The sequence below is a fragment of the Pseudopipra pipra genome, chromosome 5, assembly GCF_036250125.1.
Source record: "Pseudopipra pipra isolate bDixPip1 chromosome 5, bDixPip1.hap1, whole genome shotgun sequence".
NCBI classification, from domain to species: Eukaryota; Metazoa; Chordata; class Aves; order Passeriformes; family Pipridae; genus Pseudopipra; species Pseudopipra pipra.
The window spans coordinates 31452134-31520330 of NC_087553.1; the positions used below are offsets into that span (position 1 = coordinate 31452134).

General features: G+C 36.7%; 1 protein-coding gene across 1 annotated transcript; it reads left to right on the forward strand.

Annotated features, from left to right (window-relative positions):
- Positions 1–18054: 18054 nt before the first annotated feature.
- Positions 18055–55542, forward strand: DCN (decorin). The gene is made up of 8 exons (XM_064655470.1): positions 18055–18245; positions 22223–22458; positions 38690–38802; positions 48610–48823; positions 49012–49125; positions 50302–50395; positions 52783–52921; positions 54048–55542. The coding sequence occupies exons 2-8, from the start codon at positions 22251–22253 to the stop codon at positions 54240–54242; spliced, it is 1077 nt and encodes a 358-aa protein (XP_064511540.1). The 5' UTR covers positions 18055–18245; positions 22223–22250; the 3' UTR covers positions 54243–55542.
- The last annotated feature ends 12655 nt before the right edge of the window (positions 55543–68197 follow it).

Below are 68197 nucleotides of genomic sequence, written 5' to 3' on the forward strand. Positions count from 1 at the left end.
GAGAAGGTCACCTGGATGATTAAAAGGGTGGAGTACCTCTCTTACAAGGAAAGGCTAGGAGAATTGGGATTGTTCAGCCTGAAAAGATAAGGCTTAGGTGCCTGCCAGTACCTGAAGGGAGCCTACCAGAAAGATGGAGAGACGTTATTTACAAGGGCAACCAGTGACAGGACAAGGGAGAATGGCTTCAAACTGAAAGATAGTAGGTTTAGATTACATATTAGGAAGAAATTCTTTACTGTAAGGGTAGTGAGATAATAGAACAGATTAACCAGAGGAGTTGTGGATGCCCTATTCCTGGAAGTGTTCGAGGCTGGGTTGGATGAGGCTCTTGACCAACCCAAGGTAGTGAAAGATGTCCCTGCCCATGGCAGGAGTGTTGGAACTACATGATGTTGAAGGTCTCTTCCAACACAAACCACTCTGTGGTTCTGTGATTCTATGAAGCTGAAGTAAGCTTCAATCCACTTCTTTTTTTTTTTTTTTATTTGAAATATTTCATGTCTAGTGTCTCTTTTCCTATAGTTGATAATTTAAATCGTCACATTTCCCATAACAATAGAAAACAATGGAAAGCTTCTGAGTACGCATTCAAAAAGGTAAGATCATATAATTTTGCATTTAGTGACAGAGCTCTGAATCACTAGTCAGTATCAAAAGTGCTTGTCATAAATGATGAAAAGCTCACTTCCTATGGCATCAGGCCTAAAAGTGACAAGATGGGGTAAACACCTACACCCATGGAGAGGCCAAGGTCCCCTGCTGATATCCACATATTCAGAACAACCACCCACTGGAAAAGAGGACAGTGGAACATCTCCATACTTCTGGCTTCAATTTAAATTAATTTTTTTCTACTCGTACAGTTTCCTGACTGCAGTTATATTTATAGTTATGCTCTCTTATGCATAAATTGCTTTATTCTACTAAATATTTAAGCAACTGTCATAGTACAAATTATGTTTTATGACTCTGTAGCAAAGAGGAATAAAAGTGCCTTTCATTTTCTTTCTGTTAATTATTCCCAACTTTCTAGCTTTACTCTTAGCTTGTCAGCTGTCTGTTCACTAATTAATTTTAAGGAAGCATACAGAATGCTAACATAACTTTACTTAGTAAACCTAAACACTGTTTAGTAACTCAAACACTTTCCTTTTTTGTCTTTTTGCAAATTATGTTTATGCAGGTTTGCTAGAATTAGCAGCAACACATATACAAAGAATGTTTATAAAGGTAGCATATTTGCGGTGCTAAAGGCATTAAGATAGCCCTTTATCATCAGGAAAATAATATATTTCATGAAGTCAAGAATAGTCTGCAGCCTTATATTTGGTTTTCCACACTCTTTGTTAATTTTTCAGATGGCCTATGAAATAAGCTATAATTCTGAAATAGCTGCAGAAAAACAGTTGCCACCCAATAAAAATAAATACAAAAGCTTCCAAATTCCCTGTTCATTATGAATTAGTGTCTAGTCCTTTGGGAATGTAGCTTGCACTTTATTGCAGATGTGAAGGAACCTCAGAGTGGATAGGATGGTGAATCAGGCCCTGGCTCTCCCTTGTGCCACAAGTGGCTGCCTGCCAGTGCAACTGTGAGGACACTATCTTCACTTCATCCACCTTCTGCAGATGCAGCCTCAGTTCAGGGGACCCCAGGAAGACCTGCACACCTCATAGGTGAATGCACCCCCATGTGCTGCTGAGGGGTACCAGGACACAGGGCATCAGCATTACTCCAAGGGACAGCCCTCGTCTGAACCTTCATCCACTCCTTGCACAACCAGGAAATTGACTTTTTTGGGAGAGCTCTGGCTCTTATATTTTCAACTTTCATATTTTACCAGTTGAAAGGAACTTGGGGAAAAAATTATGACTGGTCAAATTTTGTAAAAAATAAAGTGCCTCAGTAGTAAGATGCATCTTGACAGTTCAGATCTGTACCAGCAGTACACAGCTGGCATATTTATATGTTAAAGACCTGAATGTAAATTCAATTCTTCACTCAGAGCACCTTTTTTTACGTACACTGATGTGGTCACACTAATCTGAAGAATGATTCAACTTCTCTTAAGTAAAATAAAGAGAAACCATCCATTCAATGGTGTACTCAGATGCTGAAAAATCACCAGCAAGCCCCAGAAGAATGCTGTAATTATCAGATTTGAACAGGTTTGATCCAGCAGGCTTGTTTAGTAATGTGCAAACCAGTACTGAATTAAGAGTTCAGAAAATATATCTAGTAATGTGTGGTTTATGTTTTATTTTTTAGGAGAAGAAAGTTATTCCCTGCTAATAACTTCAATTCCATATTATGGCCACACTTCTTGGATGTATCTACAAGAGGTATCAAGAAATATGAACATATCAAGACCAGTGTGTTATGTAATATTCAGAGTTAGTGGGTTCACTAATATTTATGACCATTTTATAAGATATAATTTTAACCCAGAGTAATGCAAGCAATAATTTATCTGTAGAATCCTAATGGTTGACTGTCTCCATGAATCACATCCAATATTTCAAACAGCTGTGTGTTTAGAAAATGTGAAATTGTTCCTGAGAAAAGATTCAGCACCTGTCTATAGAAATCTCTGTATGAACAAATGTGAGGTGGAAATTTCACACACCTATGAGAAGTAAAAAATACTTAAACTGGATTGAGTTAGCACTATGTTTAAGTGTGTATGAGGACAAAGTATTTTCAAGTATTCAAACAAATTGTAAATTATTTTCCTTTTGGTTTCTGTATTTGTTTTTCCTGAACTTATACACACGTGGAAGTTTGTTTAAATGAACATCTGAATGTTACCTTCAGTAATTTCTCAGCAATTTGCTCAGTAGAAATTGCAACAAACTTCAATATATTTTAAAATCACTATGAATGAACAATTCAAAGGCAGAAATGATCCATTTCTGAAAGAAAAATAATACACCAAAAATGTTACTCTAGTTCAATGATTTTTGTTGTCTTCTAGTTGTTGCCTTTATCAGTATGCCTGTATTTCCATGAGTGCTGCTAAGTGCAAACAAAGGACATATTCCAAATGTATATGGAACAGGAAAGTCAGTCTTTGAAATGCCACTTAAATACATATCATTTTAATATTAAAATTTGTACCATAGCTCTTGGAAACCTGAAATGACAGATAAGCTTTGTATTCTTGTTGCAAGATAAATACCTGATAATAACCGCTTCTAGTCAAAACCCAAAAGTTTTACAGCCTTGAATTTTCTATTGTTTTAACTTTTTAAGTAGCAGAAATATGTTTTCTGGCATAAAAATTTATTCTGCTTGATATTTAGAAGTACTCCTAGTACATTGAAAAGCAATAAGTGAAAGAGTAAAGCTGCCAAGAAGACTGGGCATTCTGTCTAGCTAATTCACCAAATGTTATTTCACCATAAGTACCTCGTACTCTGCCTACTGTGATACTCTGCATGTACCATAATAAAATAAAACTCAGCAGCAAGTAACACAGAGTGGTATATGTTGTTTCCAAAATATTCCCTACATGAAGAATTTCAGACCAGTCCCAGGCCAAGGAAAGATAAAGTATTAGATACTGGAACTGGGAGTTCCAAAATGATTTCTTATCATTGGTGGAGAAAAGTACAGTCTGGACAAAATCCATACTAGTGAAATTAGTTTTATTCATACGTGATTTCACAGTAGCTTAAATTTTCTAATACCATTCCCAAAATATAAATTTGTATCTAGATATGTGGTGTTTTTTTAGAAGTACTGAACTTTCCCACATCTCTCACTGAGAAAACACAACTGAACTGATGCACAAAATCGACCTATTTATTTGTGGTCCTATCCAACATCCACTGATATTAAGGAAAAAAATTCCTTTTGTGTATTAAGATGAAGGAGTTTGCTACATCCTTAAACATTAGGGAACCCATTCAAACGTTTGTGAAAAGAATTTTTAAAATGCAAAAAGGAGAAATTGGTAAAAAAGTTGAGTTTAGAGGAAAATGTTTATTTCTGATCATTGACATTTATTTTTGTAAAATGTATTTCTAAGTCTTTCCTACTGTAATTTGTTGTTGATAAAGAACAGTGGCAAAGTTCTATATATATTACAATATTTCTTATTTAGAATATCATGCAAAAATTTTCCTTCCAAACTATTTGGAAGAAAAAAAAAAATCTTATTTTTCAGTTCTCTGCCATAAGGCAAAAGAAGTTTATCTGGAGAATAAAGAAAATAGCCTTGAGCAAATGCATTACAATAATACTATTTGAATTATTTTCATTTCTCAGCATATTAATGCAGGCAGTTTTCTCACGGCCTCTCATATAATCTGTTTTGTATCTGTCAGAACCATATGTGACTGAGAATGATATTTATTTTACTTTTACATCATACTGGGAAAAGCGTTCATTGCCCTCTTTTAAATAAACGTTTAGAACTTCCTGCAGCTTTGGGAAAAAAAAAAGTTTTCTTTTAAATTATGTGCAAAGCAGAATAACTTTGGAGGAACAAAATTCACTTTTTGAAGAACTTAGTCCAAATAAAAATTTGTTAAATAAAGGAAATATATATTTGAGAAACAAAACTTAAGGAAAAAAAAATCATTCAATACATATCTAGTAAACATATTTGCCTGCTAATTTATGAATGTCCATGAACCTTGTGCTTCCCAAGGGCCCATCCCAGATAAGCTACACAAGCTTTCCAACTTGCCTGTGGCAGCCTTTACTCTTCTGTCCTTATCATACTCTGCATAACCCTAGAACTACACTGAGGCAACCCAGCTGAAATGTCCAGCCAAAACCCTGTCCAGCAGCAGTCAGTGAGCACCCAGATTTCTTTCAGAGGCCTCCGTGCAACACACAAACTTGAAAGGAGCCTAGTGCTCAATGACATTATTTCAGTGTTCTTTCCACTCTGCCCGTTCTTTAGAAATTTTTAGAAAGCCTGCTTTTTAAATTAAGAAACGTGAAACATAGAATTGATCTTGTAACAATACAGGTTCCTTTTTCTAGAAGTGACTAAAGACATTTCTCAGCATGAAAGTAAGTAGAAAGAAGTATTATCCTGTGGGAGTGTTCAAGTGTACATATTTTTAAAATCTAATTGGTGAATAATGGCAAAGGATGTCAGAAAAATACATGTCCTAGGGGAGGAAAACTTTAAGTGGTTCAGTCTGGCAAGCAATAGATATAGCTTATATTTTGATATTTCTCCATCTAGCATTCTCCTTTCCCATTTTTCTGTCTTTTTATTTCCTCCTTTAATTTTAATTTCTTCACATTCAATTATAAGAGTGATGTATTTTTTCAAAAGAGATGCTGACTCCCACATACCAATCATTATTTATAGCACTCTGTGCTAAAGGAAAAATTTTTCAGATATTCAAGGGATGCATATTTTTGCATACTGTACTGCCCCACAGTTAGTGGCATTTACTACAAAATATAATGAATATAAGTACTTTACCTTTTCCATATCCATGCTCCAAGAACAGTTTTCAATACCTGGATTGCAAACAACTTCTTCAATGCCAGAAAAAAATGGTGTTGTCTCTATATGACTCTACAGTCCTGTTGAGTTGCAATTTTAAAGTTGTTTGGCTGTTCTTTCACGCCTATAGATCACATAATTCTGTGTCAGTGTTAATATGTTCCTTCTGTAATTGGTTCACGTGAAATGGATTGCTATAAAATTTGCATCCACGTTTTCATTGTACAAGTGAAGAGGATAACCCAGGCTCAATGGCATTGCAATTTTACTCCATAATTTCTTATTTCATACACACTAAAAGATAGGAATCCTTTTTTTGGACCAAATTAAACAAACCAAAAAATTTCTCTGAAATAATATGTGCTTCCCATGAAATATTTACAACTAATCTCTGCAAGGGTAGAAAGAACTAAATCAGTCCAATTTAAATGACTCTGTAAACCCAGTTATAGTCGGTTAGACATAGTCTTATATTCATTTCAATCTACAGTATTTGCACCAGACAAACTGAAGAACTCCAAGCCTGCAATCCCTCAAGGAACACAGTAATCTTTGTGCATGACTTAATTTCTGTGAAGTCTCAGAAAAATCTGCTACTCCAGACATTTGAAGTATATGTCTGTCCACTGTCATTCATTCTCTCTTAAATGCAAAATAGTGTTCAGAAAGAACATCCACATCATAAGTACATTTTTGTTGCTGGTCTCTTATTCTGCCTTCAAGACACATGCAATGTAGTTTGGCTCCAACCTGATCAGAGCTGATTTGCTGGGTTCTACTTGTGATTATTGATGTGCCCACACAATCTGTATACAAAACCAGACAGTGGCAACTGAAATATAATGTTACTACCTCTAGTTTTAGAAAAATTGTCAGAGCTTTGGCACTATCAAACCTAAAGAAGGTATTTAGACATTAGCCTTTCAGTGACTGAACTCACATCTGTTGATACAGCCAATTCTGAAGTCTACAGAAAAGCCAAGAATTCAAGATGGTCACTTTTTACAATGTTTTACCAGAGGGTGATGTGCCAACTCTCCCTTCTTGTTTCAGAATATGTGGTCAACTTTGTTTTTAGAGAAGTCATTTGTCTGAGACCTGTTTTGTTGGATTCTGACATGAGAGAATTGTCTACTGGATGTAGATCTTGTTTCAGCACTGTAAGTCAGGGAGTTAAAGGTTGTGAAGGAGGGCCAGGCATTAAAATAATCTCAAAATTCTTTTAAATGTGATAATAATGCCAACAAGATGCAGAAATTCCTGGCAAGCTCAAGAAAACTTTTCCTGAAAAGTCAGTGTCACCGTTTTCCACAAAAGGGGGAAAACAATCTGCATGACGTGATAAAGTCATCTCAGATATTTGTAATTTTTACAGAGTATGTTGCCTTTGTATGGGATAAAAAGGTGGAGATTTGCTCTTTTTCAGGGATGTCAGGGGTGACAAGAATTATTTCTATAGGTGCATCAGTGATAAAAGGAGACTAGGGAAAATGTGAGCCCTCTCCAGAAGGAAATGGAAGACCTGGTTACCCAGGGCATGGAGAAGGCTGAGGTACTCAATTATATTTTTTTGCCTGTCTTTACTATCAAGTGCTCCAGCCATACTATGCAAGCTGCAAAAGTCAAAGGTGGGGACTGAGATAATGAAGACCTTTAGGAGATGATCAGTTTTGAGAACATACAGGGAACACAAAGGTGCACAAGTCCATAAGACCTGATGAAATACATCCACAGGTCTTGAAGGAACTGGCAGTGTCTAAGCCACTATCCATCATATTTGAGAAGTTGTGGCTATCTGATGAAGTCATCACTGACTTTTTGAAAAGGAAATATATACCTCATTTTAAAAAAAAGTTAATAAGGAAGACGTGGAACTACAGGCTGGTTATTCTTACCCTGGAGCCAGGCAAGATGATGGAACTGATCCTCCTGTGAACTCTGCTAAGGCACATGGGAAATAAAGATGTGATTGGTGACAGCTAACATGGCTTCAATAAGGGCAAATCATGCCTGACAAATATGATGACCTTCTACAATGGGGTAACAGTGTTGGTAGACAAGGGAACAATTCCTGATATTGTTTACCTGGAGTTGTGCAAAGCACTTGACATTGTCCCACCCAACATCCTTGCCTCTAAACTGGAGAGACATGGATCTGATGGGTGAACCACTTTGTGAATAAGAAATTGGCTGGATGGTGGCACTCAAAGAGTTGTGGTCAGCAGCTCCATGCTCAACTGGAGACCAGTGACGAGTGATGTTCCTCAGGGATTGATATTGGAACCAGCGCTGCTTAACATCTTTGTTGGTGACAGGGACAGTGGGATTGAAGGCACCCCCGGCAAGTTTGCTGATAAAACCAATGTGCTATAGTCAACCTGGTGGAGAGAAGGGATGCTATCCAGAGGGACCCAGAGAGGCTTGATAGGCAGCTCCTGTGAACCTCAGGGTGTTCAACAAGGCCATGGTCAGTGTCCTGCATGTGAGTTGGTGCATTTCAAGCTTAGACACAGACTGGGCAGAGAATGGATTGAGAGTAACCCTGAGGAGAAGGACTTGGGGGTGTTGGTGGATGAGAGTCTCAGCATGACCTGGCAACATGCACTCAGAGTCCAGAAAGCCAATTGTGTCCTGGGCTACATCAAAAGAAGCATGGCCAGCAGGTCAAGGAAGGTGATTCTCTCCTTCTGCTCTGCTTTCATGAGACCCCACCTGGAGTACTGTATCTAGCTTTTGGGCCACCAGCATAAGAAGGACATGGATCTGTTGGAGTCAATCCAGAGGAGGGACATAAAGACGATCACAGGGTTAGAACATCTCTCCTATGAAAGCAGGCTGAGATTTGAGGTTGTTCAGTCTGGAGAAGAGAAGGCTTTGGGAAGACTTTAGAGCAGTGTTCCAGTACCTGAAGGGAAGCTACAAAAGAGCTGGAGAGGGACTTTTCACAACAGCATGTAGTGATAGTACAAGGCTTTAAGCTGAAAGAAAGTAGGTTTGGGTTAGATATAAGGAAGAAATTCTTGATTGTGAGGGTGGTGAGACACTGGACCACGTTGTGCAGAGAAGCTGTGGATGCCCCATCCCTAGAAATATTCAAGGCCAGGTTAGGTGGGGAATTGAACAACCTGGTGTAGTGGAGGGCACCCCTGTCCATGGCGGGGGGGTGGAACCAGATGTTCTTCAATGTCCCTTCCAATCGAACTCCTAATTCCATGATTCTCTATGTTTTGAAGACATGTAAAAGAACATGACACAGTGACAAAGATTCATTCAGAAAAAAAGTGTCTTTTTGTCCAAAACAAGGTTTTCATTTAAATTTGTTAAGGCTAAGAAGAAATTTAATTACTTTCAAGGAAAATGTAACTAGAGCAAGAGGCAATGCTTTTGAAAATTCTTTACTGTCAAGAAATATCTCCACAGAGATAAAAGCACAAGACTTTCTAGAGTAGAAGGCAAGGCATAGAGGATGATTGCTCCACTCTTTTATGCTCTGATGAAATTCATATAAAGAGTTAGGGAACTCATTTTAGGATTTAATTAAGAGAATCTGTTGGAGAATCATTAATGGTTTGGATTGGAAGGGCCCTTAAAGATCACAAATAAATTAATAAATGAATCATCAGAGTATTTGAATAAAAAGTGTAACAAGCAAAATAGAGGATTAATAGTTTGGAGAACAGGAAGGAAATGATGGCACTTCAAGCATACAAAAGGTTGCTATGAAGAAGACTGTCATCAGTTGTCTCACAAGAAGTAGAACAAAGTGTAATTGGCTTAATTTGCAACAGAGACTCGTGTTTGATATTGAGAAAGGTTTAATAACCATCACTCAAACTGAGTAACTGGATCCAGTGCTGGGGAGCAGAGCCCTCCTGCATCTACCTGAGCTCAGGGAACAGTTACAGCCGTGGGGGTAGAGTCAGTGTATCTGAGAGGTGTTCTACTTGATACCACCTCACAGAAGGAAGATGCACTAAGTGGTTTTTCATCAGCCAGGATGAAAATATATATTTATACATGTTTCGGTGAAAAACTGGAGTATGTAAAGGTAAAATCCACATTTTTCCGAATACGGCCAGGAATTCTCAGACTGGTAGATATTGTGCAAACTTTCATTATAAAGCTGTAATTTGACTCTGTTTTTCCTTGATGAAAGACATCTGATTATTTTTTTTTTAACTTCAGACCCATAATACGACAATGTAAAATTTCATCTTCTACAGCCACCCATCTTTTATTATAAAAGGAAGGCCATATTATGGCTTTTCTTTAAAAAAAAATTATACCGAGGTATATATATGTAAGAAAATCCATAAAAATTAATAATCTCACAAGCCGAACCTTCTTTCGAGGTTCAAAGAATACTTTTAAGAACTACAAAACCCATTTTGCCATCTCCAGCATTTTAGGCAATTACATTTCATATTTTTTTAGCATCACCAATATTGTTCTCCTTTAATCTGAAACATACTGTACTAAGTGATCAATTCACTATTTGAAAGAGAAACTATACAAAGAAGCTACTTGCTTTGGAGAATAGAGCCAAGCTGTCTCAATAAACAAAAAAACTGAGAGGTCGTGGGGACACTTGCAGGAAAGAAAGGGAGAATTTCGGTAGATGGTGGCAGGTCCATAACTTTGTACTAAATGAATATAAAATGGCTGACCGATAATGTTTATGCACAAGGGTGAGAACATACACAGAAATGAAGCTATGAAAAGTGCTGACAAGAGGTGAATAGAGATCTACACACAGAAAAACATGTTTTGTTGTCATTATGGGTGACTATTTGAGCTCTTCAGACTGGTCAGGTCATTGAGCCTCTCAGTCCAGCAATGCCATCTCCTCCTACATGTCCTGGTAATGATTATAGCAAACTTCAGATGACTTCAGGTTTAGCACTTCAAGGCCACAAAACAAAATAAAAATATATTAAAGTAATCCCAACTAAGGAACCCTAGCTTGTCCCTGCAAGCCTGCTGTAGTCCATAACTCAAAGGTTTATTCTGTTAGAGCAGGGGAATGCAACATAATTTTGGACATAGGAAAAGAAGAGAGGTTGCAAAATGTACTCTTTCTAAACCATATATGCTTTCATCCTGCATGTGCACTTGACAACTTAGATAGGCATTTCACACTAAATAGCAGGTGTCCTTTAGGCTAAAATATAAGCTAAATTAGTGGGATATGTGAAAAAAAAATCCCCAAACCCAAAAAGAACCAAACAAAATAAAGCCACAAAAGTAAGGATTTTGTGAGGCCTGAAATGTTCTACAGAGTTTACAAGTTTCTAGCATTTTCTTGGATGTATTTTAAAACATGTTTTTCTCTCTTCTATCCAATAATTTGAATAATAATTTTTTATTTTTTGTAACCTAATTCTATTGTTTTTTTTAATCAACTGTTTCACATTTTAAATTGACACTAAAATGGCACTGCAGGCTGTGAATGGGTTAGATAGAGTGTAAACTCCTCAGAGAGATGAATTTTCTAATTGTGACTCAAATATAGGTAATTCCTCTTGTGAAGCTGATTTAAACTGTTTGGCGACACAGTGTGCAGGAACACAGAGGAAGGCCCTTAACAACATGATGAGAACCAGCTGTTCTAACCCCTCCAAGTCTCAAGAACCAATTTGGAGTGTGTTTGGTTTTATAAGTGAAGAACAGTCTCTGAAAAGATTTCTACTTGCAGGCACACGTATGGCTTCTTCAGAGGCAAGCTTTCTATCTTGCTATAAAAAGCTGATACATTCATTTTGAAACATCCTATTTAACTTTTACATGTAAACCAGAATAAGTCAATCCTTAAATTTAGTTGTAGTTTCCAACTGCTACAATAAACTGATCTTCCCAGAAGCTCTTAGGTAGTGCAGTTTCCTGTCTGTTTTCTGTGTCCATTCTCCAGTGGACACTGATTTTCAAAAATTGCTCTTTAGAAGTCTCTTTGAAAATCAAATCTATCCGAGATATTTTGGAAAACCATTAGTCACTTTTACGAATCTTGACTTAGATTTCTAAAGGTTTGGGTTCCTCATATATTCTGATAGATGAATATGAGTAAATAAAATCAGTGACTAAGTTCAAAAATGGCTTAAATCACAGGATACTGCACTTTCAATAAGATGGTATGACTTATGTCTTCTGGAGTTGTGTCCCTGCATGCTTATAAAGTCATCTATTACGTACACAGATCTGAAAAAAAAAACCAACCAAAAACCCCAAAGTGAGATAAATAAGTACCACCCAAGAATATCAAGAATACAAACAGTAGTTTAACTTCTATTCAGATGAAACACAATGAATATATGTTATCCTCTAAATTAAAATGTAACTGGTCTTTTTGGAAAACAATGTTTCAGAAAGTAACTGGGAAACAAATTACAAAGGAAATAAAACAATGAATAATGTCAAAAGAGAATAGCCTTAATTGTTTTCTGACTGTCAATAAACATTTCACTGTATTTTGGTAGCTGAAGGAATTGCCATCACGTTAAAAGTTTTTACATGTAGAATTAAACTCTATTTTGTTTAGAAAACCTCACTATGTTTTATCCAGATTGACTATGGAAAATTTCTGTTGAGGAACATCAGTGAAATTATTTGGTCAGAGCAGTCTTTTGAAAAGCTTATTTATAAGAATAAAAGTGGAATATAAGTACTTTAAACAGTAGTCAAAGAAAAACTTGTATTTGGTTAATGGCAAGTTAAAGTGAATGACTCTTCAATTGCTTATTGAAATCCAATGGATGTTTTGGAGACTGTTTCCAAAGAATCCAATACTTTTTTTTTTTTAGCCGTTATAGTGTGAAAATCACTTTAAAAGCTTTGACTGCCCTTTTTTATAAACTTCAATTTCACCCTTCCTTCCTCTATAGTGAGGACACAGAGTTTATAAAAACTCTGTCATTGCTTGTGTCTTCAAAGTCATAATTTTGTATATTTAGCTGAAGTTAGAAATTTTTATTTCCTCAGCAGATTGCCAACATACAAAAATGAGCACTTTGATACAGAGAAAAAGACACAAAACCTTATGTAAATGTCCTTTTTTCCTATTTCACTCCTGTTTTCAGGACTTTCCTTGTAACACCGTCACCAGCTCCCCCTGAACAAACTTATTCTCTGTGATGACTAAATGGGAAATCCAGGATGACTCGGCTGTTCACATGTTTTTCATAATCTGGGAATAGGCTGTTCAGAGCTGCACAGGATGTGTCTCATTTTGAATGCTGGTTCATAACCCATGATTAAAAGAGGATGTGCAAGGAATACAGTTCCAACATTTGCATGAATTACCATCATCCTTTTCTAGGGCATTGTGTAATTCAGCTGGGATGATGAGGCTTGTCCAGAGCATGATCTAGGGGCCATTGAAATGAGAATTAAGGTTTAGATTTTTCATTTGAACCTTGAAAGTAGTTGACTCCAACTCAAGATACTGTGAAATACAGAGAAAAGCCAAAATCTGATAAAACAGCTGCTCACTTGAAGAAGATTAATCTCCTCTTACCTAAATTAATCCTCTATTCTCCCCAGTCATCACTCCCTCTTTCACAGCCCATGCTCCCAGAGTGACACTCTTTCCTGGGAAAGTGTCTTCCATGGTGACCTGTAGCCTCCTGGAACCTTTTCTGAGGGAAGTCTACCAGCATATGCTTTCCTTCCTATAAGAGATTTCTGGAGGACAGGAGGCTGCTGACACTCGCATAGAAGCCAGGGAGGAGCAAAATTTTATGCTGTCTATTACTGAAGAACAGTAAATGGAGCACCTGAGTACTGATATAAAGGTGTGTGATAGCAAAAGTTTTTGCCTATGTTTTCTTCACTATTAATTAAAGGTGAAGTGGTAAAGTCAAAGTGAGATTCTCGGGTCTTTGGTCCACAACTGCCTTTACTTTCCTCTCATTCTTTTTTTTCTAGGAGGGCTAGGAGCTGGAATGATTCATACGAAGTCTATTTTACCTATTTGCTGCATATTTGAGGAGGAGAGGTAACAGTGATCTCAAAACGTACATTTACACTACAGAGACATGAGGAATAGTTAGGAAAGGCTTCCTCCTCAAGGGTGGAAGTTAAATTCAGAGCATTTGAAGTCATAGTGAGTAGTAAGGCTACATGGATATGTGGTTGACTCCTGCAGCTGCTAGATATACCTGGACAATATGATTTGATTCGAGAGAGAAAAGAAATGCCAGTGGAAAGGAAAGCAGGTGTCAGGTACAGGAACAGATTGGCTTTCCAAAAAAAGAGACTGAAGTAAAGAATATGAACATGTCAGATACTTCAGCTGGGGAAAATTTGAATTTATTTCCTAGAGTGATCTGCAGATGCCACAGACCGCCTTCAGGAGAGAGCAGAGAGATGATCATGAGGGGTAAACTCTTGCAGAGTGGGAAAGGCAGAGATGGGAAGATAGACAGTAATGAAAGAGACTATTCCTCCAAAGAGAGAGCTCTCTCTTTTGAAGTTTGTCTGTATTTTGTTCAAACTGTTACACAGGAACTGCTTTTCACAGCTGCATTAAAAAAATGGTACTTGTAGCACACATTCAAAAATCTGACATGTTGGTCCTTTTGATCTGTAGAAATGTGAAGAAGTTCAGGATGATCATTTCTGAGGTCACAGAGCACTGAAGGAAACTTTCATACTCAGAATAACCAGAAATTACATTTCTGCCTCTTTAACTACCTTGTTAGGCTGTGCCTGGGTCAATATTTACCTGAATCAATGTTTACTAAGCTGGGGTGAATATTTACTCACATTTTTAGTAGAGAAACTCCATTGCTATGGTAAAGAACTGTTTACTACAGTTAATTGGAAGAAATTATTATGCCCAATGTAGAAAGAAGAGACAGGCAACAGTATCTAGAGAATGTGGAGGATGCCATGTTAGGGAGCTAGTAAAGCCCGGGTATGAGATACTGAGGATGTGGAGAGGATCCCTGAGAGGCAGCCAAGCGGGGGATCTGGTTTCATTCCTTCCTGACAGGATTGGCACTTACCTAGTTGGCTCGCAAGGACTTTGAGGCAGACTTGCCTGCCCTTCTTTACCACAACAATCACAACAATGTTAAGAAGTTTTTGATCATCAAAGCTGGGATCTGTTAAAAGGCAGCCCAAGAAAAGTGCCTTTTTCTGTAGTGAAAACTTAGAATGAGAAAGAACTTGAATCTCTGGGACATCATGTTCCTGCAGAGCAGATCCTGTCCTCCTTCTTTGGTTTTATTCCAGTAGCTCTCTGCATTGCAATAAATGCTACCCATTTTTTTCCCAGACTACCTCAATAAAAGCCCTTCTTTCCACCCCCAGGGACAGATTGTGTCAGTTCTTCTGAGGAGTCTGCAACCTGTTCTGGCAGCACTGGGTGCCTGTTGAATGTGCCTCTCTCCCAGCCCAGCCCCATGCTCTGGGAGCAATTTCCCCAGGGTATGTTTGCTCCTTACAGGGCAGTGTTCATCTCTTTCCTGAAAAGACCTCCACTGGACCCAGGTGGAGCAGCCACCAGCAAGTAGGCTTCCTGCCTTCTTTCCCACCACTTCCCTTTGAAAGACCCACAAAGTAATCTAAGAGCAAATGAAGCAGATGCTATCCATCAAAATTTAATAAAAAAATTGTTATATAAATAACATTTACATGCAGTTGCCTGTGACTTTCTGGGAATCAGTATTCGGAGCAGCATGTAGCCCTAAAAGTTTGTTAAACTGGAGTAATAAAATCACATAGAAACCAAGACTGTTCTAATAATGATTTTTTATACTGACTAAGCAGTAGTCAAAGTAGGTCAGACTGGGAAGGATGGCTTATTGATGCTAGGCCATCTGTATGGTCATGGGCCATAAAATTATATAATGATTTAATATTGTTCTTTGGTTGTTTGGCTTTTTTAAGGTTGTTTATCTTTTGAGTGACATAGCAAGGGGAAAAGAGTGAGGTTAAAAGAATACTTGTATCAGAAATGATCCCACATTCCCATAAAGGCACACAAATATTGTGTATCCAGATAAGGGCAAAGCTGGTGAAGAGTCTAGAGAGTAAGTCCTGTGAAGAGCAACTGAGGGAGCTGGGGGTGTTTAGCCTGGAGAAAAGGAGGCTCAGGGAAGACCTTAACACTCACTACAAGTACCTGAAAGGAGAGCTGCAGCAGGGTGGGAGCTGGCCTCTTTTCTCAAGCAACTAGTGACAGGAGAGTACATAGCCTCAAGCTGCATCAGGGGAGGTTCAGGTTGGACATCAGGAAGCATTTCTTCATGGAAGGGGTTGTTAAGTGTTGGAACAGATTGTCCGAGGAGTTGGTGGAATCACCATTCCTGGAGGTTTTCAAGAAAAGACTGGACGTGGCCCTTAGTGCCATGATCTAATTGATAAAGGGGTGATCGATCAGAGGTTGGACTTAATGGTCTTCAAGGTCTTCTCCAACCTAAACAATTCTGTGATTCCTTAACTTAAAACAATTAATAGGGCACTGCACCAATATTCAGTCTTCTAAGTCTTCTCCCACTCAGTTGCTCTGTTCTCCACATACTCCACCTGCCATTTCAGGAGGGTTTGGACACCTAAAACATACCCCTTCTACCTCTGGGTATCTACGGGTAGCATAGTTGTTTTCATAATTCCTAAATGGAGTAACATCTTTTCCTCTCTAAGCTTCTTGGAATGGACCCCCAGTCCACTCAGTAGGCTCCCTGTGCTCCACCTTTATCTTCACATTTTGGTTTAGCTCTCCCTAAAGCCTAAGACAAAAAGAAGGAGAGATGGCTGTCCAATCCTCCTTTGCCTCCAAAGAAATGACTAAGTTATTTAAATTACAACGCCTTTCAATCCTGTAACAGATATCAGAACAAATGTATTAAATTTTGCTGGGAAAGGATATGAATGGGTTTTGTGAAGCAAACTGACAACGAGTTTACCCTGACCTGTTCCTCATCAAAATCTTGCTTTGAAATGTTTTTAAACACCAGATGCAGCTGGTGACCAAGGTTCAAATAACTGACATTACTAAGATGCAGCCAAGATTTCATCAAGCCTCATGGCGACACTTCTGGACAAAGATAAGGCTTTGTTGTAGGCATGAAAGCTTGGAACACCACTAATCATATGTAGAAAAATGTCACAACAAAACCCATTAGCAGTTTGAATCCAGTGAAGAACAGGGAAAAGACATTAGCTTAAGGACTAGGGTTGAATAAACAATTCTTAACTTTTAGAGTGAGCTACATAAAGAAACTGTAATGTAAGGTGTCTGATTACACCTTTGTTCTACACAGACCAAAACTAACAGTCAATTATTCTACCAGGGTTTTTTTCCACCAAAGGAGAACAATTAAAAAGCTCTTGCAAGGACTCTTGAACTTAAATGAAGAGGACAGCTAAAATGTCAACAGTCTGTTGTGTCTAAAAATTTTGACTTCTTTTAAACATCATTTCACATTTACGGGCTTTAATTTCAGATTTGCACCTGGTCTTAGCCTAGGGGCAGAAATAAAAGGATACAAGTCAAAACACAGAGACACAAGCCTTCAGTATTTAGATAGGACAGCCAACAGCACAGGGAAGCTACACATGTTCACAATGTGTTTGGGTTACTAAATAAATAGTAATTATTGGATTTGCTCTTCTTTCAGTTTGCTAGATTTTTAAAATTGTGCAGGAATAAAGAAACTGCATTTTAGCTTCCACTGACATTTGCATAAAACCAGAAATTACTAAAATAAAATATAAATCTGAACAATGAGTCAGATACATTTTTCCTTTCATGCTTTAAAAAAAAATCTCTTCTGTTTCTTAGAACCCCCAAGTAACAACCAAAAAAACCCACTCAACACCCCCCCCCCAAAAAAAACCCCAACCAAGCAAAAAAAAAACTAACAAAAAAACCCCACCCAAACCCAAACAGTTAAAGCTAATTTCCTCTCTGCTTTGCTGTCCTGGTGAGAAGGCAGTCAAGAAGAAAAAAAAAAAAAAAGAAGCAAAGTTTATATAAAGCAGTTCTAACCACAAATGTTAGAATCGTTTTACTAATGAAAACATGATTTTCATATATCTCAAAAACATGCTGTATTTTGAAAAAATGCATACAAACTCTATTATTAAACAAGATGATAGTGAATTAAACTATATACTACTTGGTTTGACAGTGATTATAGCATAAGCAAAGGAGGGTTGATGTCTGTTTAAGTAGTTTTACTTAAAAGTAACTCTTTTTTTTCCTGATATTAATCTCCACTTTGCCTAACTCTAAGATTAATTTTATATAGTTTCTTTGACTTAAAAATACTATAAACAAGAGTAACAGCCAAACATTTTTTTCATTAATGAGTCATAAAAAACCCCATAGTTAAAACCAAGAATTTCCTACATATATGTTGTAGGGACTTAACTAAGTAAGATGAATTACAGCTAAGAATCTGTCTTATAATGTACAAGTAATTTGGGACTGTAAACAGTTGAGAGAGAAATAAAGGGAATGAAAAAGAAAAGAAGGAAAAGAAAGCAAAAGAGCTGATAAAGTTTCTGGCTACAATACAGGAGACATATCATTACCATATGATCTAATGTGGGTGTCAGCCTGGACTGTGTTCATTGAGAGAAACCTTATTTTTTAACTGTGCTATGGAATAGAAGCAGGAGGGTTTTCCACCAAGTGACAGTCACTGAGCTGAATTTACCCCCTCCTCCTTTCCACACCTGCAAAGCTTTTTCCTGGGTTGAATATTTAGTTTAATTACATCTCAGCTTTGAGAGCTCCTGTTGCAAATCCCTGGATTAAAAGGTATGGTTTTTAGTAATTCTCCTGAACTATGCTGCACTAATAAAACTTCAGGCAAGTTTACGGCAAGAACTACTTGAATTTTAAGATAAGCAAGCTAAAAATCCTACTAAATGTTTAGCAATGTTAAGTTTTCTATCCAGTACTTTTGTTTCTTGAAAACACAAGAATGCATTCTCAAGGACTGTGCAGATTTCATACTGTTTATTTGACTATTCTTTCTCTTGTTTTGATTTGTATAGGCACTGCTATAGCCCTTTCTTTTTCTTTACTGTAAACTTTTGCAGCAGTATATTCTCTCTCTGCAATCCAGTGTTTAGAATCGGTGATGTAGAGAGTGTAAAAAATGCGTGTGTGCTTACATTTCTGTTTTAAACTGCACTCCGTGATTTCTTTTTCATTTCGGTTTCTTCATATATATTCCAGACACTGATGAATATAATTTCAATTTCAGAGAAAGAAAATATGTAGTAGTTAGTTAAACAGGCTCACTGTATGCCTTTAAAATGTTAGAAAGTGCTACGTTACAGGGTACAAACAAGGGAAACACATTTAAAGAAGGTTCTTATGAATGAAATAGTAGGAAAAAAATTCCTGGAGTTGAAACTCCTGTTAACAGAATTTTAATCTCTTTAAGAGTTCCAACTCCTATGTTTCCATATCTAGACTTGATTGCACAAAATGGGTAAAACATGAAATTGAGGGGATTTTTTTGAAAATGCACATATTGTTTAACTTGTCTTTTGTGGAATTTTGAGAGACTTCTGACAATAGGGGAACTAATTTAAACCTTAATAGTAAGGTAAACTGACATGAAGACCACCAATACAGTGGTGACGTGAACTCATGAAGCACACTTCCAGGGGTATTTTAAACTGAAATGTGGCCAAGCCTATGGTATAGCTTCCTCTGTTTGTGGAAAAGTCTTCCTCATTGTAAACAGATAACTGAAGCAAATTTAAACAGTTATGTCCTGCAGACATAAATATTGTGTCACAGAACTTTAAGAATTTAGATTTTTGCCCTCTTTATTTTTTTTTTTTGTAAGTGAAATGTAAACATTTCTTGAAAGTACAGTTTTGTATATATCTTTTTCTTTGTTTGTGTTCACTTACACATGCAAACAATAGGCATAGATACATGTTGCAGGATGAATACGTATTTGACTGAAGACATGCAGACCCATTTATATTTCTATATCCTGATTAATATGTAGCTTGTGTTTGCTATTTTCTCTTCTGTGTTCTCAGATTATATACTCGGTATCCTTTGTTGTCCTAAAGTTTTACTTTATAGCCAATTCTTTCTGATTTTATTGCAGTTTTTAAAAAACAGGGACCAAAGGAAAAGGCCTACTACAGGGTTTAACAGAGATATATGAAGTCATCAATATTAATGTGAATAAGAAGCAAAGTGTGAAGACTTTCAAAGTGCCTTTGCATTTTTTTGGGGCTTTTTTGAGTGGTAGCAATTTAGTTCCAGGATAAGATCCTGATAGTGCATTCTTAGGATGAATGGTACTTATCAGTGACCCTGAGAAGGAATACAAGAAGTTTTAAATATTTAAAAATAATTTAGAATCATATTAATACATTAAAAAAAATGCTGAGGAAGGTCTTTAAAAAGTACTGACTGCCACTGGCATTCCAGGATTAGCATGTAGCATTCCAAAAGTTTATTGATGTTCATGTACATTCTGAAAAATAATTTCTACTGGGGTAAAGTTTTATTGATTATTTTCACAAGGCAGTTTATTGCAATGAATGGTGATAATTTAGGAAATTTGTTTTCTCCTTTCAGACTACTAATAAGTTGCATTGTTAATTTACAATAATTTGTAGATAATTATTATTTTAAAAAATCTTGTTTTAGATTAAATCCTGGGAACATCTCACCACTATGTGTTAACAGCATTTTGCTGTGAAAGCCTGACTTGTCCACATGTACTCTGCCTGCGCTGTGGAAGTGTTGTTGGGGAAGGGACACAGACCACAGACCCAGTGTCAGTGGGGAGGCCAGGACAGTAGGAAGCACAGGGGGATGGTCCACACAGGAACACAGCCTGCTCCATGTCAGCTACATGTCACGAGTTTACACAGCACTGAGCTTGGATGACAGGACATGCTAAAAACTCTGACTCTCTAGTTGATGTTGGGGTTTGTGAAACCCCTCAGTGCCTGCAGTAAGTCTGTTCCAGGAATAGAAATACTTTCGTGTCCAACTAATGAAACAACTATGTCTCTTAAAGAGACAACATAAATAGTGGTTTACTCCATGTGATGTTACTTGGGAGTCTTTGGGATACCTGTCTTCCAGTCAGGTAGATCACAGAAATGTAGGCTATGATCTTAAACCACTAGCCTCTCTCATAATGTAACCTTATCATCCTCTCAAGAAACAGACCTAAAGGTTTCTGCAGGACTACAGAATATAAATTGTACCTAATTCCAGTCCTGTGGGGTTTTATTTATTTATTTATTTGGCTTTTTTTAAATTGTTTTTACACTAACCACTCCTGTTAGAGTAGCTGGTTGTAGTATTTTAGAGGCAGGCTTCAGTAAACCACTCTTGCCTAACATTACCTATTCTTGTTAGTCATCTACCTGATAGGTTCCATATGGCAATGTAGGGAGGGAGACAGTCCTCCTCTTCTGCCTCTCCCACAGTTTTTTTATCTTTCCACCAATGTAAAATGCTATACCACGCCCGTAACTGTCAGATTATGTCTGCTAGAAAAAGAAGTAATCTCAGCTAGCACCCAGACAGGGCATTTCAAAAGACATGGACCCAAAGAAGCAAGTGGACATTTTTCATTACACAGAGCAACATCTGTATTCAGGACTATGCCATCCATTTTAAGAAAAGGCTCCTATATAAATGACAAGTTAGCCTTTCTGTCACTTGGCAACTGGAAGACAAATGTCTTAATTTTACTTTTTTATGGGTTCTTTTAGATCAATGAAGGTTTGTAAAATATAAGCTGCTTTAGATAAAATACACAGTAAAAAGAAAATAATTTTCAGAAAATTAGCTGATCTATACAGCCTTGATACAAAACCTGCAAACAATTTTGTAATTTTGCCATAGTGCAAAACAACACAGGTAGCACAATGTACAGTATGTTGTAATGCATTTAGGCCTAGGTCCTGAGAACATGTAGAAGCAGTTTTTCTTGTGTAGTGTTGCTCTGGAGCATGAAAGTCTGCAGAATTAAATCCCGAAGTCCCATTAGAAAGCATGCACACAACACTACAAGCAACAATTTGAATGCTTATGCAGTGCAAAGCAGAGGATTTTCAGGGTGCATGTAAAAAATTTGGAAAGAAAGCCAAGGATATTTGATATAATGCAACATTGTATTACATTTATTATGCTGTTTAAACTGAGAAAGAAGTATAGTGCATTTAAACAGCTAAAGATCTTCCCCTCTCCCTCCACCCCATCACTAGATCCTACACTTTCTCAGTCAGTTTTACTAGGCTATAATTTAAAACACACACCAAACTGGCACTTAAAAAAAATATTTCTCAAGACATGAAATACTGAATTACAGTGAGTTTGGGAACCTCAGGATTGTCCCCAGGGGACAAACCCATTGCTATGAAATAAATGCTAATGAAATCAAATAGACTGTTACGTTGGCTGAAAACAGGCACATGGAAAATGTGGCTTATTGCTTTGACTGTTTTGCATAACAAAGTTGACAGTGCTGCCTGTTCTTAATAAATATTGCTCTAAATATGCAAACAGATGTGTTTACAGTTGCCTTCAAACTGCTCTGTAAAAAAAAAAAAAAAAAATCTATTGACAAGAAGTTACCAGAGTCCTATCACATAACTGTCCTATTTTCACAATTCAGGTTTCTTTTATTGAAAGGAACAGTTATGCAATTGGTGGATGCACTGGACCTCCTTCAGCAGGAACTCTGCAGCTATGGGAAACTGCTACTTTTGTTGTTAATCTGCTGCTTTGAATCCTAGGTTCTGCTGGGAGTCGATGAACTAAGCCATGAAGAGGCTGGCTCTCCTCTTCGTCCTACTACTGCCAGCATGCTTGGCCAAGCCATTCCACCAGCAGGGCCTCTTTGACTTTATGCTGGAAGATGAAGGGTCAGCCGACATGCCTCCAACGGATGATCCTGTCATATCTGGATTTGGACCAGTGTGCCCCTTCCGTTGCCAGTGCCATCTTCGTGTGGTGCAATGCTCTGACCTAGGTAAGCCAAAGAGTATCTTCACGGGTTATACACTTACTTTCTAGTTACTGAGTTTGCTGCTGAGATGGTGAGGCTGCTATGCACTGCCACCCTGTAACTGGTTTTGTTTTCAAAGAAATATGTTACAGCTACAGTTAACTAGAATTTACCATACAAAGTAGGCCATAAACCCCTGAGAAGATAGACATTTGTTGTGATCATGAAGAATGTTTGATTTTTTTAATATGAATTTTTTATATATAAATTTCATTTGTTCTTTGAAAGACCACAGATTTCTTTTGCAGAGAAAATAACTTTTCAAAATTGTTCCTTCAAATACATCTTAAATAAATTCAGTGAGGTCAGATGTGGGGATGGAAACATTTTAAAAGGTTCTAAATTTCGTGGTCCAAGCTCCAGCACCCTTAATCATTCTGTCTAGTACCTCAATCATCCCATTTCCATTGGAATACATGAGCGTGGAATAACTAACTGAATCATACATCCTGCAACCAGCTCTTTGGAGGAAAGAGCTTGGAAATACTCCAAAACAATGAACACATTTTGGAGTTCTTTATTAAATATCTTTATTAGACACTATACAAGCTGAAACCATGAGAACCTTTTTCACAAACTCCCCTTACTGCCTCATGTACAAGGGCTTGTCTGCACAGACAGAGAAGCAGGATGTGAAGCCTTGTCTGCCATCACTGTATTTGACTTTTCCATGCAGAAGTCTCAAGTAATGAAACTGACTTCAGTGAGGCTGAATTTGTTTTAAACCAGTATTATTCAGACTGAGTCAGTGCACAGTGCAGAAAATCAATTAAAGTTGGTTTTACTCACAAGGAAATTAGAGAATTTATTCAATGGACAGACAAATAACTTCTCATGATTTTAAAGAGGCTGTCTGGTTTTTTTTTTAAGTCTTCCCGCAGTTCTTTAAATGTATAGTTGGGTGTTTCTATTTTCCTATGTTGTAGCATTGGCTTTGATGATTACTGTAAATCATGGCACAAATCTTCCAATTAGGAGCTGTATCTCATTGTGGTGGGTGTTGTATAATTACAGGAAGGAGGGGGAAACTCTGGTTACACCCCTAGAAACTTCTGTGACTTTATTAAAGCAAGCCACATAATTACGCAACAGATATGTTTGGCAAAGACCCAGTGAACAACTCAAGCCAAGTTGCACAAATGAGTGCAGGCTAACCTAGCCATGCATTCATAAAGTTTTCACAGTACTGTCCCTGTTGAAAGATATTTTCTTTTTTTACCATTTATATGCCAGAGAGTAGCAAACACGGAGTGGGTAATGGGGAGGACATTGCCCCACACGTCATGAAAGTCTTAGGTTTTATTATTGTTACACTTGGTAATGCTGATGGAATTTGAGTTATTTTGGGAACTTGTTCCTAGTCTGCTTCAATTCTGCAGAACGTAAGGAGCTTTCACTTGATAAAAAAGTAGAAATATTCACACAGAGACCCTTTGCTGCTGTACTTGCTCCCGTGGTTGTTCAGTTCTCCTTCACACACATGTGATTTACAAAGGGTTGCACTACAGTACACTGCATACAGATACTTTGGGTTAATAGAGTCCCATATTGGCCAAGAGACTCAGAAATACCACATTTAGGGCCCCAGGTCTGTGTTTCCCAGATAATTTCAAGTGGAGTGAAAAGAAAGAGTTACATTTTGAGCTTGGTTTAAACCCACATGCTGTATAATGTCCAATGAAAAAATTGTGCTTTTGAAGCAACTGGGCTGATAATGTCCAGCCTTTGGACACAAAGGAAAAGAGATCTCCCTGGGCTCAAAATATGCAGCCCTGAAAAATAAATAAATAATGTTTTCCTAGCAGAGCTCAAGGAAGTAATAACCATTCAATGTCAGCCTTGGCATTAGGTTTCACCCATCCTTGTAGCACATGGCTACCACAGCCCCTACTGGGTCGTGGCCCAAGTGAGAGGCTCATGACAACACAGGTCTGATGTCCACCCTGCAACAGGTACAGGACAGCTGTGTGTGCTGCCGGCTCACAGGCAAACCTGCCTTCCGCTCTTCTGTCTTCTGGCCTTGAATCCACTTCTGTGTGACTCAGACCCAGACAAAATCATATTTACCTACTGACTTGAGGAAAGCCAGTTGCTGACCCTGAGAGATCAAACTTTTGCTGTAAGCTGCGGACATGACCTAGCATGCTCCCGAGCTGTGAGATGAAGAGTGCTTGAGGTGCAGCCATCAGGAGGGCAATTTACATGCAGGAGCCATGAAAGCAGCAGTGACAGTTCCACCCCTCTATTAACCACTGCTCTTGGCCTGACTCTCCCTTCAGCTCTGGGCACTTCCGACCCAACTAAATTAGCTACCTCCCTTCCACTAAATTATCAAATCGTCTAGTCCCATGAGCACTAATTGAAGAAAAACTGCAGGCCGCAATAAGACTCCTCCCAGGGACATATTAAGACCTTACTAAATAAAGTCCCACAAAGAAAGGTTGAAATCTGAATCAAGATGCTTTCTTCTATTCTCTCTCTGGCATGGGAGGGCTCTTTGCAGCCATGAGCCCATGGGTGCAGAGGGGATGTCAGAGAGATGCATCTGGAGGACCATAGTGTGGGCAACATTTGGAGAGGGCTCCTCTTCCTCAACCTCTTTCTTTTTGTGCTCGAAGGGGCATTTACTCTTTGTAAACTCTTGCTTCATAAGGAAAAAACAACTATCTGACACAAGGTTATGTGAGTAAACCACAGGAGAACTATTGGATCCAGAGTCCAGAGATCAAGTTTGCTCTTTTTCTCATGAGCACTGGGTGGGAATAACAAAAAAATAAAATCCAAGTTCAATAAAAACAGTGAAAAAAAAATACTCGGTGGTCCAATTACACTCTTGTCAGCTAAATTTTTGCATTCTATACTTTTAAGCTTCAGTCACATACTCCTAAGCACACACCTACAAATTAATTTATTTTGTCTCCAAGCCAAGAGCTGAGTTGGCAGGAAGGAGAACTCTGCCTTCTCATATCCTGAAGAAGAATTCTTTCTGAACTGTAGTTACTGATGGATCAAGAGCAGAGCCACCTTTCATGAGGTGTATTATCTTTGTTAGGCTCAAATATCTCACCAAGGAAGGCCATTGTGGTATCTTTATAAAAGTGCTGCCTTTTCTGAATCTAACCCCTGTTGCTAAAAGGGAGCAATAGGCTGACTTTTCAATCACAACTCAGTATGAGGCATTACTATTCTGTAGCCAGACTTTCCATAGAAATCACAAACATACTCCTTATTAGTGCACACTACAGGTAGGGAGTAGCTGATATAGCTGGTCAGAGCCCACTCTTCCTGTTTAAAAATAATAAGTAGAGGGAAGATGTGCAGTTGATCAGGCAAATATGCCTCATAAAAACTCTAGCAAGGATTAATAGTTTCATTTAAAGTCTCATCCTCCCAAAGGGAGTCTCAATTAAAGTTCATCCCAGAGTGCCCTGGTAGGCAGCAGGACGCATATGTGATTACTCAGCCCTGCAGCAGATGCAGAATGCATCATGAGCACATTCAGGGGTGGTGGCCAGAGCTTTATTTCACCTTCAGATAAGTCTGGCAGCCTCTTACTAAGCAAGCAGTGTCTCTGTACAGGCATCGAGATTGCCTTCCTTGGAGACTTCACAGGATGTAAGGCTGTCCCTCCATCCCTCTTGCGGTGAGCTTCCATGGAGGAATTGTGGTCTCTGGAAGGTGTGCAAGAGATAGACGTCAATAATCAAAGTCCAAGCAGTAATACAACTAAAATTGGAATTTTACTCATAGCTCAGAAATGTGAGGTTTTTCCAGAACAGACCTCAGCACGGGTGTTGGAGTGTGTGTTTGAACAGCACTTTGAGATCAGTAAGTGAAAAGCTCACAGATATGTAAAGCATTATCCCAGGGATCTGATAACATGAGGCAGTTTATCTTAATACACAGAGTGTCTCAATATATTAACTGATGGTTCTTCATAACTGAACCACGGTAACATGACAATTTATTTGTTGACTAAAGATTATGTATTTCATTGTATATAATCTTCCAGAAATATCTGAACATGCATTTTCAGATCATGACTCCATGTGAGAACCTCACCTCTCATTTTAAAGTAAATTACCTCCTTTGTGATATACCTGGATTTGAACTACTCAACATAAAATCTTTTTAAAGACAAATATTACATACCTCATTGGTTAGCCCTGAGGTTAACTCAGTTGGTTAGAGTGGAGTGCTAATAGTGCCAAGGTGATGGGTTCAATCCTCGCATGGGCCATTCACTAAAGAGTGGGACTTCATCCTCGTGGGTCCCTTCCAGCTCAGAATATTCGGTGATTCTGTGGTGATCAGTCTCAGTCACTTTATGAGTTCAACAAAACAGATAGACTTACTTTTCATTCTGTACATAGCTTTAGAATCCCTGCCACTGTTTGAAAGCTAACTAGCCTTTCAGAAACAGAATCTTTAAAGCTAAATGTTTGGCTCAAAATCTTCTGTGTTTCTAAACATGCAATAAGAGAAAGAATGGATTCTTAAATGGTCAGACGTTAACAAATGTAATTTCTAAAGAAAAAAGTTTTAGTTAATTTACATTGCAATTGATGAACCTTTAAGACAAGTTCTTTCATATTTTATGCATTTTTTTTCTTCTAACAATAAGGATTAGAGACTTACTCCTTTTATGTTTATTAGAAGCTGAGAATCTCATGATTCCCTGGCTTCATTAAACTAGTTCATTTAACAAAATTATTATTATTAAAAATGGAACCAGGAAATCTGTGAACCTATAGTGTCACTTATACTGAGAATAGCCTCTACATCATGATACTCTGGCCTTAAAACTGAAGACTAAATGCCTTTTTGGACAACATTCTTTAGCTGACCATAACTTAGGCCATCATCAAGCACAATTCATTGAGCTTTCCACATGCTGACTGGGTAAATTTCAATGCTCTTAACATATTGGCTGTCAGACTGGAGGATCCATATGAAATATTACAGGTATTATCTTTAATATAGGAGCTATCTCAGGTGATATTAGGAGTCAAAGAGTCATCTGAGTTCCTTTCACAGCTGTGGAGTGAGTTAGGCAGCTGCCCACGCAGTAGTTCACCCTGTCTAAGGTGGATGTCAGTGACAGAAAGGATACATCACTCTTGGAGAATCAAACTGCCAAAACAGAGCAAAGACCACTCAAGGCTATGCAACTTACTTTCAGATTAACAAAGTTATATGTGATAAAATTGAGGCATGGAAAAATAAACTCATGTTGCCAGCATTGTTTTGTGATAAATTTTCCATGGATTATTAAAATTTTTTTATACATTCTGCTTCAATTCAATTTTGGTGATGCCCTGGAAGTTAAAAAAGCATGATTAAAGCCCTGTATTCAGTACATTCTGAAAAATTATTAAATCAAGAACCCAATAATTGGAAAACACTCTTGAAATATTACCAAGAAAAAAAAATAGACCTGTATGTAGTCTGCTCTATATTAACAAAAAGCCATTTCCCTTAGCCAGTGTAACAGTAAAAGACACGCCTTTTTGCATTCCCACCAGAATTACTGATGTTCCAGGTCCAGATGATAAATAGGATTCTAGATGAAAATTAATCTACTCTAAATATAGCCCTTTCTTATTGACTGCTTACTCCAAGGTATCAGTGACATGCTCTGTATGTTTTCTTCTTTTTTTCTTGTATTGTTTTTAGATTTGTTTGCTTGCTTCAGACTAGGAAATACCATTTAAGTAAGCCTAGTGGCAGGAATGGAAATAAGGGCTGCTAAGTCCAAATGATACAAGAAGTGATGGTTTTCTGTCTTGTTCTGTGACAAACATTCATTTCTAAAATCTCCAAGTGTACAAATAAATAGCTAATAGATAGCTAGTAAAATATGAGTCAGTTATAAGTCATAACAGGTGACTACAATGCTTAAAACATGCTAAATAATTACTCCTCACACCAACTAGTGTTATGGACTAGTAGGTGTGACTTATACGGTGGACTAGTATATGTATTTTGGTCCTAACACCTTTGAGGGGTATATTACTTGGTAAGACATAAAACTATTGAAAAATATCTGTGTTTTCACAACAAAAACCTGTGCTATTCAACTGTGGAATCTTCCCAGCCAAGTCTTAGGAAGAGCTAAAGAGCTCAAAAGCTCCTTCGCAAACTTCACTGAGAACTCATTACCAACAGGGAGGAAATCTAGGAATTTAGGTCCTATGTGAAGCCAACAATGATAACAGCAAGAAACTTCTGGTATCAGCCTCCAGCTCCTCAGGAAAACTCTGTTCATAAGGTCCAGTTACCATGGTATTTTGAAAATATTCTGGTTTTAAGAATATTTTCAAAACGCTCGTCTCAAACCCAGATTTGAGTGTGTCCCCTCCTTATCGACTTTGGACTCACTGGTCTATATCTTGCTTTACACATGTCCTGGATCTGTCATAGGATTAAAAGGAACTGGTCCAAAATCGGATTACAAAAAAAAAAATATTTTTCTGAATATACTTTTATAATTTCCTAAGGTTCAAATCAAAGAATATATTCTTCAAAATACATTGCCATTTTTAAAAACTTATTCTTCCTGCTTTACACGCCTGACAAAAAAATATTGACAATTGCAGAAGGCTAGGTCTCTTCAGCTGTATTTTATTTAATATATTCACACAGAGCATTATTGCCTATACTATATTTATAGTATAGGCTGTATTTATACTATAAAAGAAAAGAAGATAGATGGAGCATCACAGAACCATAGAATATTCTGAGTTGAAAGGGACCCATCAGGATCATCAAAGTCCAACTCCTGGACCTGCACATGACAACCCCAAGAATCACACCATGAGCTTATGAATGCTGTCAAACACTTGAACACCATCAGGCTTCATGCTGTGACCACTTCCCTGGGGAGCCTGTTCCAGTGCCCAACCACACTCTGGATGAAGAATCTTTTTCTAATATCCAACCTAAACCTTCCCTGACACAACTTCAGGACATTCCATCAAGTTCTGTCACTGGTCACCACAGAGAAGAGATCAATGCTTGCCCCTTCTCTTCCCCTCACGAGGAAGTTGCAGACTGTGATGAGGTGTCTCCTTAGTTTCCTCTTCTCCAGTCTGAACAGAAGAGTAGAACTTGCTTATTGGCTTCTCTACAAGGAAAGAGGGAGAAACAGTGGCACACAGGGGCCTTAAGACAAGGAGCATGCCTGCATGGTTTTTTTTTGAGGGAGAGAGAGTTTGGGTCATAGTTTTCAACTTATGGCATCAATTATGAGACTCAAACAGTTCTGTGCAAATGAACCTGATTTTAGTGCGGTTACATTTGCTATATGGGCAACTCTACTGCAAACCTCTTATGTAGTCAATGGGAATAAAAATGGTGAAAAACAGTATTTACAAATTTTTGTGCTCTCTGCATGCATGCTCAAGAGAGAGGGCACCCAGGAGAGCATCCCATACTATCTTTGTGTTTGTTTCCTGGGATCTGTTTGAAGTGGTTTTAGTTGCTACAAAAATCTGTTGAAGAAAGGATGGTTGCAGTTTTAATTTAAATGAGAAAAGGAATGCAATAAATATATCTTTAAAAAGCAGTGAAAACAAGAAAGCTGATTTCATGGCAGCCTTAGGGATTTAATGGCAAAAACTCCAAAGGGACAGATTATTTATAGAAATGCTACAGCTTTTAAAACATTTGAATAATGGGGCAACAGTCTGGTCCTGTAATACAACATTAACACAATTGAAATGTGCAATAGTGCATCCCAGAACCAGTTTCTGCTTGCACCTCCTCTACTACCTAAAATGTGAAAGCCTAGGAAAATTTCAGTTTCTATGCTGGAGTACATGTTTTCCCTTCTACTGCTCCAGAGTGGGCCTCAGAAAATAAAAAGGTTCTCGATGAATTCTTATTTGAGGGTGACATAGAAGAATGCTTGCAGTGGTGCAATAATCAAACTCATTGCTGAGTATCTCTACGTCAGAGATATAGGAGCAAAGCCAAAGAATTGAATTAAAATCTTACTGTTTTTTAGGGTTGAGGGGCAAAATGTACATTCTCTTTTTTATTCTTTCACTCTGTGGCAGAGAGTTTACGTTCTGTGGGCTGGAGATGACTGATACAGCTGTAGTTGACCTGGTGAAGATCTATCACTAAATGGCTAAGAAAATAAAAGGAGATACAAAGCAAAAATTTCTAAGAGCTAAAAGGATACATACAACATCACGTGGTAGAAAGAGGGAACTAGCAAGTTTGCAGATTCCTGGTTCACTCAGGAAATTGCCTCCCCAAATTCATTTAAATGTTATTCACTATGTCCCAACACGATCACAACAGCTCTTTTGTTTGCTTGCATGAGAGTAAGTTGACAACAATCCTACAACTTTTATGAAAAATGGCCATGTTATGTTTAGAAGTACCTGAAATAACCATGAACATATCTCTGCCCTCAGGTTATAATAAAACTAGGGCTGTGTAATGACCATGTGGTCAGAACAGGAAGGGGAAAGTTTACTTGAAACCAGAGAAGATCTCCCCCAAATGACACTTTATAGTAATTCTGGTAAGTCCCAAAGTAAAGACTGAGGAAGCTATCCTCAAATTGTCATCTGCTACCTGTTGCTTATTTAAACTGCAAAACAGGTAAACATGAAATTATATTACTGCAAAGGGTCATTCAAAATATAATTTTTTAGATAATGCTCACTTTTCTGAGTCACTGAATCTTTCTTACGACAACTGTAAAACACTTGTAAAAAATAAATGTTTCACCTAATGCATCAGTAGTCACAGATAGTAAGTACATCTATGTTGCATCCACTTTGAGCAAAGCCATTATGCACATGGTGTTGGCAGATTGCATGAATCACACAGGTCAGTTGCTGTTGTTTGACGGGATGTTTTATGTCTGTAACCATGACAATAGGAAATGTAAAGCTGATTATTCTAGGAGTTCAGAGAACTCATGATATTTTATTTTAATTTTACCTAATGTCTTAATCCCTGAAGTCTCAATATTATTTCAGATTATTTTTCTGTCTTTCTAAAATGCTCCAGTGATTCTTGAGGAGGCATATCCCTTTGAGATAATTGAAATTAAAAGTCAGTTAGAAAGAACACAGAAGTAGAAGTTGCTTGAATTTTAGCTTTAAGAATGTATCATTACTCTTAGTGTTACTTTTGGAGCCAGGATGCTAAATCTATCTGTACCAAAAATGTAACTAGGACTGAAAAATAATTCATAACATCTGTGGCATGCGATATCTGTTATACTTTGAAATATGTGTTTACTACACAGAGTGGGTTGAAATGGAAAAGAGCAATTAAAGCAATACATTCATTTTAAAACATTTACTAGACCATTTATAATTATTAGTACTATCATAATGCAGAATAATGCATTTGATTGTAATGTGCGAATATGTTTCTATTTTTTTGTGTTCCTCAGTCTATTCTGGGAAGCAATGTTGTAATGTTTGGGAAAAAAAACCCAGCATAGTAAGAGGTCAGTAGGTCTACCATTGTGAGAGGCTACCTCAGCAGGGAATGCAGTTTGTTTTCTTGTTCTTTCCCATGGAAAGGGTCAGACATATACAAAAATATTAGTCTGTAATAAAAATAAGTACAAAATGGATCTTAATGGAATATGAGTCTTAAAGACTGCTGAACAGGAAAAAAGTGATAGTAAATTACCTTTAAAATGTATTTTAAAAGTCTTATGCATTCAGTAATGGATTTTTACATCTCCTAGAAAAAATATTAGCAGCACAGGAGAAGATGGAGAACAAACTTTTAATTTGAAAGTGAGACAGAGAAGGAGGCTATGGATACTCCTCTGTAGAAAAAGATAATGATTTCTTACTTTATGGATGGTAGGATGCAAATAATGAAATTATTCCTATTTGCAAATTCCACACAATAGAGAACAAATTTCCAGTAAATAGTGTAACACATAGCCTGGGAAAGTGTCAGCAAACTTTTCTAAGTCAAAGCATTCAAAGCAGTTCCTTGCCATCCTTCCAGAAAGCAGTCCTTGGATCTTGTTATTTTTCTGTGACTAAGATTCTTGACCCTGTAAACTTGCCATTCGCCTCATTTGCCCCAGAGTCCACTCAGGGCATTGCTAAGGTCATTCACCCCTGGGAGGATTGCTGCCTGTCAGTGGGATGCAGCAGAGCTGGGCTTGGAGCATGCACAAGGCAGCTCAGGCAGCTGCTGGAGAGGCTGCCTCCACTGGGAGTGTAGCCGCTGATGATCACAGATGGGAAATACATGCAGTTCAGTCCAAGTTCCTCAGCTGGCAGCAGCTGCTTGTGGAAACTGAGGGAGTCTTTAGAAGAGCCCCATTTTATGGCCTCTTTCAAAATAATCATAAGCGTTGCTATGTAGTAACACATATATCTGAGCTACAGCATTCAAATTTCTCTCTACCTTTTGGCGCCTCCTCTCCAGATGGGGAAGAGAAAGGTTATTCAGAGGAATAAGCCCCATCTCTGCCACATGTAAATGGATAGACGGAGGAAAAATCTCTCAAAATACCCCAAACACACACAAAAATCAGGCCACAAACCCTGTTGCATAATTGGCACTGTTCACATATTTGTTATTTTGTTGTGGTGGTCTCATTGTGACAAGGATGAAATTCTCAGGAAACTGTCCTCATCTCTGGAATACGGGCTCAGACTTCCATTTGCTTAGTCTCCCTCACTGGCCCTATAAATCTTACATTCCTTTTCTGCATAGTCGTATGGCTTCAGCAGAAATGTGGCTCCATGCCAGATGCAGACTAGCTTGTGGCTCTCACTGCTGAGCAACTGGAGCAGTGGACTGAAACCTCTTCATAGAGAGGAGATTTCAAAATACATCCTTTTCCTTTATGGGTTAAACAATTCCACAGCCATTTGATCGCAGGTCCTGTAGCTAAGCAGGTTACTCCCTCAGCTGCTGAAGTAATAAAGCCTGTTGTGTATAGCAAACCCCATAACCTCCCTTAGTCCTCACACTGTTTCCAGATCCTTTCTACATCTCCTATACCTGTTTGTCCAGCTAAACAGCAGCATGTGCTAGTTGGGCTGGTGCAGTGCTACACAGGAGATGGTTAGCCACTGATTGATTCTCTCTCAGGGACCAGATAACGGATGAATTATACCAGTCTTGGCTCTTCTCTGCCTAATTTCTGGTCTCATAAAATCTCCAGACCCATCAGTCTTCTGTCCTCTCCAGGAGGTGAAACAATCACAGCTAAAGAGCCAGACACTGAAATTTGCTTAAGAAATTATAAGAAAAAGCTACACTCCAAAAGGATGTGATCCCACAGAGACAAGGTTGATTTCTGCAAAGTTACCTTCTACATCTTCCACTAAGGAGGGATTTCTGAGCCTTGTAACCTCTCCTCAACAAAAGTGACTCTGTATGAGCCTTGCCTGCATAAAAGAAATTATCCACCTACGCTGGAGTTTATTGAATATATTTTGATTGTGTTTGTTATTTCAAAAATCTGTGGTGTAGTGACTAAGTGTAAGAAAAGTTAGGAACATTTCTGCCAGGGATAATAAAAGTTCAGCTTATCCTGACTAACAGAAGGAAATGTCCAAGCTTACTTACACACCTTGTTCCTTCCATTTTGTAGTTCTATGGCATATTCTGTTCTTTATGTGTTTTAATATGCATGCATTTTTAGACATATACATGTACACTGGTGGGAATAGTTGTTTGCTACAGGTTGATAAAGTAAAACAGTAGGAAATTTCTATTTCTAAAAATCCACGTAAGATAATACAGTTTTGACCTGTGATACAGAAACTGATGGCTGTTCATCTTCTATAAGGAAGTCATGATTTGTCCCAAAGAAATATTTTAGTGCAAATTAAAATTGTATTTTGACTAAGATACATAAACTGGTTAATGAAGTCTTTTCTATTTCCAGAATATTTAAGCTCTTAAACTCAATGTAAACAAGGATGTTGGAAGGGTGGAGCTATACCTTTTCTACTTATTTGTGAATAGATTTTTTAAAAATTTATTTACCAACTTAAATTCTAACTGACTTAGTTTTATTCCACCAAAATAAAAAAGACATATGTATTTTCAATTTAATGTAAGTGGGAAAGGCAATGGAATCTAATTTTTTAATCAGTTATAAGTTAATCTTAGGAGCCAGAGGCCTGAAATATTTCAAGGTAACTGAATACCAAACTATGTAACACTGATTATTAACATAAAAACTCAGATTGCTATGAGAGATTTTCATATGGCTTTTTAAGAAGCAAGCTATAATGTATGAAAAAAACATAGCCAAGAGCTGGAATATCAGTGTATACTGTTCTTAAAAATTTGAGATGTGGCTCAACTGACATTTTCCAACACCAGTTCCCCATTTGGTTGGTATTACATAAATTTCACTGGAAGGCATTTGTAGGTGGACATGTGGTCGTACTGTACAACATGGCTTCAGAAGTGCACGGGCATCACTTGAGTTTCTTGGAAATGAGTAGTAAAAACAACCCACAGTTCCCTCTAAATTTCTGTCTCCCAGACAGAAGAATTAAAAAATCCTTTTGGGAAATAATAATTCTAAGCCAAGAGCCAGAAGTCTTTTGAGCTTCTAGTAGGATTACAATTTTCTCCATTCGATTTAAATTCTGTCACACTGTCATGTCAGTTCAGGTTCCCTCATTCATCTGACTTGGTTGTCTGTTGATCTGTCCTGCCAGAAAAGTTTGAGGGATGGTTCTCTAAGGAGGGACTCTTCAGCACCGGGGCTAGTTTGTACTACATCAATGCTCCTCCAACACATTCTCTGTCCAGAGGTACATCATATAAAGAATCGGCCCTGCAAGATGAAGCACAAGCTAACGTAGCTGTGGATCCAGTCCACACCTCAAATGTGGTTTAGTTCTGAATTATTTAGATGCTGATTTTGCAAGGCTATGTCCAGATTCACCCATTTATAAGCTCTTCTTCTGTTGGAGAGCTCCTATTGATGTAGCTGAAGCTGGAGGATGTACTAAATTGCTTACTGATAACGCAAGGTCTCTCCAGCAGCTGACGTGCATCAGATACTCCTCTATGCTTTGCTCTTCAAAACTTGCATAAGTCATGAAAAGAAAAGTCAAATATAATGTCTATAGCTGGTTTTGAAAAATAGATTTAGGAAATTCATAACAGAGTTAGACATGAGGTAGGTAATAAAATAAATTTAACACTTCAAGTGGTGGCAAATATACTCTGCAGGCAGAGGCAATTATTGCATTGTATATCTGTCTAGTTTCTAGTACAAGATAGGAAAATGTTATAAATAATTTTCTCTAATGGATACCTGATTATTAAATTTGTCTTATCTTTATAATCTGAAACATTTAAAGTCCAACTTCATTGCTTTCAGAAATTATTGATTCTAGTATTCATGGATTACACAAGTTTTTAGGAGCTGAAATGTGAACTCTGAAAAGTAAAGTTTAGTTTGAAGTTTAGTCTCTGGCAAATTACCCCTTCAGTGGCAATCCAAACGTTCTCCAAGTGTTCTTACAAAATATGTTCCAAGAGCATTACATAAAGTACAGCTGTAGAGCTCTTGTGCCCCACTGTCTGCCATAAACACTTAGAGATATCAGTCTACTAATATAAATGTACTGACAACCAGAATATACTAACATTACTTTGAATACAAATAATTAAACCCTTAGACTTTTGTGTTTATATGTGAAAAATGCTATAGGAGTTGCTAGACTGTAAGAACTTATAACAGCATGATGGTCTTGAAAAAGTAGTGCTTTTTTGGTAAGAATTTTTAGTTGCTGACATCATTCCTGTTCACTGAAGATAGAAACTGTCCAAAGACAACCAACATACAAATTACACAGTATCACATTTTTATATATTTGGAACTCTAGTACTAAAATTCTGAAGGTAATGAGGGTTTTGCAACTGCTGCAGTGAAAATGAAGTCCATGCCTGAATGAGGAAAGGTTATTTTAGTAATATGAAGAATGTTAATCCGGATCAAATATTTATGCACTAAATATCAGTAAAGTAAACAGGATGAGATGTGAGTTTTGGCTCTTGTCAGTTTATGAAGCTTTTACTAATTCATCCAAGGCTGGATGATTTTGCTTTTAAAAACTCTTGAATTCTGGTGTGATTGAAGCTCAGATAGGTTAATTTATATTGCACTGAATTTTAATAAAAATCTGATACAAATATTTTAATGTTTTTATCTAATGTTAGAGAACTTATGGGTGGGAAAATAAATTTGAAGGGTGTTTGGGATGATGTTTTTTTAAATTCAGACACCAAACTTTTGTAGTGGTTCATAATGGGCAATGGAATATGTTCTGTACAGATTAATATTATCAACTCAAAAGTAAGATTAAAAGAAGGAAACACTTTTCAAAAGTTTAGGTCTCCTGCATCCATATATAGACAACTAAAAAAGCATCATTTTTTCCATAATTTGCTAAGCAAAAAATAGCATTAGCAGACACAATGGGATCTCTGACATGTTCAGCACTTTGGAAGATTCCGACAAGGTGCCAAAAGACAAATTGGAGGCCTCATCTGCATGCAGATATTTTTAAGAATATGGCCAAATCTATAATGAATTCTTAGCACATCATTAATTGTAGTAAAAGCTTCAGTACACATCATTGTGCCTCTCTACAGTTTATGGTAGAGTTTTATAGTAGTAACTATACAGAATAGTGCTCCTTATGTAAATTGAAAAAATTGAATACAGTACCAAACATTTCCTTCTTTTCATGGTTTGCCTTAATCCTTCCAAATAAGAGCCAACCATATATACAGATATATTCTAAAAAAGGATTGAAAGAGAAGGTGTTTTGCTTAATATAGGACTTTGACAGAGAAACCTACATTCTATGCATCAAAACACATTTTTGATGAATGTGAAGTATCACAAAATGACAGAATTTCTGAGTTTAGATGTCAACTCTTGAGATCATCTAGTCTACCCCCTGCTTAGGGGGGTTACTTAGGGCTGTGTCTAGACAACTTTAGAGTATGCCCATGGATGGAGTCTGCACAGTCATTGTGGGCAAAATATATCTTATCTGTGGGAAGCATATCTCCCTATGTTTGCAATTCCATGTTTGAGATTAAAATATACTGGTTTAAAAAGATAATATATATAGGCATAGATCTTTCATCTGAGAAGAATATCATGCAGTCCACCATCATACTGGGTAGATACTGGCAATACTTGCAGAGAGATCTTTCCCAGAAGAGTTCAAATACAGCTTCAAGAACACTAGTTAAAACCTTTACTTGTAGAAAGTCTGTTTTACCCAGAGAAGCCCAGATGCCCATATAGAGACTTTATTAGTGTCTATAAATTTTTCCTACCAAGTATTCATTTATCATTTCACATTCTGTTATATAAAGAAAAGGCTAGTTAGGAAAGAACATTTTAATTTTGTGGTAAATCAGAATGAATATAAAAGATTTGCTTTATTCCAAGTCACAGTATGAAAGGAAAGCTGGGTAAAGCAAGTGTTATTTAACACTAAATAATTTCATTTCCATGACTTCATCAGACTTACATATCAGCTATTCAGAAAATAGTCCCAAAGAGAGTCTTTAATTCAAACTGTCTGATGTTCTTTTGGCAGTTGTAGTGAAACCAAACGATTTGTTCTCCAGAAAACTTGGACATAGTTTCAGTTCAAAGAAAAGGGAGGAGGTAGATTGTTTTTTTTTTAAGGCGGACTGTACTACAATTTACTCACTGTCAAACAAATAGTATTTTTTCTAGAAATGATTACAATTAACTATTGTACCTCTTTCAAAAAGCCTAGTACCTCTTAAATAGCAGGAAACATTCTCTGTCCACAAAAATGCACAGTGAAATTGATAAATACCATATCTGTTTCCAAATGAAATTTTTATTTACACAATTCAGTGGAATTAAATGAGTTAAAAATAATTTTCCCAAACTAAATCTTTTTCTTCAAGCTAAAATTCAGATATATTCTCAGAAAAGGCATAATGGAAATGTGAATAAATAAATTTTGGTTAACTTAGCAAAATAAAACTCTCTTTGACTGGCTGGAGACAGAAACACTTTCAGATAAGTCTTCATAAACTTCTCCAGGAAATGAGTTCTAGAAATGGTGTTTACTGAAAGGAAAATGCTACAAAGAAAAATACTGTCCCTTATTTAAAGTTTCTTTCAAAGTCAGTTGTCTATTCTTTTCACTGTCCTTAGGTCTGGAAAAAGTGCCAAAAGACCTTCCTCCAGACACAACTCTGCTGGACTTACAGAACAACAAAATCACTGAAATTAGAGAAGGAGATTTCAAGAACCTGAAGAATCTTCACGTAAGTCTATAAATGAACTGGCATTTGTCAACAAAAATGGGGAGAAAATGTGGTTTTGGCCTGGTACTGTGATTTTAATGGACAACTGATGAAATACTCTGTGATCTTCCTCCACCAGCCCAACCTTTTAGTTGCTTTCCCATTCCTCTCCTGCAAATTCTCTTTTCATACAACAGAAGTTTTTCATCTTTCTTCAGCTCATCATACCTATCTTGTGTCCATTCAGTCTCCTGATCTCCATCATCATTTCTCTCGCCTATTTATTTGTGTTTTCAGTCTCTTTGGGACAGTGACTTGGTTATTTCAATCTCAACGCTGCCACCTCCCTCTCATTACTCTATTCCTTCCCCTCCCACCTTTGAGCACACAGAGATTTGTATGTGCTGTGTTTGTCAGCAGATTTTCTGTACTAATTTTAGCTCAAGAATTTTTCCAGATTACTACAGTAAAATAGTTTATTTGCAACAGCATTCTCATAGCAAAGCTCCATTCTCATCCTCCTTTACCTGCCAGTCTCTTCCATCACTGCTGTCTGATTTGCCCTTTGCTGAAATATTTTCCTTCCTGGGTTCTGTGACTGCTTCATTTTTTCTGGTTCACCTCTTTTCCAAGTTTCCATCAGACAACTACCTTCCTCTCTTTCTAAATTTCTTTTGCTCTGTCTGAGGTCCTCCTCCCTGTCTGTAATTTTTATCAGCATCTTACAATTTATACCTCATACTCTTGCTTCAGTTTTGTTGAAATATTTTTCTTTACAGATCAGAAAATGGCTATTACTTCTCTGTCTCTGAAAGTAATACCCTAACTCAGGAATATGTCTGAAAATATTATTTTTCCAGAATTTCAACAACTGTTTATTCTGTGCATTACTCTATTTGATCATTTATTATTATAAACAATAAATTATTTGGCTTTGCTTTCCTGGCTCTTCACAGCCTCTTTTTATTCTATTCTATTCTAGTCTAGTCTAGTCTAGTCTATGCTATGCTATGCTATTCTTTCACAAACAGGAAGCTAATTCCCAATTTTTATCCATTGCTGGTGCCAATACCATCAACCAAATTAGCAATGTTTCCAACCAGAATCTGCATTCAACCACTCATACTTGGGAAAAAAAATCCTACAAACATTTACCTTCTTAATTTCTTCCAACGTTCCTCTTAAATTTTTGTTTCAATTCAACATCAAGAAGATAATTTTTAAAAAATTTCTAGGAATAGATACAGTGCCAGTCTGTCCATAGAGAAGGGATCTGCGTGACTCAATCATGATGGCATTCATGTCATCTAATTTTAGCATGGGTGTCTATACTTGATCTAGTTACATAGATAACCCCTAAAGTCAACAAAAAACTTACTTCTACATCACATTTCATCAGGCTAGGTTTGAGAATGAGATGACTTTTTCCCAGATTTTTTTTCAATTTCTCTCCTTAGCTACTGAGCAGATTTGACACCTTAATTCCTTCCCATTTTTTTTTGTTTTCTTCCACCTTGGAAAGAAGTTCTATGTTTTCAGTGAAGATTATCTGCAAGGTGCTAAAAAAGACAAAAGTCTTATCAGTGAAATAACTCTTTTAGCAATCCTTCCTCAGACATTGCATTGAATTAGTCAGAGCATGGTATTGCAGGTGAAAATCAATGCTCCCAGTGATTTTGACTCCTACCTACTTGGCATTAAGCTCAAGTCTGTTACACATCCTGCCATGAGTTACGCCGTTGTGAACTATTTTATCTCATTGAAGCTAACTCTAAGGGATTTTCTTTTTCTTTCTTTCTTTCTTTCTTTCTTTCTTTCTTTCTTTCTTTCTTTCTTTCTTTCTTTCTTTTTCTTTCTTTCTTTCTTTCTTTCTTTCTTTCTTTCTTTCTTTCTTTCTTTCTTTCTTTCTTTCTTTCTTTCTTTCTTTCTTTCTTTCTTTCTTCCTTTCTTCCTTTCTTCCTTTCTTCCTTTCTTCCTTTCTTCCTTTCTTCCTTTCTTCCTTTCTTCCTTTCTTCCTTTCTTCCTTTCTTCCTTTCTTCCTTTTTTCCTTCCTTTCCTTTCTTTCCTTTCTTTCCTTTCTTTCCTTTTTTCTTTGCTTTTTTTTCTTTCTTTCTTTCCTTTTATTGCAACAGATACAATTTAATAATGAAATAAATAGGTAACTCTTCATTATTTGTTTGTCTTACTCCTAAAGGTACCCAGTACATGCTTAGGGATGACTGGAAATCATACAGAAAAGTGACAACTTTAACAAAATTTTTAACAAATAACCTTCAAAACAGCAATTTTCCTGAATTTACTCAAGAACAAATAATGATTTTCTCAAGATCTCCCTTCAACCGAAACCTTTCTATGATTCTATGATTCTGTGACTCTATGATCTCCTCCCCAAAATAATTTAGTCATGTGGTACATTTATGTAACTAGGCACCATCTTTGCTCTCAGGAGGAATATTCCTGTGCAATAGCTGGGAACAATTCCCATTCCTCAACTTTAACTTAAATATTCTTCAGAGTGAGAGTGAAAGGGAAATGTTGCTTTTAGGAAATAAAACTCAAAAACATTGTTGGCAGAGCTCCATTGCAACTTTTGTTTTAAGGAGATATTTCTTAGTTATTATTAAACCTTCTTGTATTCTACTAAAACAGGAAGATTTGCAAAAATTGTTGGTATTATTGTTCCAAAATCTAAACCCAGAAACTGAAGTTAACCTTTTTCATGAAGTGATCACTTAAGTGAACAATTCCTTAAACTCCAAAATGGACAGTATACACAGTTTATTCCTTTTGAATAATCCTTTTAAATACCTTCTTAATACCTATAGATATCAAAAACCTCAGCTGTAATAGTTTTAGAAGAGATTTTCATGAGCAAGTTGGGTTGAACCTAAGATTCAACTAGTACTAAACTCCAGAATAATTAACAAGAAAAGAAAGGATTTGCCTATAACTGGCCCAAGGATTCTCTTTCAGCACAAATGTAGCTGCTTCTGCTCTGTAGGGTACACAGCAATGAGATGAAAGAGAAATTAGAACCTACAAAAATATTCTTTGTATTGAAAATTTTCCTAAGTAGATAAAAGAGCAGCTAAAATTTGCAGCTGTGGAAATAAGACAAGCAATTAGAAAAGGATACAACTAAGGGAATATTTACCTGCAAATAATGGATTCCTGCCAGGAAACATCAGAGTCAAGAGTTATGCTTCATATTTTTATAGTTTTAAATTATCCAGGAAAAAGTGGCTAAATTATTAATGTTTTACTAAAAAAACTCAGTGAGACTTTACTCATTTTAAAATTGACAGACAAGATTTTATTTTTTTTTAACCAGGGGACTTGAGTCTTTTTTAAGGGTGGAGGACTGAGTTTTGTGGTTTCAGAGAGCTGACTTATGTTATGTAAAAAACTTGCTTATAACTTAGACCTGTGGCAAAAAATCAAACAGACGCTATTGGAAAAGCCAGGAAAAAAGTCTTCTATTTCTATGAAACTGTCGGAATTTTCCAGGCAGGCTGACATTTCTGGATAAAGTTCAGTACTTTGACCCCATGGACACAGTAAAGAATCCAAAATACTACATGAGTAAGCCCTCATGCAGAGTAGAGGAGGAGTCTACACAAACAACACATGGAGTTGCCTGCTGTGTGGCAAAACCAAAGCAAACCAGCATAATGCCTGGCACTTGGAAAAGGAGGTAAAAGAAACTACTGCGTATTAGATCACTATAAGAAGAGCACAAACAGCAGAATAGTGACTGCATGCTTTTCCAACAGGAATTTTTCAATGGCACAGTGTTAGTATAGTGAAAGAAGATCAATGTACTATTGGCCTGAAATCAAATAGAGCATTACTTAATTGAAGCTTGCAGAAGTATGCAAAGCCATGGTGGAACATACAACAGTGCTAAAATCAGTTTTATTTAAACTGAAGGAAAAGACCAAAGATTTAAGCTTGGAACTTAAGGTTGCAGCCATATCCACACTTAAGGATTATCAGCACTAAACATATGGGCAAAGAAAATGAAACATTCTTTGTAGTAATAGCAAGTGGAAAAATAATGTATCGTATTAGAAAAGTTTCATGACATCTTTTTCTTAAAAAAAAACTTTAAACTTTTTGAACTTTAAACTTTTCTTTAAATAGATAAATAAATAAATAAATAAATAAACTATTTAACTGAAGAAAAGTCTAAGGACATCTTCCAGGGATATAGAAAAGCTCCTAACAGATAAAAAAAAAAATGGAATAATCCAGTCTTCTGACGAATAATTACAGGTTCAGCTCCCTTTTCCCAGGCATAAAGAGAAGTTAGGTAAACACAATACTCAGTAAATCACAGAATGAAGAATCATTAATTACTGTCATACCGTGAAAAACACAAGGACAGATATCTCTGTCCAGGTTCTACCTCTGAACTCAGCTCCTCCTATTATTGATGGCAGACATTCTTAGCAGGACTGACAGATATATATTTAAAGTTTACTTTTTTTCCCTCCCAGTTGGTGCAGCTGTAGGTTTCTAAAAAATATTCTGAGGGGAAAAAAAAGTTAATCTTTCTGAAATACAGTACTCCCTTAGAGAGTTTTCATTTCCTCAGACTCTCCTTTGCGTTATCCTTAACACACGATGAGATTTTCCACTGAAACAAGCATGCAACATACCACATGCACACAAAACGTTTTTCCTGTGCAGCAGGTAAAGATCTTCTCATGTTATGAAAAAAACAGGACAGAAGATCTTTTAGGCCCTTAAAATTCTGGGAAGAGTCAGCATACCAAGTTTATGAAAAAAATTAATTTTTTTATAGAATACAACAATAAAGTAATCAAGTCAATTGTGATAAATTTAATTAATTACAAAAATGCTTGTCATAGTAGACAAGGATGGGGTTGAAAGGAAAAGGGAAATGTAGAGCCAGCTGCTCCCTCATCATCTGTGCAAGTCATGTTGCACGAGAGTTACCAGTCAGAGCTCAAAGGCCAGGCAAACTAGATCTGCAGCAGGCTCATTGGCTTTGTGAGATTATTCAACAAGTTACTGTGTATGTGATCAAACTACTTTGCACAGGCTTCTGTACTGTCAGGTTGTTGTTTCAGGGCCTTGTCATCTTCTTTCTTCACAGTTCATTCATCTCTTCCCTATTGCTTCTATGTCATCCCTTTTTCCTTGTCTTTTTTAGCTTTGTCCTCTTGATCCTGGGTTTGGACAATTAGAGAAGAATGTCAAGTTCTGGGTTATTTTTGTTTGGTTTTGTTTGTGTTATTTAGTTTGTTTTTTCCCTAAGTGTACATATGCCCCTAATAATTTGGCAGAAAACCTTGACTATATGTCCAGGTTATGAGTATGACTTAAAAACTGAAAACATAAGGCAAACAAAAGGGATGAATTTTATTATTGTTTTTATGTAGATGTCTAGCTCCTGGGCTTAAAGTTCTTAAGACATAACTGTTCCTAGCAGAACTGTAATAAAAACTAGGAAAAAATGTAACACATAACCCAGGAAATTAAAGACATTCCATTGGGTAAGTGGATTGAGTTTTCAGTTTAAACCCTCAAGGATACATCATTAAAAAACTGATAGGTTAGGTAAGAGTACTGTCCCCAGCTGGCAAAACAGGTGTTTCACTATATAGTACGGCTGATAAGAGTTTGCTGCTAATTGTACAGTTTAATTCTGATGTCTGCAAGGCTCTCACTTCAAACTATTCTAAATTAAGATGAAGGGGGATTAAAACCCCTCAGAACAATCTCCTGAGATTCTAATATAATGAAATTACACACCAAAAAAAAAAAAATTAAATCCCCTGCTCTCCACTCCTAGACAGGTCAAAAACTGTAAGTTTTAGTAACCTCGAGAAGAAAAACCCTATGCTACTTCCTACATGACTACCGCATGCTCCCTCTGCAGTTTGTCAGTGTATATTTTGACAAAAGCATGCCAATAAGGGTTCCAAAATTTTCCTGAATTGTGAATCCCCCTTTTTGTTTTGGAAATAAATATTTGAGGTAGAAATCATGTCAGAGGCAGCTAAACAGCCAGACTCCCACTGACTTCAACATAGCCAGCATCTATTCCTGTCACACAGTGATTTTTCTTTTTTTCCTGACTACAGAAGTACCAGAGGTGTTTCACTAAAAAGAAAGTCATCTTCAGAGCAAAGCTTGGATCTTTTTCCTCTCTGAACACCACTTTAACTGCAGGTTATGCTAATGTGGTGCAATATTATAAAAATGTTAGTGTTTACTGCACAATGTTTACATCCGATGTTATGACAAAGGAAAAAGGCTTTATCTCAGGAAAATGAAGATGGAAGTTAAGGTTTTCTTATCCATGGGGAATTGCTCTGAACCTTCTAAGCCTGGCTAAGTAATATATTAATATTTGATGTATTTATACCTTTTTTATTTTCTCTTTTTTTCTTGTCTCTTTACCCATGGCTATGTATCTTTGCATCCGTATCAGGTCATGTTGAAAGCTGTACTTTGGTATGCTCAGCGTTTTTTATTGTGAATTGTTGATGTGCTTCTTTTTCTTTTTTTTAGTACATTTATTTTAAATTAAATATTTTTTCCTCCACTAAAAGCAGAAGTGTGGAAGAAGGTAGATTTTCAAATAAAAGTGTAATTTCTTGTGACTCTCTGTTCTAGGCTGTCAGATTTCTGCCAAATCATTTCATACCAGCTGCATTGCAAGTGATGTCTGTGACCAAGGGGTCCAGCATTTTGAGCACTTTCAGATTTACCCTTATTTTCCTCTCCAATTACTCCTTGCTGTGTACAAAATTTTTGTTATGTTCTTTGACAGGATGCATAGAATGTCCCATCATGCCATCTGGTCCTTATTCAGGATAGCTAGTCCACATGACCCGTTTTTGCCTAAGATCCATTGCTCAGGAACACCGCCTGCAGATGTTTTCCCTAGGTTTTTCCTCCCCTAGTTCCTGTTTTCATTGACCTCTAAAATCCCCTGAGTTTTTAATTTTATTTTATTTTGATTTGGTTTAGCTTTTGTTGCATGCAAACCATACGGGACACATTCTGAGGAAAGTAAACAGCATTTCTCCAAGCCTAATAACATAGTTCTTTAAGTCTTGCATATAATAGAGTTATTGTGAAGTGGGAAGGGAATCCAGGGCTATGACTTGCCGGGTGTGTTGTCTTCATCATTTGTTGTTGCTCTGGGAGATAGTAAAACTTTTCTTGTAAACTCTAGTGTGGTTTATTTTGATTTCTTTGCAGCTGCACAACAATGTGGAAAAATAATGCAGGTTTTAAAATACTGGGAGCAAGGATTTGCAGAGGAGGGTCTAAGTGGGAAATGATATTCTGGTACAAAAAAGTTGAAAACTTTGACTTATGATACCTTCCCACCTTATACTACCATACACATGTTCCCACTTATAAATTAGTATTTTTAAATGTGCTTTTGATAGACTCCATCATTTCTGAGAGACTTTCTCAGTGTTTGAATAAAACAACAACAGTTCTGTGTGTTTCCCCGAGATACCATTAACATATTCAGGAGAAAGAATTGGCAAAGCAGAACAAATTAATCCTAGGTACCTAGACAACTTCTGGGTTTGGTCAAGGCTATCAGTTCTGCTCTAAAAAGATATAACATCCTCTTAACATAACTACTCAAGAGAATATTTACATTGCAGTGCCTAGCTGAATGTATACCCACCTGTTTCCATCAAGAAATATTTCACACTAGATTATCTGTTGTGATAATCACAGCCCAAAGATTTTTATCTAAAAGATAACAAAGTTAAATCAAAGAAAAAAGAAAGAAGAAAGGTAAGGCAGCTTTTAGCTGAAATAAATTACGAAGCAGTACCAAGCAAGATGCAGGATAAAAATTTCAAGTGCTCATCAGATGAGTCCAAATTCATTAAATGTAGACTTAGAGATCTATGGAAAAGAAATCCGTTATGAAATTAAGAAAAATAAAGAAGAATGTAATTAGCAGTAGAACATTCAATTATTGCAATAAAAACAATGTAAGAGATTAATCTGTATAATTCAAACTGTACCACTTTTCAATAACTGGGATGTTTGCCGTATCCTAATACTGTACAGGTAGCTGCATTTCATTGTGGGCAGAATCTACATCTGTATCATAATTCTGGCAATGATGAATCAAGAAATCACACCTGATGAGTACCCTATATGTTCTCATGTCAGTTCTTATAGCTCAGTCTCAAATAAAAGAGAGTAAGGGCCATGGCTTCCACTGATCAACATACTTATTTTGGGAGAGGCTTATTGTTAGGGAAATACTCTACTGAGCTATGAGTGACCTCTTCTACCTCCCCTTGCATATGTGTTATTTCTAGCTAACATATAAAATTAAAATGAGATATGTTCAGTTTTACGTGTACTCAATGAAACCATGTACAGAACACACTGCTTGCTTTGCTCAGGATGATCTGCAAGAGGAGTACATTAGGGGAAAACTACACATCAGGCACCATTTAAAACTATCTTCTCACTTCTCTTTCAGTTACATGAGAGAGAGGTGCTGTCACAGATGCTTACAGACTTGCCACTGTTTTAATAATTAACTGACTGTGGAATGAGTTGAATGCTCCATTTTCCTCCAAGAAACAGACTAAATTGTAATTCTGAAAATATTGAAAGTGTATTAAAATGCTCTGAACGTTAACTATAGTATACACAGCAACTTTTTTCTTCTGTATCTGAAATTAGCGTAATGGAGGAAGTGAAAAAAGATGCTCTGTATCTATTGCCTAGTAATAAATAAAGGCAGATATTATATCTATGTTTACATGGCCCATTCTACCTAATTCACTGCAACTAACATGCAGCACTGTAAGATAGCAAACGTAGATAGCAAACAGATGAAATGATAAGTTTCATTCAAGTATGTATCATATCAAATACTTTCCATAATATGTGTTATGTTCTGACAGTAATGGGACTTTCTCCTCCCTTTTTGTGTCATGGTTGATTAATCAATAAGAGACTCAGCAATAATGTAAAATTTCAGAGGCATATGGAGCCACCTATTACAAGTAACAGAGCTTTCATGGAGGCCTTTGTCCCTCAGCTGTATAGAGAGCTCACTTGCTTGGAGTTACCTGGAGTCTAGATATCACAGTGGTGAGAACTAGATCAGGCACCTACATGGAAGGCAAAGTGGGTATGGTACATGATCCCTAACTGCAGGACTTGGAGTATGATGCCTCAGATTTTTCCCCTTCCATACAAAGTTACTCTAACAAAAAAAAAAAAAGCTTATATATCTCTGCAAAAAATGAGGCTGTTATCAGATAGAAATCTATTAAGCACAGTCATAAGACTGAGAGGAAAGAGGTGATGCTATGTATATTTTTATTAAGCTGGGCTGTGCCTTCACTGCATTGAGTCATAGAATTTCTTATTCAGGAGAAACTGGTTAGAATGGTTGTGTGATGATGGGCAAGGCATAAAAATTCCCTCAGAATAAACAAAATGAGAAAAAAACCCAAACAAAAATGATGATATTTGGATCTTTTGTGACTGTCTTGTTCATTACAACTTTCAAATGGAAAGGTTGTACTTATTTGTGGGCATAAATTATGGATGCTAACAGAAGCTGCATATGGTCTCAGCAATGAAACAACACTTGCATTTGTTCTGTAGGACTTTTTATCTTTCACTGTTTCAAAAGATTATAATCTCTTTTCTTTAATACTGCATTGCATTTTCTTCAGCTCACTAAATTGGCCAAAAGGCTCTAGAAAATAATATGAATTTTTAAATGCTTCATTCCTAAAGTAATTTCCCTTGCGATCATCTGAGATCTCCTTCATTATTCCTCCACAGGCATTGATCCTTGTTAACAACAAAATCAGCAAAATAAGCCCATTAGCTTTTGCTCCTCTGAAGAAACTGGAAAGACTATACCTGTCTAAGAACAACCTGAAGGAACTCCCAGAAAATATGCCGAAGTCTCTTCAGGAGATACGGGCTCATGAGAATGAGATCTCCAAGCTGAGGAAAACTGTCTTTAATGGACTGAATCAAGTGATTGTCTTAGGTATGATCATGAGAAATTATAACAAAAGCAACTCAGTATTTTTCAAAGATATTGTTTTTAGTTCAATCAGTGATTTCATGTAGAAAGCCAAGAGACGCTCCAATAAATAGTACATCCAAATTAGTTTTGACTGGAAGAATATAGGTACCTACACTGCATCACAGCTCATGACCATGTTTTGTTGGCAGAACTAGGCACCAATCCAATCAAGAGTTCAGGCATTGAAAATGGAGCTTTTCAGGGGATGAAGAGGCTCTCCTACATCCGTATTGCGGACACCAACATTACTAGCATCCCAAAAGGTAAGAAATTCAATTAATATTTCAGAGATTTGCACAGGTATAATATAGTGACTTCCAGTCAGTTGGGGAAAAAAATGTTGTAGAAGCTTTTTGAGCCAGTCCTTACAGTATTTATTACTTGACTATGTTTTTTGATCAGTTGACTCTACTTAATAGTTTGGAAAATTTTGTCTCTCTGTTATGAGAAGCTCCACGAGAGGTGTACTGTAAAAAGTAAGCCATTTTATGTTATTTGGCTTTTCTTGTCCCGTAGCTGAAATATAAAGTGGAAGAATGTTTTTAACCTCCAACCCTGGTTGTTGAACCTGATTAACATTAAGCAGATATGAACTCATGTAGAACTACCTGAAATTCTAAAAGCATAAAATCAGCCCTCCACAAGTCTGTGGGTTTGAAGCCAAAAATACTTCCCCTATACAAAATAGCAACCTTTGCTATTTCTAAAAGTGCTTAATTGCAAATTGCTATGACATAAACAACTTCATTGTGATTTATTAAAAATAAAACAAACAAACCAGAATGGTGTAATCCAGAACAAATTTCAGCCAACTGATCATTTTAGAATGGCTGAAAACTTTTTGAAAGTTTAAACTGGTTGTTATTTTTTTCTTCCCACATCTGTTTTGGATGTTCCTTTGAGGGTCCTTGGATAGGTAAAATATGTTTCCTTTTTTTTCCCTGATAAACAGAATCTGTAAATTAGTATGTACCCTAACTAAAAAAAAAAAAAATTAAAATTATTTTACCTCATCCTTACAATTGCATTTTCTACTGCTGTTACTTGTTAAATACCTAGGTGCTAAATGTTAGTACATTTATGTATGTGGATACTCTGGCTAAAATGAAAATTCTTTCTCTTGCACTGTTATGCATGTCCCATTTACACAATCATGAAGGCTAGAAATCATATCTGGGAAGAATTTCAAGAAGTATTTTTCAAGAGTTAACTGTTCTGTAATGACCTTAGGAGCTTGGCCTTATTTCATGCTAAATAAATTGTTACTAGCTGTTTTAATTTTTTCTGATTGTGAAAGTTCTTTGTTTCATTCATGAATTGTTCTTGAGCATGTTATTAAAAGTCTTTTTTTAACTGTAAAAGTTAAAAATGCAAGTCTTTTTTTAAATGATAATAATCCAGTATAATCAAAAGCAATTTGATGATGTTCTCGTTTTCAGGCCTTCCCCCATCCCTTACTGAACTTCATCTTGATGGCAACAAAATCAGCAAAATTGATGCTGAAAGTCTGTCTGGACTCACCAACTTGGCAAAGTATGAATTAGTTTCATCTGTTCACATAAAATATTAGTTGAAATTGTAATTGTCATACACTCACAATTAGAGAACATCAGTCTGGGCTTCATGAGCTTTATCAGCAATGATGCAGGAAAAGCTTCTAAGGATTTGTGTACTGATTTAAAAAATACACCAACAACTTTTTTTTCTAACTTTCCATCTGTTTTCAACTATGAGTGATGTATGTCCAAGACAACTGTTTATTTGATTTAGAAAAAAAACCAAAAAACAAACAAAGAAAACAAACAAACAACAACAACAAACAAAAACCAAAAAACAAACAAACAAAAAAAGCAAATAGATAAAGGGAAAAATTAGATTTTTTTTTTAGATTATATCATATTTCTTTAATTTTATGTCCATCTTTGGTTTATGCAGTTTTCTTGGTCATACAATTTGCCCTGGAAACTGATGAAAAAAGCACATGTGAACCAAAACTGCTTTCAACAGTGGTTTCTTTGCTTCTCAAGAAAGGCAAGTCTCCAATGGGTCCAGAAACATGATTAAAAAAAAAAAATGAAAAAGTGTCACTGTAAGATTGATTTTAATCTGCTAATCTGTGAATATGTTGCTGAATTAGTTTCTCTAACTGTAGGAAAATGTAAGGAGAATTCCCAAAGATTAGTTATATGGAATTATTTGTGAATTTGTTCACATCACAAAATATGCTAACAGAGTAAAATGGGCCATTATTACAACTTATTTTGATGATATAATACTTTAAAACTTTAGTATAAAAACAATTTATTTGATCAAGAAGACTATTAATCAGACCGTTAGTCAAATTACTGGATCTAATTCATGGATCTTCATCTTAACCATTCTGCTTGTCAAAATGAAGATGAAAACTAGAAATCAAATAGAGATTTTTTAGATATAGGAGTTAAGTTTACCACTGTTTATAGTGGCTTGGACAGCAATTTAATGCAATGAAGTATACAGTAACACATATTTTAGATCTGACAATTCCAAATGATAAAGCTTAGAGCAATTTTCTAGAGCTTATAAAATAAGATATTTCATTTTAGTTTTATCTTCATATTTGATCACAGACTTATCTCTGCTCAAAAAATGTCTGTTCCTTTATTTCAATGAAAAAAAATAAAAATACCATAATTATGGGATAGAGGACTATGAGGCACTTATTGTTTATAACAGAGGTTTAGTATAGAATGTAACATTCTTCAGAGAAACTATAAAGAAAACTTCCAGAATCAAAACAGTATGATAACTACTCAGGTAGAGAGTAATTTACTTTATTGGAGGTGTGGGTTGTGGGGTGTGTGAGTTGTCCTGCAGATGACAGTTTTTCTGCTCTTTCACATTCATACTTGGATAACACTACAGGCAGCATCACATGGACAAAATTGTTGAAAGTCCATCTGAAGACATAAAGTTTTACAGAGCAAGTGCCAATATAAAAATGTCTAACCTTGGGCTGCTTCTATTGTGGCTGTTCTGTAAGGAGAAACAAGATTTTCTGTTGATCATGGTGTAGATATGTGGAGCTGCTCAGAGCAGGCACCAAGTCATAAACCACTCTCTGCTCTGTTCTTAAGCAAGTAACCCGAGCACAATCAGAAGTTCTCTTTTGCAAAGTTGAGAGGTAAGGCAGAATACAGATTGGTGAACAAGGAGCAACAAGGATTGGACGTAACAGAGAAGACTGATGAAGAAAGGAGGGAACTACGGGAGAGCTCCAGGAGACCATATGGGATGATCTAAGGGCAGCATGACCATTGTGCCACAGAAACAAGCTACCAAAACCAGCTTTAATTTACACTTCTAAGTCTTTAGAGATATTAGGACAGGATCAGATAACCTGGATCATGTCAACTCAAGCTCAACAGTCTAATAGGCACCCTAAAGCACAGTTAAACTTTGAGAAACAGGACATTTTTTCTGACTGTGTTAAAGTATTTTAAACTGTAAAATGTTCCATGAAAGAGCTTGGTGTAGGTCTACTGCTCATTCTCTTTTGAGTTCTTGAGTTCTAGTAGATGGCTAATATTTGTCCCTTTTGTTTGTTTATTTTCCTTGTAAAATTACTCGAGTCTTTCAAAGGCCTTTCAGAGAGTATGCAGTACCATAAGCAAAAGTTGAATGTTATAATGATAATTATGATTGCTCACATCAGATGCCAAACTTATTTGAATATATTTCTTTAAACTCCATGGTGACTAGCTCAGACATAATTCTGAAAATTAGTCTGGTCTCTTCTACAACAGTAATGTAGAGAAGGAATCAACTCGAAGATGGTTATGATGGCAAGTTTAACATGTTTTTATTGTTGATTTGTTGTGGGGGAGGGTTGTTTGTTTGTTTGTTTTGTTTTATTGTTTTTGTTTGTTTTTATTTTCTAGATTGGGTCTCAGTTTCAACAGTATTTCTTCAGTTGAGAATGGCTCTCTTAACAATGTACCTCATCTGAGAGAGCTCCATTTGAACAACAATGAACTTGTCAGAGTACCCGGTGGACTGGGTGATCACAAATATATCCAGGTAAAGTTTATCATATTGCCTCAGAGAGCAATAGTTGAAAGATTCCAAATGGTATTTGTGTGTTTATTCAGTATTGAACAGAAACATACACAGTATTTGTGCAAAAGGTAACTTGATGCAAGTTTCATAAACTCTTGAATTGTTGTGGAAAGGTTTCATACAACAGGAAAACTCTTATTATGATTTTTGTGGAAGTGGTTATGGAGGTATATAGATCTGGAGGTGTACACTTTTTGTCTCTGTGTGTCTTAGGGACCACAACAAATATGAGATATTTTGTGCGCTTTGATTTCCTCTTTACTCAAAAAATACTTTCAAAGAACATTTCTTCTGCTGGTTTTTTTTTTTCATTTCTACTCAGTGACATTTTGCAACCTTTCCCAAAAACCTTTCCTTTGTTATCTCACAAAGCTGTGCCTTCAGGAGGGCAAAGAGATACAATAGGCATTTCACTTCAGCAGTATTTTTAGGGTCCTTGTGGCTGGATATCTAGAAATATGGCCTCTTGGAAGCAACTAAAATCTTCACCTGGACTAAGATTTTACAGGAAAGAAACCTCCCAAAGAATGAAGACTCCCAAATGTAAATCACCCTTTGTGTGTAGCTTGGGAAAATTAATCAGAAATTATGACTCAGGAGCAAACTAATATTCATCACCTATTTTAAATCATTAGTTAGTGACTACTTTGGCTTTGAGTCCTGTACTGTTGCTCTCATGAGAGTGAAAGCATTACAGCTGGAGAGAAACTAATTAGCATCAAATGCATTCTCTATATACAGCACATGCTTCTGAGCCACAGCACTTTATTAATAATTACACATCTTTGACTGCCTATTTGGTTACCCTTACCAAATGATGGTAATGTTATTAGATTGCCTTGCACAGTTTCTGCGCTTTTTGTAGAAATTATTGTGTTGAGTGTACTGCAGGTATTTCAAAAGGTAAGCTGAATCAAGGATGCGTTTGGGAAAAAAGATATGCTGTTATTCTGTATAATGTTGCAAAAAACATAGCAAGCATTTAATAAATGATATCAAATAATATATTTTGATAAATGATATTAAATAATTTATCTTATTTTTACAATAGCTCTATTTCTCACTTCTGTACTTCCATGCTTTTCAGGTGGTCTATCTTCACAACAACAAAATTGCTTCCATTGGTATCAACGACTTTTGCCCCCTTGGCTACAACACCAAAAAGGCTAGCTATTCTGGTGTGAGTCTTTTCAGCAATCCCGTGCAGTACTGGGAAATCCAGCCCTCTGCTTTCCGATGTATCCATGAACGCTCTGCAGTACAGATCGGAAATTACAAATAGGTGTCTAAAGATGGGGTTCGGTTGTGTTTCAGCTGAAGTATCTCTTGTTACAGGCCTGTTCAAAAAATCGTTGCTAACAATTAATGCCAAATACCAGAAACTTCACTTTAAAGTGGAGATGATTCATTGATGTAGAATAAATGAAACATTACAGATGTACAAGAGCAAGCATAACATCAAAGAGAATTGTCAACTGTGCTTTAAACTGACTTATTTCAACCTTCTTTTCCAGCATGCTTTCTGTGGCATTTTTCAGTTCACTGAATGCTGCAGGTTTTCAGATTCCACTGTATATGAGATTTGGAGTAAATATTTGTTAAGCTATGATATAGAAAAAAAATAGTGAGTGAGGTTATTTTTATAGCCACACACACACAAAAATAGTAGAGGAAAAAAGACTCTCAAATCATCTTGAGACTTGAGAAGGTGAGAGTTACCTCCTTTAAATTTATTTCAAGCCCTGGAGGTTTAAAAATATCCACTATAACTCTAAGATAATTCTGAATGTATCTATTTAGCAGAGGCAAATAAAGTGGTTGCTAATATCATTATTTTCGGAAAAATAAAAAAATTCTTATTGTATACATAATTCTTTAAAGGTTGCCATTCTCCTATTCAAAATTAGCCTAACGTCATTCTATTGAACAAAGTATTGAGTAGTCTGCAGTAAAAAATGTGTAATCTATACCTGGAGCTCGATGACTAAATTTCTGTAGTGCAAATCCCTCTCACCTTAGTCACAAGAGCAGTTTTAATGACTTTACTGCCTTGCAGAGTATGGTATAAGGGTTTAGTAATTGATATCAATCCATGTATGTATCTACAACAAAAAAAAAATAGCAATTCACTGTTCACTTGTTCTGCATTGTACATTTTTCAGCATCCTTTACCGGTTTTGTTGTTTAAACAAAGTTTTTAATTGTTAAGTAGACATACGCAGGATCCTCCATCTGACGAATTCGTGGAATTTAGATTGTAAGCCAAATCATAAGTATAGAAATATATGAAGTGAAATAAGTGCAAATATGGACATTGCTGGGACACCATTTGTAGAAGTATCTATTTAGAGTGATTTTGAGCCCTCTTTAAATTGGGATTCTTCAACCCATATCAATGAGTAGCAAGCACATCAAAGGTAGGCTGCACATTCCTACTGTCAATCTACAAAGCTAAACCTATACTCAACAAAAACATCACCTGGAAAGAATCTTCTGCAGTCTCTTAATACTCCAAGGTCAATCTCTTTAATTTGTAAAACTTCTATGTCATTTATATTAAAGAATAATGTAATACAGGCAAACTCCAAAGTGTTTGTCTTTCATTTTGTTTTGATAGCATAACACAGTGTGTCAGAACCTAAATTAAGTCTTGAAAACTGAACATCTTCAGCATGGTGATAGCTAAAGTAAAAGCAAGTTGTGTGAAAATCTTTTGCCTCAAGGAACTTTTTCCATGTGTAAACCTCATATTTATTTTTTTTTTGTAGAAAACAAATATAGCCTTTTTATAGCTGTCATTTATTCAATAGTAAATAATTGGAAACAATTATGACTCACTAAAGCCATTACACTCAAAAAGTATATTTGCACTCTTGCTAGCTATCTTCTGCATATAATAGCCAATGATTTCTCCCACTTACCTCTGTTTTTTTCTTCTGGGTTTCACATTTTCAGAGTGTTATTTTTAAATATAATAAATGGTACATAATATCTTTCTGTCACTGAAAGGAAAACCCTCCAGAAAGTCATCAATTAGAGTTTTTTCCCTTCTGGTTCTTGGTTGGATAGTTGCTATTGTGAAGACAGAGACTTCATGCAGAAAACTGCACACTGGCATTTCAAGAGAGAACAAAGGTATTGTAAGTACAGGGTTTGCATGTACCTGGTTCAAATTAGCAGATACAGATACAATTTACAGAAGAGATTCACACAACAAATAAAAACAATTACATGTTACTTAAAGCTTCATATAAACATATTCACAAGCTTTCCATTTCTCCATCTGTAGTTTTAAAATCTCCCATAGTAAGGCTGTGCTTTCAAATTAGAAGGAACTTTAAGTCCGGAAGAAAATATCTGAGTCTATTCTATGATATGTTCTCTACCCCTGCTTGCTGCTAAAGCACAAGTTTTCCCCTCCCATAAAATACATTCCCTGCTAATAACCAAGGGCTGCAAAGATAGCAGGGCTTTCCTCATTTCCAGTCTTGCTCAATGAAACAGAATAAGCACATCCTATAACTAGAGACCTAAGCAAGATCCTGAAAAATTCAAAAGGTAAACACGCTGTTGGTTTTCCATAAATTGTGCAGCCACACTAATATTGTTCGACTGATGGGATCCTATCCACACACAGCGTCTGCAGAGACTTCAAAGAAGCGGGAAGCCAAATACTTTTAAAACTGCTTTTCATATAAATATAGAACAGATGCTTTCCCACTTAAAAAAAAAAATAAGGAAAGGAAAAAACATAAAAGAAAGAAAAAAAGAACAAACAAAATCTATAAACAGTTGGGAGGAAAGAAATAAGAGAACTGAAGTAGAAAGCCTTTGGGCCCAACAGTGCATTCTCTATTTCTCTGTAAAATATGAAAACGGTAAATGGTCACAACTGTAGGACTCAAATACATAAGGAATAATACCCTTGTTTCCTAGTGGAGCCCAAAAGCATCTTGTCCCTTACTGAAGGCAAAGCTGTGACCATTTTGGGCTGATTTCTTCTATAGTGCACCAGGTTATGGACAATCATCGTATTTTTGATTGCCGATGTATAAGTGACATTAAATTTAATTTCATTTCCAGGATAGATTCACCTCTTAAATCCTTGACATGAATGTGTTGCTCTAATTTCCAGGACTATAGATTTCTTTCAGTTGCCTCCACAAACTCAAATGCTCTAAGCCCAAGGTCTGGAAACAGAGCTTTGGCCCATAACTTGGTTGTTGGGTTTCTTGAGCTGCTATAGAACTGCTCTGTTTTAATCTATTTCTGCTTATGTTTGCTATTTTTCTAAAAACAGATATAATTTTCTACCCCATAGTCATATGTAAAAAAAAAAGAGAAAGCTGAGAAATTATTTTTATTTGGAGCAAACATTAATTTAATGCGTCTCTAATGTCATATGCAAGATAACTAGAGATTACAGACTTTCTGATCCCACCACTACTCTGAAGTGCCATCTAGTGTCACTGAGAGACAATAACAAAGTTACCGTTCTCTAGTGAAAACCAGGGGGTAAAGAAGTTTATGAGGTTTTATGAAAAGAAGGTACACAAATTCACATACTCTGCTGTTTCGGTTTTATATTTATATTAAGTCAGGTGTGCATAGCTGTGAAATCAATAGCCTTTTTGTATATCCACAGTTAAATACTCTTTCTTTGAACAAGAATGGATTTTTGCTCATCCTCTTTGAATGCACACATTGCTCTGAAATCAGTTTTGCTTCAGCGACTGGTCTACATCTGTCAATTTTTTTTTTCAAAAGAGGTGGCCTAATTTAGTTGAAAGTAGGTCATTCAATAAAAAGAAAAATAAATTAAAGAGCATGTTAGTGACAAGTTGCACTGAAGGAGAAACATGGGCTGTGAGATACATGTTCAATATTAAGTGCATCATCTTCAAACTGAAATAGTGCAACTAAAAAGAGTTGATAAATTTTAGCATAAAACAGTACCTTAACAACGCTCCAACAGCTCCATCTGCAAAAGAACAAAGGATCTGTGGATGTCCTGACAAGCAACAAAAACTGTTTAGCTGTTTGCATTACACTCAACACGAACACTCAAACAGCTAGAGTAATTCAATGGCTACATTTTAAGTGACATAAACCAGCCTTTGGCCTCCTGCCCTACTTCCTGCTCTGGAAGCTCGGGGCTGTTAGTCTGCCATAAGTGCTTGAGGATCAGTCTGGATACAGGCACAACAGAAAACCGTTTACCTTATCTGTTAAACTCCACACTTTTCTTTCTGAGATATAAAGATGTGGTTTCTTCAAAACTGCTTTGTCAGGCAATTCCCTTACTCAGTGTGTACATTATGCTGCTTGAAAGCTTTGGAGACTACCTCCATGTGGGTGTCTTAAATCAGCAGACCAGAAGAATGTTAATACTCTTCTACTGCCTGCTTGAACTGGGACATAAATCTGTGAGAGAAAGAATGGACAAAACTATGAAAAATGGTATTGTCTTAGTAATATATATATTCACTCCTCCTTTTATATGATAGCAGGGAACTAATAGTAAAATTATAGCAGTGTCATGAGAAAGAGTGATGTCGTATTTCTATATCCACATGTATGTCTGCAGTAAGCAACATAGTGAAGCAGCTTTTGAAAAACAAAATTTTTCAAAATTTACCCACACAAATAATTCCAATATTTTTAGTCAAAGGAATTGAAAGCTACAGGTCGTCACTCAGTTTTGAAGGGAAATTAAACAAAAGATGCCATCCATTGTCTAAATACAAAAATCTGTTTTTAAACAAACAAACAAACAAAAAACTGTCTAAATCACATCCCTCCAGAAAATTTTCATCCAAAGAATTGTCCCAGGTACTGTTTTTGTCTCACACCCAGATGGAGAGAAGATGAATACTGAAAATTATGATTTCTGGTGGTAAATGTCATAATATTTTGTTTAGATGTACAGATATTAATTGGTAGGTTGTGTTGCTCCTAACATGGCAGAACAGACAGTAGAATGTATATGCTTTACTCTGTATACTTCCTGGATGAAGGGTTAGAATGTACCATCAGCAAGTTTGCTGATGATACGAAACTGGAGGGGGTGGCTGAATCACCTGAAGGTTGTGCTACCATTCAGTGGGACTTTGCTTGGCTGGAGAGTTGGGTGAGAGAAATCTAATGAGAATCAACAAGGGCAAGTGTAGAGTCCTGCACTTGGGGAGGAATAACCTCAAGTACCAGTAGAGGTTGGGGTCTGACCTATTAGAGAGCAGCTCTGCAGAGAAGAACCTGGGAGTTTTGGTGGATGACACATTGACCATGAGGCAGCAGTGTGCCCTTGCAGTCAGGAGGGCCAATGGTATCCTCGGGTGCATCAGGAAGAACGTGGCCAGCAACCTAAGGGAGGTGATCCTACCCCTCTACTTGGCTTAGAGAGGTCACATCTGGAGCACTGTGTCCCATTCTAGGCTTCTCAGTACAACAAAACCAAGGAGAGGGTCCAGTGAAGGGTCACAAAAATGATTAGGGGTCTGGAGCATCTATCTTATGAGGAGAGACTGAGGGAGTTGGGCCTGTTTAGTCTGGAGAAGAGAAGGGTCAGAGGGGATCTCATGAATGTGTACAAATATCTCAAAGGCGGGTGTCAAAAAGATGGTTCGGACTCTTTTCAGTGGTGTCCAGAGACAGGATGAGGAGCAATGGCCACAAACTAAAACACAGGAAGTTCCACCTCATCATGAGGAAGGATTTTTTTACATTGAGCCCTGGAACAGGCTGCCCAGGGAGATGGTGGAGTTTCCCTGTCTGCAGACATTCAAAACTCACTTGGATGTGTTCCTGTGTAACCTGCTCTAAGTTACTTTGGCAGGGGTGTTGGCCTAGATTATCTCCAGAGGCCCCTTCCAACCCAAATGATTCTGTGATTCTGTACAAATGGTTATAATCTGCTAAACGTTCTATATTCATATCTAATGCAAAATCGAGCAAAATTTTTTCAACTCTTTATGTTATTGTCTCAATAGGATTGAAGTATATAATTTAAGATAAATCCTGCTTACACTTCTTATTCATTTTCAACTAATATATTAAAGTACATATTATATTTGAATAAAAAAGCCTTAAGGATTTGGCTTCTTTTTTTGCAAACTTTGGGCTTATACAAGTTACATTATTGTTTCCAGATGAAGGCTTTAATTGAGATAAATTAGGCTAGTTCTCCTCTACAGAGTAATTTTTGAAAGTGTTCAAATCCCAATATAAAGGCATGGAAAACAGGGACCATATGTCTGCTACTAAATGGATGTGAGAAAGCCCTTTCAACAGAAAAACTTAGAAACAATTAAAGCTAATCATGAATTATTCTGCTGCTGAATCCTTTAATCTTATAATTTTAAGGTATTGAATCTTTGCAGGAATCAAAAGCTTATAAAGAATGAACCAAATTCCAGAGAGTAGAAAAAAATAAAAGAAATTTCAAAATGCATAAAATAATCTTGACATGAAAGACAGAGTGATTCTAAACATGGCTTGACTATGTTAGAAATTCTAGACAACTGAAATGTTTCAAAAGGCTTACTCACTTCTGAGAATAAACCTCAGGGGTTTGTCCCTACACATCATTCTAACCTTGAAGGAAAAAGTGGATACATTGCAATGAAGTCTTGAAATAAAGCACTGTCTTTGAAGTGTTGGCTAGAAGAGAGTGACTGAAAGATCCTAAACCTCAGGTGACTTAATATTTCATCATGCCATCACAAAAAAATGAAACAAAAAGATTAACCTCTTGGAGTATTTTTTATTTTTTTATCCTTTACTGCTCATTTTCAGTATGAAGTTCTTTAAAGACAAGCCAATCATTTTTTTTTTATATAGAGAGGAGGCAATGCATGTGTAGATTACAGGAGATAAAGAAGACTGTGCGAAATTCTCTTTAACAGATACAGATAATTGGATTGTTATGGAAAAAGTTAAATAGGTAGGCTCTTTACTCCTGTCAAAGGACTAAATTACAGTGAAGTGGTAATATTCCCTTTGAACTTCCTTGTTAGAATTCTGACATACAGGATTGTTTTGTTCCCTATATCTTAGACAGAGGGAGTGTGCTCATACTATGAAAAACAATGCAAGTGCACATTGATTTTAGATTATTCTGCAGAGCTGAGAAAGAAATAGCAGGAATAAGAACTGGAGAAGAGCTCTGACCTACAGCAGACGAAGCCAAGGATGCCTCCAGTCCCTCTCTATCCTCCCTCACAATTCAAGTGAGAAAGAGAATATAAAAGAGCATTCTAGCCTCTTGGTTAGCTCATGGACAGTTTCTGAGCTAGTATGAGAGTGTATGAGGTAGTATATGAACATATGTGAACCTCGTGAAGATTGAGGTAATCTCAATATCAGTACATACTCAGTTATAAATAGATTGAGATCAGTCCTGCAGAAAAGGGCTTTGGGATACTGGTGGATGAAAAATTGGATATGAAAAAGCAATGTGCACTTGTAGCCTAGAAAGTCAAATGTATCCTGGGCTGCATCAAAAGCAGCATGACCTGCAGGCCAAGGAGAGTGATTTTGTTCCTCTACTCCACTTTCATGAAACCCCCATCAGCAGTTGTTCACCTAGTGCTGAGGTCCCCAGCAGAAGAAAGAGCTGTTAGAGTGAGTCTAGAGGAGAGCCATAAGAATGGTCAGAGGGCTGGGACACCTCCTGCAAAGACATGCTAAGAGAATTGAAATTGTTCTGGAGAAAAGAAGGTTACAGAGAGATATTATTGCAGTCTTTCATTATATAAAGAAGGCTTATAAGAAAGGCAGAGTCTTCTTACTGTGGTCTGTAGTGACAGGACAAGGCACAATGGTTTTAATCTGAAAGAGTGTAGAATTAGGTTGGATAGAAGGAAGATATTCTTTAAATAAAGGGTGGTGATACACTGGAACAGGTTGCCCAGAGAAGCTGTGGATATCTCATCACTAGAAGTGTTCAAAACTAGGTAGGACCAGGCTTTGAGCAACCTGGTCTCATGGAAGGTGTCCCTGCTTATTGCAGGGAGCTTGAACTAGACGATCTTTAAGTGTCCCTTCCAACTCAAACCATTCTGTGATTCCATATGCAGTATCAGGGCCCTGAGTACACTGGTAGGCTCTTGCTGCCATGACCATCTTCCAGAACCTTTGTCCACCCAGACATCTACAACTCATTGTCCAGAAGCTACGTTTAAGCTCAATTCCTTGTCCTTTCCCTGAGCTTATTGCTGGGGTTCAACAAGAGAGGGCAGCTGTGCAAGTGAAGGCAAGCTAGGAGCCAGCAGTTACACAAGGCAGGGCAGCAAGATGCCTCAGAGCAAGATGCACGATCCCACAGCACCTACTGAAGCAGAGCAAAGCTGGTTTGGTGACTGTAACCAAGTCTGCTCAACCATCCAGCAACAGATTTCCACTGAGGAGGCGGGTTTAGGGTCAAACTCAGATATCATGTGAGTAATATGCCAGGTACAAAGCTAGGCACAGCTTACCTACAACTTGGACTGGGGCTCATCTTGAATACAGCTGCTGGCCAATGGGTAAGCATGGAGTAAAATGTTCATTATCACCTGAGTTAATTAGGACCTCAGGTTAACCTGGTTGGTATCTGAATGTTTTCCTTGTGTTTTCTTAGTCAATTCTAATGTTTTCTTCAGCCCTTCACAGTAAAGTTTATCTCTGAGTTTTTTGGTGGTTGTTTTTTTTTTTTTTTTTTTTTTTTTTGTTTGTTTGTTTGTTTTTTAATCTTTGAAGAGCTGATACTATGGAGTTCTGATCCAATTGAGAGTTTGGAAGAGTTACAGCATTTGATTGCAATGCTTTACCTTCCATACTCACAATCCAAAAGACATTACAACCCAGTGTTTGAAGAGAGAAGGGAAGACATTCCCTCTGAGTTAGCTTCATATTGCTATTCCAAAAAGGTACAGCATCTTTCAAAATGATATTCTGTTGCATAGCATAATGTATCTATATAAGAAAGGCAATTTAAAATATTATGAAAACATTCAAAAGTCTATTGGGAAGCTAAAGGGATAGATTTTCATTCCAGTTTTTGGTCCAAACTAGTTTACCATTTAACAAACAGACACACCTACGTATAAATATATAGATTCAGAATTATCCAAATACAATTGCTAGGTGCTTACTGAAGTCCAAAAATTATAAAAAGAGATAAAATAAAAAGAGGTTAAGTAGACAGAGGTCTAAAATCTATTGGCAGTTAACAAATTTAATTGGGATGTAGTGTATTCTCCTTAAGACATTCCAGGATGAAGGAAATGTTGGTGCAGCTGGCCTATTCTTGGCTTGGATGGATATCAAATTAGACCTTGAGTACTTTTGCATCCATTCAAAAAAAGCTTATGAGTGCTTGTGACAGAAAATGTCTTAAATAGTTTCTGTCCTTCTCATGTGTATAACTTATACAATTATATTTGAAATCTATTGAAAAGCTTTCCTCAACTGAAGAAAAAAACCCTGTTCAGTTTTTTTGAGGCCTCAGGAAATGGTCTAAAAGAATCGGGGAACTGTGTTCTGAATTTTTATTCGATCTTTCAAAAAATTCCCAGTTTTGCCTTTTTTATTATTATTTTTTTAGAGGTAGTAGGAAAATGGAAAATACCTGTGGGGGGATAGTCTTGACTGTCTCCAGGCTTGTACATCTCATTTTGCTTGGATGAATTTCTGTGGCATTTCTTTGCAGACATTCTGATGAATACTCAGCTAAGAGAAGCTTGCAGAGAAAATTGTTGGTGAAAATACTATTCAGACAGTTTACACAAAGTTAGGATATTACTTAGGAAACTGGCTGTCTCCTGGACAGAAGCTCCAAGGGCACAATTCAGGTTCCAAAAGAAAAGTGTCTAATGTCATTCTGGGTTGCTTATATGTGCCTGGCCTCCTGCTACTACTTCAGGACAGGATATATCTTAGAATCCTGAGTCACAGTAGCCAGACCCACTTGGATGTGCTATACAGCCCTGGATATGTCAGACAGCAGTTAGATGCCCTTGTATTACCTGACTGAAACCCTTGACAACAGACAATTGCCTAAATGCAGATGCCTTGTTATTAAGCACTGTGGAGTTCTTTGCTTTGTCATCAGCTACCATTTGAAAAGGGCACAAGTGTTAAAGTCCTTTCTCATAATCTATACAGATGAGCTGGATAACTTAGAGCCTTTCAGATATTATTAGATGTCTACCTAGGCAACTGAATACTGTTATGATGTCTGTTTTTGAGAACTGAATCATACCCTAGATTCCATAATTGTTTACTACATCCCACTGACCTTAAGGAGTGCTTGAACTCCTAGAACACATGTAGACACATATGTTTGCTGTCTCTCAGGACCAAAATGTGAGATACAGCACCTGAGACCACTTATAATAATAGGTGGTCTGCATCTCACAGAGAAGTGGAAGCAATCTTAGTGAGGTATAAGATGGAGTAACTTAAGAAACAAGTAGCTTTTCTAATGGGAAATTTGATTTTTTGAGATGTTAGTAGTGCCAAGTACTAAAGTGTACTACAGTGCCTATACTAAAGCATTGAGTTTCTCAACACTTCACAATTCCTAAGACAAAAGGTATTGCTTACAACATGAGTTTAATCCATTCTGGACCTCTTTATAAAGAACAAAGACAATTTAATCACTGGATTGGAATCTGTGGTTACCAAAGCTGGCCATTTAATATGGCCAAAAGCATATTTCCAGCCAGTCTTGCAGAGGAGCTCAATGTCTCCAAACAGGAAAAGGATGAATGAGCAAATTTGTCTGGGAGGAAAAAATTGTAGGAAAAATAAGAATACTTTAGAAGAATTTAGGAGATTGTCCTCAAATACCTCTTCCCTCTTGATATTACACCCAAAAAGGTCAATTTGAGCCTTAACTTTGTTTCATTGGAAAAGTAAAATGTTTTTAAATGTGAAAAAAAAGCATGAGACATGAAGAAAGAAGAAATTTTTAGTATGTATAATAGTGTGTCTGTCCATATTAGTTATAAGGCAAAAATAAAACAGTTTCACTGAAAATATCAGTGACAGATTCAGAGATAGCATGGCTGAAGGTACTTGTAAGATGAAGTTTATGATGAGGAAATTAAACTCCAGCACAACTAAACAGACAAGACAATGGCTGGAAATTAAATAAGAAAAAAAATCAATAAACACTGTTTCTCTGCATCTGGAGAGGAGTAGAAGATGTGCTTTCTTCAGACTGATATACTTTTATCATATGAAGACTATCATGTTCTTTCTAAAGGGGAAAATAATATTTGTTAGTGATAAATACTTCTAAATTTGGTTGTCATAATAATTTGTACTTAAATGTCTTAGGAAGCCACCTAAGAGTTCCTTGGTTCATTTGCAGCCCATGTCATGAGCCTGAGAATACCAGAATACCAGTGTGTTGTTACTGTTCATGGACTACAAGTAGGTAGAAGCAACACCTCAAGCATATCGACATGCCACCAGTCCCAGGGAGAGTAACGAAAAAAATCTCATACAGCATTCAGTTGGTAATGAATTAAGTGACAACTAGTGTCAGAATAGATATTAATAGATGGTCAATGATATAATAAATATTATCTAGGAAGCCTTTATTTGCTTGTGAGGTTATAAACTCGGTGGATAGCAGTGACTTCCATAGTAGGAGTAGATTTGTCCAGATTTGAGCAGTATTTTTAAAAGCTGCACATTAAGTGCCTCCCAAACTCTCCCATTTCCATGGCAAAGACAATTTATCACCAAGTGGATCTGTTTTAATACAGGGTCACATCAATTAACAGAAGGCCAAATACTACATTCTGGTCATACAGCAGAATACAGATGATGTAAAATGTCTTCTAGTGTGATGTGAATGCAGACAAACATTGCTAGTGCTTAGATTAGGGGAAGGTGTTAAGAACCCAGTGACTTTCAAAGGAGGTCTATATTGATACAGCATTAGTATATACAAACCACAAGCAGTGAACTAGAACCAAGTTTGCCAAGTCCAACTCTTTCTTTTCCTATAAATTATCTGTACTGTTTAAAATACAGAGATGTTATAATTTTTACCTATAACCACAACTTTCTCACAAATTCAACAACTTCTTGCAATCCTCTTGGATTCTTCATGGAATCATTTGAATTGTTTCATGCTCCAGGACCACCTGATTTTCTTTTATGCATGGATTAGCAAATTTTGAATGCTATGACAAAACATACAGTATATATAAAAGAATTTGTTTTAAAAACAGACTCTCGCCTTCATCTGTGTAGTCCTTATCATAAAAAAGCTTTGATCAACCTTTGAATTAACTCAAAGGAATTTTGCTGTTGACGATTTGAATCAAATTAAGTACCATGTAGTACCAAAACAGTCTGAAAAGAAATGGAGAGGAGTATAACAGAGCTAGAGTATAGACACAGTCAAGTTTGAAGCAAAACAGTGAGCAGCTTTTCAGAAGGAGAAAAACAAGCATTCATGCTCAACTAAAATATCTGTTGCGGTCTGCTAGTAAGTTGTAATACTATTACCATTTCTGTAAATTTTGAGAGCTGGTATTTCCTTTTTAGGAGAAAGGAAAGAAGGATTTAGATTGCCACAAATTTTGTAATGCTTATAGTATGTGGTCTGACACTTTCCATTTGACATGAAAGTGCAGTGTAGAGCCTGAAAAAATAAAATTTCAATTAGCAGGAAAGGAAATTTTCAGATGAAAAAACAAGCACCTACAGGCTCCAGAATCTGGAACTGAATTGTTTTTAGTGGAACTCATTTGATGTGAGTCAGCCTTCAGTAATATTTTCAAAATGCTGCAGAACTTTACAAAAACATTTAACTAATTGTTACTGGAGATTTGAGTCAACATCATATTTTTGTTTATATGCTACCTCTTCATAATTAAGTGTCTTACTGCGTGGTGTCCATGGAATAGCCTATTCTTTACCTTCTTCTACAGGTAGCCAATTAAAATGAACTAACCTTCATTTAATCTTGAGAGGAACGTTTAATTTGAATTTTGAGAGATCAGTGGAAAAATCTCACTACTTTTTTTTATGTGGCAATGTAAGAACTTCCACAAGGACTTCTTCTGGGGCTATATGACCCTATGATACAGATATCCTACTCTTAATGTTCGGCACACAAATCTCTTGGTTCTGAGTACCAGATGTGTGCACAGGTTTAAGATGAAAACAAAGCAGTTGGATTAGATAATATCTATTAGGTTTTGGTAACGAAATATCTATTAGGTTTTGGTAACTTCAGTTTTTTGGGAAAAAGGGGATTAAAAGCAAATAGATTGGGAGGTACTTCCATTTATGCAGAAGTATGCAGAAGTACACAGAAGTTATAAAGAAGACAGTTTTACAAGAGAGAAAAGGTAGAGAGCATATCACTGATGAGCAAAGAGACAAAACAGTGACACTGTAACCTTACAATATTTGAAGGCTAGATCTTGCCCACTGCAAATTAATACACTTGCAGTGAGTTTTCCTTTCAGATTCTTTCGCTACAACCTACTAGACTTCTTGACCATCTCCAGACACAAAAATATGAATTATAAAAAGGAGCTTTGTATCAGAGAAAAGAAATATTTCTGTTCATGTATCATAAGCCAAAGAAAATCAGAGGAGAATAGGTCTTGATCATATGTCCCACCAAAGAAAAATGAATAAATGAGGAATAAGAAGAAAATTAATTTTGAAAAAAACAAACTGCAGCAAAGGATTTGTAAAGGGGAAATATCAATATGTCCTGACATGATCAAGTGTGAAGTGTACATCCAGTTTGCAACTTGGATGTCATAGATGAATTTACGCATTATTTTGCATATTCCTTGAAAATTAGCTAGACTATATTCACAGACTGTCACATGACTTCTGAGAGTTATCAAAAAAATCACAACCCAAAACAGAAAACAGAGACAGAAAAAAAGAAATCACCCACCCACACTCTGCCCCTTTGTTGCAGAAGAAGCCCTACCTCCATTTGCTGGGCTTTCATTCCTACCTGTTCTCCTGAAAAGAGGTTTATGAGGAGAGAGCATCATGAATCAGAACAATAAGATTAGAAAAGCATAAAAATTATGCTGAATGGAAAGTATTAAATAACAGAGTGGAGAGATGGTAAAATTTTTTTTAAAGAAAAGGGAAAATCTGTTGGTTTATATCTTAACCTTGGAAGGCATGCGATTATTCATCTTGACTGTGCAATTTCTATAGCTAACTTAAAACTGTCAGTACAACAGGAGCTATGTGAAT

Coding starts and splice junctions, on each gene's coding strand:
- DCN (XM_064655470.1), top strand. CDS start 22,251: ATGAAGAGGCTGGCTCTCCTCTTCGTCCTACTACTGCCAGCATGCTTG. Junction 48,824..49,011: donor GAATCAAGTGATTGTCTTAG/GTATGATCATGA, acceptor TTTTGTTGGCAG/AACTAGGCACCAATCCAATC. Junction 49,126..50,301: donor CATTACTAGCATCCCAAAAG/GTAAGAAATTCA, acceptor TCTCGTTTTCAG/GCCTTCCCCCATCCCTTACT.